The sequence below is a fragment of the Eptesicus fuscus genome, chromosome 13 (genome assembly GCF_027574615.1).
Source record: "Eptesicus fuscus isolate TK198812 chromosome 13, DD_ASM_mEF_20220401, whole genome shotgun sequence".
NCBI lineage: Eukaryota > Metazoa > Chordata > Mammalia > Chiroptera > Vespertilionidae > Eptesicus > Eptesicus fuscus.
In genome coordinates this window covers 33596574-33668662 of record NC_072485.1, presented here as the reverse complement: position 1 = coordinate 33668662, position 72089 = coordinate 33596574, and the positions used below count along the sequence as shown (strand labels likewise).

General features: G+C 38.8%; 2 pseudogenes; one reads left to right on the top strand and one right to left on the bottom strand.

Moving 5' to 3' along the window:
• Positions 1-32729: 32729 nt before the first annotated feature.
• LOC114234585 (small nucleolar RNA SNORA73 family) lies at positions 32730-32951 on the bottom strand (annotated as a pseudogene).
• Positions 32952-40467: 7516 nt separating this feature from the next.
• LOC103293637 (phospholipid scramblase 3-like) lies at positions 40468-41308 on the top strand (annotated as a pseudogene).
• The last annotated feature ends 30781 nt before the right edge of the window (positions 41309-72089 follow it).

Sequence of the window (72089 nt, the reverse complement as noted above, 5' to 3'; positions counted from 1 at the left end):
GACCTCTGAATGCATAATAATCTGGCCACTCTGTGTGTGTGTGTGTGTGTGTGTGTGTGTGTGTGTGTGTGTGTGTGTATTAGAGGACCAGTGCATGAATTCGTGCATGGGTGGGGTCCGGCCATCCTGGCCAGCGGGAAGGGACATGGGCGATTGGCCTGCCTGCCTGCTGGTCGAACTCCTGGTCGAGGGGAAAATTTGCATACTAGCCTTTTATTATATAGGATATACAATGAGTGGCCAGATTGTTATGCATTCAGAGATCATAATAATCTGGCCACTCAGTGTAGGTATAAAAATACATTGACTGATCTAATTGTATATTTAGAAAACTCAAGATTTTTAGCTGAGAACACTGGGTCCATTCCTTACTTAAGATAACCCAACTCACTTAGAAGCAAAACTCAAGTGTCCTAACTACTAGTCCAGTAACTGTATTGCTCAAAGGCACAGTCTTATTAACATTTCAGTTTTCTGAAGTGGCTCTACTTTTCATCACCTTTCCTCCACAATCTCCCCATCTTCTCTCTCTGGGATAAGTTCCACTAAGTTTTCAATCATCTCAGAAATAACTTCAAACAGAAAAATATCTCTAAATACCCACAAGATATTTAGATGTGGACAGGTGCCCTTTTATGCTCCTATGGTACCCTCTATTCCCTAGAAGTTAGTATTTCTATCTTACTACATAGCATCTTCATAATTATCTGTGTATGGGTTCTGCTCTCATTACCATAATTCAGATACCATAATTCATCTCAGAATCCATCAAAACATATGGCTGGCATTTAGTATTAGGGCCTAGGTAAAGGTTAACTAAACTAAATGCACTGAGCTCATAGTTCAAAACTCTGGACTAGAGAAAAGAAAACTAAGTAAAAAGGATGTCAAAATATGTTGGTCCTAATCTTCACTCTGTAACCAACCATTTGTGTAATTTTGGGCAAATTATTTTCTCATTGGGATTTAGTTTTTCATATAGTAAATGAAGAAATTTACTAGAATTAAATTCTCTCAAGGGTCACAGTGTGTAGTTCATCAATGGTGCTCAGGAGGTATTTAAGACAAGAAATTGATGGGGATTTCTCTAAGATCTCAAAGATCATTCTAGCTGTGGAACTATGCTGTGGATGACTCCATCAGAAACAGCTCTATACTGAAGTGAGTCAAAACTGTCCATGGGTATCTAGAGAAGAGTCAAAGGGGATGTTTTGTTCTCACTGGTGTTAGTGACCACATAATCCTGTACTGTGGCTTATTCTAAGCAAAGATAAACTAACCATAAAGGGGCCCATTCTCAAATTAGCCCATTGGCGACCTCTAGAGGACTTTTGATTTTTTACAACAATATAAGAAATGAAAACATTTAAAACATATACATTCATCTTAGGGTATTTCCAATTAAGTTTCCTATTTAGAGAAAGTAAAATTGTTATTCTATACTTACACAAATTCCAAGTTTAGGGTAAAAAATAGTTTTTTGTTCATTTTTTTATGTTAGTTTGTAAATCAGCCCCGCCTAGTTTTAAAATAAGGTTTAACCTTTTGCACTCGGATGTCGAGATTTAAATTACTCTTTGAATGTATCAATAATTTGAAGTATAAAAAAATCCAAATAAATAAGTTTGTATGAAAAGAAACTCCAGTTTTTTATTCTACTGCCGCGCTTTGTAAAATCTGGGGTATTTAAAAAATTAAATCCCGAGTAGAATAAAGGAATCGAGAAAAAAGCAAGCGAGTGCAAAGGGTTAATATAAAACTTTGCTCCACTAATTTTGTATCCTCAAGGATTCTCCTTGTATCATCACAGTTTTGTAAATGTTTGTGTCATCCCCTATAGACTTTTAACTGTTGGACAGAAGGTATTATCTTCATATTTTCAGTGTCTATCACAGTGCTCATTTTACAGAAGATTTTAAAAAGGAGTGGAGATAATCCCTGTTTCGGAAATCTGCCATGAGAATAACGCTGAGGCAATGCACACGTAGCTGCTCTGTAAGGCACTACACAAATGCCACCTATGTCACCCAGCTTGGTACACTGGGAAAGAGAGACTCCTTATTCAAAGCGTTTACAGTGGCTGAGGAAGCAGCTGCTTGCATGATACAGAACTGAGAATAGTTTTGTGTGATAGCATCAGTCTGTTTGGGGATCTAAATGTAACCCTGGCTGTAATCAGAATTTGGGTTGGGCAGGTAGAATGCCAGTGGTAATAGAAGGAAAGAAATGGGAAAGGTCATTCAGGTGAGAAAAGCACATGAAGGTGTGAAGGCATGTCAGACAGTGAGGTAGATATGGCTGGAGTGAAGGATGAATGGGAGGAAGAGTAAGCAATGGTTGTGAATGTGTGATAGTAATGAAAAGCCTCACCTAACTCTTAAATGCTGGTTAGGGGCTAGACCCCCACTAGACCACACTGGAGGTCTAAATTAAAACCGCAAGCTTATTAATGCTGAGAGCCCAAATGCTCATTTACAATTCTACCATATTACTTTTTATTCTGGTGGCTCCTAAAATTGGTTGCTCCCCCAATCTTCCTTCTCCTTTTCTTTTCACAGCAGTCCCAAGAGGACAATCAAGTGGATTCACTGGATTCACATTGCTATGATCGCCTCTAGCCCACACCCCTAACTGCAGTGGCACTTGACTTACTCCCTGGGGGATAGGTAAATGGAAAGATGTCATTTTGCTGAGGTGCTGTCTAAGGAAGATGTGCTCCATAGCTATAAATATTTTATATTTGTATCTTGATTGACATTTTTATACTTTTCTTTTTCAAAAGAAGAATAAAGAAATCAGAAGGCTCTGAAGATTCTTATCCAGCTATTTATTGGTCATCTCAAGGGCACATCATCTGGGTATATATTTTCTTCTCCACTCATCCTACCAACTTTTTCTTTTTCTATCCTTAATGTAGTTTCATCTATTATAAATTAATAAGATTCACTTTGCTATCGGTCACCTGCTATTTGTAGAGTTCTGTAGACCTGTCTCTCCTGTTTTTGTATGGTTGTATCAGCAGTATAGAAGTTAGAAATGAAGCACAATATCACCATCACAAACAAACACACACACACACACACACACACACACACACACAATCTATTGTAAGTTTGAAATATTGATCTTAGAGAAAAGCTGGAAATGGGCTGAAATAAAGCATTAGAGAATCCAGCCCACGCAAAGAGTACATGAAGGAGATATGAAAAATGAATTGTCTTTTTCCCATTTCTTATACACTGGGCCATGTGGAGGATGACAAAGAACTCCTGTCATGATCTTGCCTGCCTCTGTTACTTAAAAATGCTGAGTAAGCTCCTTTTTCAGAGAAGTTTCAACCATTTGGGGGGGAAAAAGTTATTTTTCCAAGAATAAAGGCATGAAATTCTCATGTGTCCAGAAAAATGGACTTTTCATAATCTCTGTTACTCTAGACCCCAATTTATATGAATTTTAGCACCTAATATTTTCATTCTCTATATAGTTTTTGTATGTGTACCTCTCTCTACCCCAGACTGTGAATTCTTTGCTGATACAATTTGATTTTATTACTAATAATTTATCAAATAATTGCATTGCATGTATGATGAGCCGTATACTACACCAAGTGCTTTCTAAGTATTATAACTCATTTAATCCTCATAACAGCCCTATGATTCAGAGGTTATGATTATCTCTACTTTTCAGATTAGGGACCTGAGGGTCACAGAGATTAAGTAACTTGCCCAGGGTCAGGAGCTAACAAATAGAGAAGATGGGAACAAAAACCAGACTCTGAGGCTTTGGGTCTCTGCTTTGAAGAACTTTGCTTTACAGCCTTTAATGATTATCAATTATACCCCGCGGCTAGCACAAGGTCGGCAAATATTAGCGCTCAATAAGTTTTCATGAAATGAATAATATATTTGTCCTGATTTTTAATCTTCTACTAAATTAAATGTTTATACATTTATTGTCTGTCTCTAACTAACCTATGAGTTCTTAGATGTCAGGAATCTTGTCTGACTTACAGCTATATCTCAACTTCTGAAATTGTGCCTAATAAATTCTCAACAACTATTTGTTGAATGAATGAGTCAGTGATCTTTATATCAAAGAGACAAGCTTTCACAGATAGAAACTATGCCATCATAACCTTTTGTATTGGGTTTCTACTGCTGCTATAACAAATTACAAGAAACTTAGTAGCTTAAAAATATATATATACATATCTTAGTTATAAATGTTAGAAATACAACATGGACCTCACTGGTCTAAAATCAAAGAGCTTGCAAGAATGTCATTTTTGGTACATACTTTTATTACCCAGAAAGAGTCTCCATACTCATTAGCAATCACTCCCCATTCCCTGACCAAGCCATCCCCTTCCCCATCCCATCCAATCCTTAGGCAACCATTAATTTAATGTCTGTCTAGGTATGCCTATTCTGAACATTTCTAATAAATGGAATCATTGGCCATCTGTGAATGACTTTTTGCACTTATAATAATGTTTTCAATGTCCATCCATGTTGTCACATGTAGCAATACTTCATTCTTTTTTTATGTCCAAAAATATTTTATTGTATGAATATTTCATTATGTGAAGAAGGGAAAGTAAGACAAGAGATGAAGGAGGAAGGTGAGATAAATTAGAAGAGGGGAGGTAAGGAAAGTGATGAGAGAGAATGAGGGGGAAGGAGGGAAAACAGAAGGAAGGAAGAAGGGAGGAAGGAAGGAAGGAAGAAAGAAGGAAGGAAGGAAGGAAGGAAGGAAGGAAGGAAGGAAGGAAGGAAGGAAGGGAGGGAAGTTATTGGGAAGAGGCAGTATAAGATGTTATTACAAATATGTGTAAATGAGGAAAGTGATTAAAATATATGAGTTTATCCCTGAATAGGTGGAGAGAGAGGGAGGATCATCCAACTATAGGAAAGTAGTTAAATGCTATAAAATATAAGTTGGCAGCTGAGAGAATTTAATGAAACATCAATTGCCAAGATATTAAGTCTCTTAATGAGATACATATAAAAGAATTGAAACGTATTCAATTTAGCAAGTGTGTATTGTTGACTTTTGAAACACAATGAAGAATCCAGAAGTGAAAGCTACGCCCCATGATATTCAACAACACGCAGACTTATTAAGCACTTTTTCTTAAAAATTCATATTTTAAGAATTTTATGTAATTAGAAATTCAGGCTTGAAAAATTATATGTGCTTGAGTTCCCTTCTACAACATGCCTGGTAAGTGGGCTTTCAATTTCTTCTTTTTTTTCTTTAAAATTTTTTATTTTATTTTTAAAATTACAGTTTACATTCAATATTATTTTGTATTAGTTTCAGGTATACCATACAGTGGTTAGACAATCATTTACTTTACAAAGTTTTCCCCCTGATATTTCCAGCACCCTATTGGCACCACAGATAGTTATTACAATAATATTGCCTACATTTCCTATGCTGCATTTTACATCTGCATTTCTATTTTGTAACTACCAATCTGTACTTCTCAATTCCTTCACCTTTTCTTACAATCTCCCAATTCCCCTCCCATCTGGGAATCATCAGGCTCTGTATCTATATATCTGTTTCTGTTTTGTTTGTTCATTTATACTGTTGTTGTTGTTTAGATTTCACATATAAATGAAATCATGTGCTAATTATCTTTCTCTGACTGACTCAATTCACTTAGCATCATACTCTAAGACCATCCATACTGTCGCATATGGTAATGTTACATTCTTTTTGATGGCCAAGTAATATTCCATTGTATGTAGGTACCACTGCTTTTTTATCTAGTCATCTATTGATTGGGCACTTTGGTTGCTTCCATAGCTTGACTATTATAATTAATGGGTCAATGAATACCTATCGATTGATGTTCTCTTCTGAACTAGAAGTAGAGGGTCAGTTCCATTTTAAAATTTTTGAGGAACCTCCATACTGTTTTCCACAGTGGCTGCACCAATCTGCATTCCTACCAACAGTACACTAGAGTTCCCTTTTCTCCATAACCTCACCAAAACTTGATTTATTGATGATAGGCATTCTGGGGTTTTCAATTTCTGCTTTAGTACAAAATGAGTGATGGGGAGGAATGGGGAAGAAAAGAGCCTTTGCTTGGGAAAATGGGCACATAATGCAGTGTGCAGATGATATTTTATTGAGTTGTACACTTGAAACCTATATGGTTTTGAGAATCAAAGCGACCCTAATAAATCCAATTGGTAAAAAATTAAAAAAAATAAGTATCTCTCATTCTAGTATTACGAGGTATTGAGGGAACAGACTTTGAAGCAATGTTATCATCTGGGTACAAATCCTGTTTCTACCACATAAAAGATATGTGACCTGGAAAACCTCTCCATGCTTAGTGTTCTCATCTAGCAAACAGAAATAGTGTACTTAACTCAGAGGACTGTTGTAATGATTCAGTAAGTGAATACATGTAAAAAATTTAGAACATCCTGGCATATACCATGTCTTTGGTAAATTATAACTCTAGCTGTAAGATAACATAACCTGACTTTAAATTATTTCTTACACAGGGCAAAATTATTTATCTATGCGACTTCCATCATAGGTTCCAGCTCTACCTCTTCCTTTCTAGACCCTTTACTAGTAAATTAAATTCCTGCTTAAGTGTATGTGTGAAATCAAAGAATCATGTTCTGTCCTGTAACCTAGAATACCCTGACTTGCTTAAATTAGCTTATACTAATCATTTTTACACACTGTGAGTAACATTATAGCATTCTTAAACAAGATATTTTAATAGTTACAGAGCATTTATCATGGAACTTTATTCTAGTTTACTTATTAGTTTTTATTGTTGGAAACATATTTTGTTTTATTACAAAAATCATTATTTAATAGTTTCACTGCTTTTGGATCATTTTATCAGATCCAATGGCTATAAACAAAATTATTATCTATAAAGTGTACAAAATGATTTTCTGTTCTGCCATCACATTCTTACACAAAATGAGTTTTGGCACTTTTTACTTATTTGAAAAAAAAAATTTAAATGCTATTCTTATAAGTCTTTAAATTATGGATTTTAAAAGTGACAATTTATTATTAGTATTCTTCTCAGAGCTTCAATACGTACATTAGAAATATTGAAAGGAAGAGGTCATATTCAGTGTGTCCCAACATAATTGCCCTTAAAACCCTTTCTTTTCTATATGTGGAACCTATTTTGGGGAATTCAATATTAGAGCATTGGAATAATTCTCTGGTTACAAACATTTAAGAAATGGAACATTTTAGGAATAAAGGATTTTCTTTCTTTGTTCTTATTCTTATTGCTATGTGTGGCACCATTTCCTGGGACAGGGGCGGGGATGGGCAACACATAAACATTTAGGTTGAAACCAAAAGATGATGCTTCCTGTGAGATAATGAAGACAAGACAATTTAACAGTTAAAAAATTTTAAATAAAGAGTTAGAGGGAATTCAATAGAGGATCTTCACTAATAAACACTTAAGAAAGCCAAAATTAACATATGCTGGAACAACTGTCTCTTAATTCATTGTTTTAAGCAGGTCCCATGAGAACTCAGCAGCCTAAGAACTAATAGAAAACATCGGCATATTTTGACTAGAATGTAACACATTTTTAATGAAGACATTATGATTACTGCAATTTAATGGTCACTTAATGCAATCAACTTTCTAGAGTTGAGGAAGAAATTCCACATATGAGGCTAGATTCTGAATAATCAAAAACAAATAGAATGGAATTTATTTTTTTAAAAATTAGAAGAGGCCCTAGCCAGTCTGGCTCAGTGGATAGAGTCAGCCCACGGACTGGAGGGTCTTGGGTTTGATACCAGAGGCAATCAATCGATGCGTCTCTCTCATATCAATGTTTCTCTCTGTCTCTCCCTCTCCCTTTCACTCTTTTAAAAAATCAGTGGAAAAATATCCTCAAATGAGGATCAAATAAATAAATAAGAAGAGGAACAGGCCTGATTGAGCTTTTGGTTTAGCCACTATTATTGCTGCTTTGCTATTGGGCAAGGTCTTGCAGGCCATCTCTTGACTCTCTTTATAAAATGGGGATACTAATATAACTGCTTTAGCTGTAACATGAAAAAAGAGATTGTCTCATACTAACAATTGAAAACTTGAGAAATTGCTCTTATTTTCTGATCATACATGGACAACATTGAAGAAAAATAAATATTTGTTCTGCATACTCAAAAAAGGAAATAATTTGAAAGAGAAGAATTCCTATAGACTTATAGATTTATGTCCTTCTTACTGAACCAAAGCAGCAATTGCTCATATGAACAAATTCAATTATGGAAGTATTTTTTGAACACTTTCTATGTGCTCAAATCTGGATTAATAACAATCAAATAATGTAAAATCTGTGTGAGTGGCATTAAAAGATACATATTTGATTTCTAGCCTTGATTATTTTTATGGCTATGTGCAACTGGACCCTTTACTTCTCTGATCCTCTACTTGCTCATCTATAAAACAGTTTCAGTAATAAATGTTACTTTTTAAAGTTCTTAAAGGGATAAGTCAGATAACTTTCAAGAAAACATTTTATATACTGTAAGATATTTGGAAATGTTAGTGATCATTCCAGGGAAATTAGAGAAAGGATGAGCTTTAATTCTGATACTTTCATGAAGTCCTTTTAAATCTAGACAGTGAAATTGCTGAAAATCTGGTGTGGAAACATTTTTCCTCCTGCTCTTAGAAAATGGTCAAGCAAGCATGCTGTCCTTGGGTAGGTACTCAAAAGAGTCCCTTTTCAGCTCTAACCATAATTTTTCTTTCTTCTTTTCTCATATCCATTAACCAAAGCTCTGTCATCTCCTATCCTGTTTCTTCATTGAATAGTCATGTAAAAGTTCCTAATGCCATACTATATTGTCTGTGATAAATATAATTTTTCACACTGTCCTTTGATTTAAATTAATATCTAAAGTGTTTGTCATGTGACTTTGAAGTGCCACTCATAATATAACCTATTACTGTTGACTTAGCTTAGGCCAATGAAATGAATATAGAGATTTCAATGTGCCAATTTCAGGCAAAGCCTCAAAAGATTACACATGTTACCACTGTATATGTGGGGTATGGGTTTTGTGTTTTTTGTTGTTTTTTTTTGGGGGGGTAGGGCGTGGAATAGTGTTATCTGCCATATTCATGGAGCCTCTATTCTAAACAGACTATAGAGATATATGCAGCATGCTAAGAGTATATTTCAATTTTTTTATTGTTGACATTGTTACGGATGTCCCCAATTTTCCCCCTCTTTGCCCACCTCCACCCCGCACATGTTTAAATTTTAAGAAACGGCCAAACATTTCCAAAATAGTCATATAATTTCGATTCCCACCAGCAATGTATGAACGTTTCAGTTGTTACACATTCTAGACTTAATTTTCTTTCTTTTTTAATTGTAGCCATTCTATTGGAAGTGTAGTAGACACATACTGGTAGCTCATTTGTGGTTTTATTTTGCATTTTTCTGATGACTAAAGATGTTGAACAGTTTCTAATATGCTTATTGGTCTTCTGTATATCTTCTTTTGTAAGTGTCTACCCAAATTTACCCTATGTGTGTTTTTTTTTGTTTTGTTCTGTTTTTGTTGTTAATCTTCACCGAGGATATTTTTTCCATTGATTTTTAGGGAGAGTGGAAGAGAGAGGGAAAGACAGAGAGAAACATCAGTGTGAGAGAAACACATCCATTGGTAGCCTCCTGCACAAGCCCTGACCAGGGCCTGAGCCGGGGAGGAGCCTGCAACTAAGGTAGATGCCCTTGACTGGAATCGAACCTGGGACACTTTGGTCAGCAGGCCGATGCTCTATCCACTGAGCAAAACCAGCCAGGGATACCCTATATTTTTTTAAGTTTGTCTTCTTATATATCGAGCTGTGTTTTTTCATATATTTTAGATATAAGCCCTTTATCAGCTAGATGCATATGTATAGACAGATAAATGTGACATACAAATCCAAATTATTTATTGTTCCAGAACTCTGAAACTCTGTTAGTTCTCCCTCAATTTGCTTTCCTTCTTTTAATCAGATTTCTTAATTTCAAAAGATTTATTTTCATGTTCCCTAACCCCACTCACATCTTCAAAGTTCTGAAGTATCTGACTTAGTCTTTTTATTTTACTTACCATACTTTTCAGGTCTAGGATTTTCTTTTTAATTAAAAAATTTTAATGTGACATAATTGCAGGTGTCCCCCTTTTCACCACCCTTTACCCACCTCCACCCACCTTTCCCCTCCCTTGGCCCTCACCAAACTATTATCCATGTCCATAGGGTATGCATATATGTATGTTCTTTAGCTAATCCCTTCACCTTCTTTATCCTGTCACCCAACCCTCCCCTTTAATAGTTTCCATTTATCTGTTGAGATCTCCTATCTGCTCATTCATTAAAACCATTTTCTTTAATTCCTTTATTTATATTTGTAATAGATGACCTTGTAGTCTGTCTGCTAATAAAATATATGTGAGCCTGTGAAGTCACTGTAGAAAGCAGCAAACTCAAAGGTCTCAATTTATGTAGCTCTGTCTTTTAGAATTAGAGTTCTCTCTGATCTTTCTGTTTTACTCTGGGCCCCACTGTTTCACCCTCATTTGCATATTATAATACATAGCCAGAGATTGAGGCAAAGTTTGTGCACAGATTTAGGGTTTCTTTGCCTGTCTTATCACTCCAAACTGATCAGGCTGTGCTTTTCTGCTACCATTACCAGGAAATTGGATAATATCCTTTGACAGAAAAAGACACAAACTCATAATTCTTACTGTTCCAGTTGAAATTTTTCAAGAGTAAACTCTTTTCCTGGTTTATGATGTCCTAGTGCCTTTAAATCACTTTTTGTCCCAATATTATGCTACCAGGAACAAAGCTTATCATCATTTACTCCACTATCAATATTAGAATTCAGTTTAATATTTCATTTTCATGTAAAACATTTAAAAGATACTTATGTAGGACAATGGCATTTTATTTTTTTCTGGCCTGCTGATTAGATTCCAGTGTATGAATCATACACATAATTGATCTTTGTTAACAGCCAGTTTTATTATTTTGAAATGAATGGATAATTTAAAATACTTGTGAAGCTGAGTGCCAAGTCCTAGATATTTATATTTCTAATCATTTACTATTGTTTTACCTACACAAAGTTGAATAATTATTGTGCTTAACCTTGATAGACTTTTCAATGCAATCAAAACTATTTGCATGGTCATATCTTATCAATTTACTTGAATGTAATTAAAACATATAAATAAAATACCAAATACAACCACATACATGTTGTTTTAAGGGGGAAACCCCTGAAACTTGGTATGTAAACATTATTTTTTAGGAAAAGTCTATGGGCATGATAGAGAGTAGTCTACGAGCACCAAGAGTTCACAGGGTTTGGTCATCAATTAGTATGTTTTACAGAGGATGTGGAGAGAGAGAGATTACTGAATGAGCTAGTTAAGTGAAAGTCCATTAAGCGAGAATATCCACCTTATTACACTCTCCATTTTATATCTGAAGAATATGAGGTTCAGAAAGAGTAATAATTTCCCCAAGTTCATACAACTGGTGTATGCCAACATGGCATTGGAACTTTTGTTCTCTTTATGAACCTGAGCTTTTACTATATATTAAATTTTCCTGAAAGTCTCTTTTAAGGGACAAAAATACCTTTTCTAAGTCATAGGAAAACATGCCTGAGAAAAACTCAAGAGGTATTCTTTTTAATCTCCGGTGTTTGATTAGTCAGCAAGTTGTTGAAGTTCAATCTATTGTAGATTAGATAAAAAATGCACTAGGGACCCTTGTAATGCACTTGAAAATTGCATTTACCTACATGAAGTAATTGACTAAATGACAAAGTTTTTAACGTAATCTAGTTAAACCAAAATTAAACCTTATAGATATTGGCCTTTCTACTTTTTTCCTATATTGAAAGCCAGCCAAGTTACTCATTTTCTTTCACCTACTTACTTAAATGTTTCTAAATTGCTAAACATACTCTCACTGAGTAATTATACCAATTTTACTTTGAAAAATGTAATACCAGTAAAATCATTCTGCGTTACAAACTTTTCTTTTCATTCATCCCTAAGATCTACAATACTAAAAGGTTTTATGTCTACATCTATATCTATTTATACATCTGAATATTAAATCCTTTATCTTACTTTTGTATGATGACTATCGAGACAAGTAATAATATATAAAATTCATAGTTCTCTTTAAACAAAACTGGCATTCTGCAAATTATCATTCATGGTATAGACACAAGATTCATAAATTTTTAAAATTAGAAGATATTTTAAATACCAATTAGTTCATTGAAAAACATACATTTACTTTAGTTAAGGTCCACAGGGTAGAAAAAAAAATATCAAAGTAAATTTATAGCAACCTAGATTGGCAATATATATTTTTAAAAAATACCATGACGGATACAATTTAAATAATCACTAATTAATAAATTCAATCTTATGGGACTATCTTTTCAAAATATAGTATTGAAAAAATAATAAAAATTGTAGTAGCTACTAATCTAATTCCCTCATATCACCATTAATTATTTTTAGGGAAATACATTTATTCATACTGATAATCAAATTATATAAATACCTTTATAGTTTAGAAGTAGTCATAATATCTCACCTTTAATTTCATAGGTACAAAAAATAAGACAAAAAAAGTCAATTGAAAAACTGGAGCTGTCTATATCTGACATATTTGCCTGCAATAGTAATTGATTATCAGAAATTATTCAACATAGGTACTCATTAATTAATAAGTGAACAGTATACATATTTGGGGTCATGTACATGAGAAGACTGGCAAGATTTTTGAGACTCATATGTCACACAAAGTGAAGTGGTCTATTATTCAATTCATACTAATATTTTTTGTCATTTATTCATCCTAGCTAGATTTAAGAACCATATTAAGGTGAGTACTGCATGCTATAAAAACCTCAACACATAATTCCTGGAGGAGATAATTATCTATTTTTCCAAGTGGCCAAGACATGGAAACAACCAAAGTGTCCTGTGATAGAGGACTAGATAAAGAAAATGTGGTACATATATACAATGAAATACTACTCAGCCATAAGGAAGGATGGAATAGTGCCACTTGCAACAACATGAATGGACCTTGAGAACATTATGCTAAGTGAAATAAATCAGACAGACAAAGGTAAAAACCTTATGAGTTCATTCATATGTGAGATATAAAACTGATACTGATTAATACAACCAGCAGTGTAATGGTTGATAGAGAAAAGGGATTGGGAGGAGAAAAGCGTCTTAATATAAGTTGACAGGAGAAGATTTAACTTTGGGTGGTGGTCACATGGTGCAATACACAGATTTTGTAACCCACACATGAAACCTATATGTTCATGTTGACCAATGTCACCTTAACTGATTTAATAAAATTTTTAAAAAATAGAGTTCAAGCAACATGAAGAGACAGTTTATAGAAAAATAAGTACCAATGGCCATTTAATATATGAAAAGATGTTGAGCTTCACTCAAAATGAGAACTATGGATCAGCTATATTATTTTTCACCCTCTAATTAACAAAAATTCAAATGTGCCAACATCATTAGCAAGGCTGTGGAACAAAGCAGACAAGGTCTTGCTTGCTTTGGGGAATATAAAAATGGGACAAATTCTATGTGTGGCAAATTGATAGTAGCTTTCAAAATAACATTTGCATTTCCTCTTTGACTGGCAACTGCACCTCTTCAACTGTATTCTAAAGATACAGCTGCTCATAAACAAAATAAAAGCATAATGTCATATATTTCATCACTGTTTATAATAGCAAAAGATTGGAAGTACGCCAATGTTCAGTAAGAGATTAAATAAACTACTCATCCTCCTCTCACACGCACATGCACACACACACATACGCACACACACACACACACATACACACACAAACACATATTCCACTCCATTATCTTGAATTTCCTGCTTTGGTATTAAAGAACCAGTTGTGATTACTGAGCACTTCATGTTCTCTCTATTCCTTAAGCTCTCCAAGTATATTTTTATATATACAAATATCCCTGATTATTTTTCTTCTTGTTTGGTTTTTTTTTTGTCCCTACCACAGAGGCCATTAAAATTCCTACTTCTACCCATGCCCAAGCATTTGCTCTTCCAGTGTAATTAGAAGAGCAGGGTTCCGTGTTCCCTGATGCCCTCTGCACTGCAGAAAGGGAAACATCTAATAATCTCACTAATTTTTCTATAGATAATAAAAGTGCTTATCTCATTATCTTTACTCCTGAATGTATCCCATGGTACTTCAGTTATCTACTCCATGTCCATGACCACTGATGCAGTAGGTGCAGTAGGTGCTGCTTAACACAAACACACTTATCTTAGAAAATGTGTACTTGCAACTGGCAAAAGGGATCTGAAAGGGCTTTCGGAAAGGCTTGTTTCACCCAAAGGAACAAGTAATGCTGGTTCATACCTCTAATTATTTCCCTATTTTGTCTCACTGTAAACATGTAGGGCATTCTTCCTGTGGTCTTAGCTCCTAGGCATGCTGGGAACCTCAATGGCACAGACTTGTGGGAAAAGAAAAATAATGTCGACATGTGTGGACATGGCTGGGAAATCTGACAAGACTTTAGAATTAGTACTGGAGAAAGACACATGAAAATTATGTATTCAGTTCTCCAAAACACTGAGTCTATTAAGCAATTAGGTTTTAAATCCTAAGACAAATCTTTTAAAAAGCATCAAGAGAAATGGAGAGGTCAAGTGATCTTAGATACATTCAAATGTGTCCTCCTTAACAAGAACCAAAATTATTAAAACTGCTTTTGTTTCATTATTACTCACTAGATATGCCTACCAAAAATTAGTGAATGTTTAATTATTATAAATTCTAAGAAAATGTTTTCTGGTATAGCAAAGGTGGGAATTTATTGAAGAACAAGTACTGACTCCTACATGGGAAGAGGGAAAGAGTCCCTAGAAATCTCTTTTTCATATAAATTCCACCAAAAGAAAGTAAGAAGATAGTTGGATTAATTTATGAGATATTTATTAACTCACAATACCCAACATTCTGCATGTTCTAGGTAATTCAAGAATGTATTGATCTTTACTAATTATTAGATAAGATGAATAAAACCAAAATAGTAGTGACTTAAAGTGAGAAGTACTAGAACAATGTAATCAGAAAGGATATTATCCCTTTAACCTGGATATGACAATTGATGCCTTTTATTCACACAAATATTTCAGGATAAAATATATTGACGAATAATCTGAGGGATACAGTGTTGATTCAATAAAGGCAAAATAGGAAAAGAAAACAGCCTAATTTCCAGCGACGGCCCCTCTTACATTTGTATTGTGAAATGCCTTCATGTCAATTATGTGTTAGTTTACCCCAGCAACACTGGGTAATAGTTATTACAAGTTTCCTGTTTTACAAAGAGTACTATTTAGGCTTATAGAGGTGACAGTAACTAAACACAAGCAGCCATTCAGAGGATAAGCCATTTCTGATAATAAAGTTTTTTCAACACACTCTACTGCTATTTTTTTCACTTGAGTAACATTTGTTTTCTTCCAGGCCAGCTGGTGTGCATCTGCTGGACTTCCACTTCTGCAAGCAAGCAGAGTAGACTGACAGCTTTGAAAGGGCTCATGAGATTAGAACAGGCCCACGTGAATTATCTCCCTGTTTTAAAGTCCATTGATTTGGGGACTTAATTATTTCTGCAAAATCTCCTTACAGTATTACCCACATTTGTGTTTAACTAAATAACTGGGAGAAGGTGTGTGCACAGGAAGAGTTTTAAGATGGTGGCACCCTCTAAAAATTCTACTTTCCATACTTCAGTCTGATCTCATTGAAAATGTGAAAGAACCTCATGTAGGCCCACTGCTTGATTCTCTAAGAGTTAATGCCTATGTTCCCTCGCTTAACTTGGCAAGCTGGCTCTGCAGATCTAATTTTGAATTTTGATACTTTTACTTAGGAAAAACATAAATAACAAAAAGTTATTTAACCCCATAAATGGGATATTTATTCCCTTTTCAATAAGGTGTCATGAGAAATAAATTAGATAATATTACACACACACACACACACACAAAGAACAAAGATAATATTACACCAATTTGGTGCCTGAATTGCTTTAATTCAAGAGCTATTAAACTGATTTCAGCAAATATTAGAATGTGTCCAATCTATGACTAGCAGTGTGCTCTACATGGGAGCAGGACATTCACATCTGTGACCTCATGGAACTGTTTTGTTAGATGTTAAACGAATCAGAAAAAAAGCACACAATAAAATGCAATTGTGATCAATGCTACCCAAAGAAATAATATGCATGCAAAACTGGGATAATCAAAGCAAAAGTCCAGATTCCTGGCTTCTATTCTAGCACTTTTTTTCACTGAGCTATTGCTGGATTATTCAGCCCCTCAAAAATCCATAGTTGCGCCCTAACTGGTTTGGCTCAGTGGAAATAGCATTGGCCTGTGGTCAAGGGCACATGCCCGGGCTACAGGCTGGATCCCCAGTGGCAAGGGGTGAGAGGGCGGGGGGGAGGGGGGGAGGAGGCAGCCAATCAATGATTCTCTCTCATCACTGATGTTTCTAACTCTCTCCCTCTCCCTTTTTCTCTGAAATCAATAATAAAAATATATTTTTTAAAAATCCATAGTTAAAACAGCACTCCAAATTAGATGGCATATGAACAGAATCACATTAATCTGGCTAAACTCTGGCTCACCAGGAAATATCGTTTAGTGACGAGCCTGAGCAAAAGTCTTGAGTAAAGGTGGCAAAGTAGTGACAATAACTATTCTCTCAAAGGTTTTCATTGATAACCTTTTGTTCCTATTGGAAATTGATATTCAGTTATCAGCAGAGTCCTAAATAGAAAAGTGAAATCTGAGGAGGAAGTTAAAAGCGTATAAATTTAATCTGTATATTTGAGGAAAGCATTTTGGATACTGACTTGAAATCACTTTATTCCTATTTTAATTTTCATGAATAAAATGCTTGGTCATTTTAATAAATGCAAGGCCTTTAAAACATTTCTAAATTTGCCCTACATTTTTTTGGTAATGCACCATTAAGAACAGAGAAATAAAAGAGAGAGAGGTCTGAAGGATTAGATTTCTTTGCCGGTAATGAGTAAATGGGCTTCAACCTTGGGAGAAAATATGAGTTAATAGAGATGGGAAAACATAATATAAAAGGACATGTATTTGGTGGAGGTAAAAACCCAGAGGAATTAATTACAAAGTCTTGCTTGGAATGTGAATCAAATTAGACATGTGTATAAAGTATACAGACCCTCCAGACAAGCACACTGTGATTTGTAAGCCTGGTATTCCTACTCCGGGGTGACAGGGATTGATCACAACATAATGGGACACTTCAGTGTCTCCTTCTCCACAGATAGACCAAACAGGGTTTTACAATTTGAATATGACATTGTCAGAGAGATAAAGATGAAATGAAAAGAGTTTAAATGATCAGCAAGTGGAAACTATTGAATAAAGTGCAGCAAAGGAGCGATAATAAATAAGTATGCATTCATTTTTTATTGCTGTGTAACAAACTTCTATAAATATTGCAGCTTAAGCCAATACCCATTTATAATCTTAGTGCTTCCATCAAACTTGGGTCTGCACAGCACAATGGAATTCTTTGCTTAGGATCTTAGCAGACTGAAATCAAGCTAGGGTTGCATTCACAATTGAAGCTTGCAAAGTCCTCTTTCAAGCTCATTCAGGTGTTGGCAGAATTCAGTTCCTTGTAGTTGTAAGACTAAACTCCCCCTTTTCTTACTGGCTGTTGGGCAGGGATCACTCTTAACTCCTAGAGGATGCCCACAGGTCCTAACCCTGTGACCACTCACACCATGACAGCTAAAGTCTTCAAAACCAGCAGAAGAATCTCACTGTAGTCTGATAGGTTAGATTAATATCTAATATAACCTAATCCAGGGAATCACTATTCCATCATATTCATAGATCCCAACACTCCAGGGGAAGGAAATTCACAGAACATATACACCTGGAGCTAGAATCATGGGAGCAGTCTGTAGGTTTGGTTTCATAAAAAAGAAAAAAAAAAACTTTTTCCAAAGTTGTTGTACTATTTTACACTCTCATGAGCAATTTTTTAGTTTCAATTGCTCCACAGCCTTAACAACATTTAATACTAACAGGTGTTTTGTTTTTTTATTTTAGCCATTCAAATGGATAAAGTGGTACCACATTGTGATTTTAATTTGCATTGCCCTAAGGACTAACAATGAAAACTTTGAAAGGATTATTAGCCATTAAAATAACTTCTGATGTGGTGTATTAGGTCTCCATTCGGTTTTATACTCTTTTTTCAATTGGAGTTTTTTCTTATTACTGAGTTATATAAATTCTGTATATTTTCTGAATATGAGACCTTTATCAGACATATTATTTATGAATGTCTTATTCTAGCTTGTGGCTTATGTATTCATTTTCAATGGTGTATTTCATGAACAGAAGTTTTTAATTTTGATGAAATCCACTTTATAATTTTTTTTTCTTTTATGATTTTTGGATCTCCTCTAATTTTCAAGAAGTCTCTACCCACCCTCCCCCATATTTTTCTACACCACTATTTATGGAGGAGACTATACTTTCTCATTGTGTGTTCCTGGAAACTTTGTTGAAGATCAGTTGACTTTACAGGTGCGAATTTATTTCTAAGCTCTCTAGTCTCTTTGGTCTATATGTGTGTTTTAATGCCAGTACCACACTGTTTTCATTTGGGTAGCTTTGCAGAATATTTTGAAATCAGGCAATGTGATGTCTCCAGCTTTGTTCTTCTTGCTGAAAATTACTAAGGCTATTCGGGATCTTTTGTGGCTCCATAAAAAATTTTAGAATTTTTTCTTAATCTCTGTGAAAGATGCCATCACAGAGATCGCAATGAAGGTGTACATCACTTTCAGCAGTAGGGACATTTAGTAATATTAATTCTTCCATTCCATGAATAAGAGTGATCTTTCCATTTCTCTGTGTCATCTTCAATATCTTTTATCAACATTCATAGTTTCCAGTGAACAGATCTTTCAACACCTTGATTAAATTTATTCCTATATATTTCATTAGTGTTGATGCTACTATAAATGGGATTATTTTCTTAATTTTACTTTCAGAAAGTACCTGGCCTTCAATCTAAATACTATCTCTACAAGTAACTAGTCTCAGTCTAAGTACTCAATCTTCAATCTAATTAGATTAGTAATTACTATCTTCTCCAGGCTCATCTCACTCTTGGGAGGATAATCTATTTCTATTGCTCCTCCCACTTCTGCATTGGGAAAACAGGTGCATATTTAGCACATCTGTTGAAATGCAGACTTCAAGGCTCACTCCTAAAATTCAGTAGATCCGGTAGTCTTTAGGTCAGGGATTGTGTCATTTTCACACCTAGAACACCAATGCAAACTGAAAATATCCAGTACTAACTAGATCTTCAGTCACTAATTGTCTGGTTAAATGATACTTAACTAATTAGTCCATTATGTAGAAAACATGCCTGGCTTTGTTCCGATGCATCAAGTGCTACCAGCTCTTTCTCTAAAATGAGTTGGAATCACCCTATTTTGAATTTCTACAACATTTGCTAAAGCCGTCATTATATTTTACCCAGACCAGGACAATAATCACCTAACTGCTCTCTTTATTCATGCTCTTCAACAACCAGAGGAAGGTTTTTGTTTTGTTTTGTTTTGTTTTTATATATTTTTATTGATTCAGAGAGGAAGGGAGAGGGAGAGAGAGAAACATCAATAATGAGAGAGAATCATTGATTGGCTGCCTCCTGCAACATCCAGCCCAACCTGGGCATGTGCCCTTAACTGGAATTGAACCTGGCACCCTTCAGTCCACAAGCTGATGCTCTATCCACTGAGCCAAACCAGCTAGGGCTAGAGGAAGGTTTTTAAATAAATAATTCAGATTATACTACCCACCTCCTTAAAACACTTCTATGCTTTCAAGCAATGATTTACATTTCCTACATTCCTGATCTCACCTATTTTTCCCCTTTCAATGTGCTCCAGTCACATTGGACTTCAAAGAATTCTTCAACACATTTACTCCCACACAAGACTTTTACACTTGTGGTTCCCAGAGTCTAGAATGTTTTTTGCCAGATCTCTGTACCACTAGTCCCACCTACCATTCAAATCCCAATTCAAGTTTTACCTCCCCAGAAAAGCCTATTCACCCAGTCTAAGGAGGTTGTCTCCACTCCCAAACTTTCTCTGTTGTCATCTATAGCTTTTTAAAAACTTATTAAAAGTTAAAATTTTGTATATTTCTTTATTTACTTGTTTTTGTCTCCCTTCAATATATTTCAAGCTAGATGAATACATAAACCTTGTCTGTTTTCTGCATCACTGAAGTCCCAGTACCTGTCACAGGTTAGGCACTGAAAAAAGTTTGTTAAATAAACAAGACTAGAGCAAAATAAGGAGAGGGCGGGAGGGAGGGTGGATTGGTGTGTGTCACATTTTATCAAAGTAAAAATGTATTCTTAAACTACAGCAGAGTAACCAAGGGAAAAAAAACACCACCTATCTGTGTTTTGTAATTCATGCCCACTCAACCACTTTATGAGATTAGGCCAATTTGCAAATATGGCCAGCTAAGCATTGCATCTGTGCTATGGCACCATGTTTTCTAATAATGATGAGGAAAAGAAATATCACACTTTATAAACACTGTCTGCACAAAATAAATAAGGAAGACACGCAGTGGAGAGAAAATATTTTAGATATGGATAGAACTCAATTTGAATAAAACATTCTTGAGGTATAGTAAGTAAAAATGCAAAGGCTCGTGTGTCTACATTAATTTAATTAAATGTAAAAATGTCCATTCCACCAGGTGGTTATTAGAATTATATGGGACAAGGTAATCTGAGAATATTTGAGAAAGCGTGGCACACAGTAGGACTAAGAAATGATAGTTGCTTTCCTCGTTCACTCGATCCTATTACACAATAAGTATTCTGCTAAGTGAAAGAGTTTCTGCCCACAACACATTACTTAACTCACTTAATTATGAACATGACTTCAACAATAAAGAAGATATAATCAAAGTTGCCCATCCTATCTAGGAGGCAGTGTGACTTAGTGAAAATAATCAAATTGAAAGAATACATTTGTACAAATTTCTCTGTTTGGTCTAATTCTTAATATCTACCATTCCTAGAAACAATGTGGCTTAGGTTATCCAAGGGGAAATTTATCATTTCAAACATCTGTAACTGAAACGAATGGAAATGCATTAATGTTTTCACTATTATCTAAAAATACTACCGTAAACAAATATCATGCAGGCAACAAGTAAGACACAGTTCCAACCTGTCCTGATTTCAGCACAGGGGCAGTGCCTTACCTTCTACATCCTTCTTCTTGTCAATTCTATACAAATACAAGTGACATAGCAAAGGAAAATAGTTTTTACTACTGTAGATGCAATAACTTTTCTAGTTTTATCCACTTTATCTTAATTCTCTGTAAATGAAATCAGAGTATGTTCTCTTTTCTGTGTGATATGAGTCCCTCAGCATAATGTCTGTGAGATTTTGTGCATTTTTTCTTTTTAATTGCTCAATATTGTTCCATGATATGAATACATGACAATGTGTGGGTTGTTGTTTTTCTGTTAAGGGACATGTTTCTAGTTTGAGGTTATCTACCTAATAAAAGAGTAACATGCTAATTGACCATACCTTTGTGACACCCACCTGCCAATCAGGAGTGAGTATGCAAATTAACCCAACAAAGATGGCAGGTTAATTTGCATATGCAGGTGTGAGCAGTCAGGGGCGTTCTGCACCACCCCAGCTGCTCCAGGCCTCTGGGTGGCATGGGAAGGCAGAAAGGCTGCTCTGGGCCAGAGCAGAAAGGCGGCTCCAGCCAGAACTAAGGCAGTGCTGGCAGCCAGGGGAAGGAAGGCCCATTCTTGCACAAATCTTCGTGTATCGGGCCTCTAGTTATTAATAAAGTTACAATTAATATTATTGTAAAAATATTTTGTACATTATTTTTCTTTCTCTTGGTTAACACTTAGAATTGCTAGGTAAAAAAATAGGTGTTTTTTACAGTTTTTTAAAGTGCCAAATATTTATACCAAGTTGTTATACAATTTTACACTCCTAGCAACAGGGAGGAGAGTTCCACTTCAACAGTATTTGGTGTTGCAAGTCTTTTTAATTTTAGTTACTTAATTGGTTCCATTCCTGGTCAGAGCACAGGTTGCAAGTTCATTCCACAATTGGAGTATGTAGAGGCGGTAAAGATTCAATGTTTCTCTCTCACATGTATGTTTCTCTCTATCTCTCTCTCCCTTCCTCTTTCTAAAATCAATTTTTAAAAAAACATATCCTCAGGTGAGGCTTTTTAAAAATATGTCTCTTACAGACAATACAGAATTAGTTGTGTATTTTTGTTTGTTTGATTGTTTTGTTTTGTTTTATCCAGTCTTATAATCTCTCCCCATTTGATTTGATTGTTTGGTCCAGAGCTCAGCAAATAGTTTCTGTAGAAAAGGTTACTAACTAGATGGGAAATGTCTTATGTTCTACATGCCACATAATCTATCATAATTATTTCATTCTACCATTTTAACATGAAAGTAATCTTAGACAATATGTAAATCAAGGTGAATAGCTGTGTTCCAGTAAAACTTTAGTTATGAACACTGACATTTTAAAGTTTAAATTTTATATAATTTTCTTTTGTCACAAAATATTCTTCTCCTTTGATTGTTTGACCACTTAAAGTTCAACATCTATTCTCAGCTCATGGAACATACAAAAATTGGCAACCTTTGGGCCAACACCTGATTTAGCCTATCTACATTTAAGATAATTTTTGATATGATTTATTTGTTTTCTTTTTGTCCTATCTCTTCATCTGTTCTTCATTTCTGGCTTACTTGTATGTTAATGTAATATTTTTTCACTTTAATTTTTCTACTGGCTTTTTTAGCTACATGCATCATTAACTTATGAACTACTTAATGTATCATGAACTACTTAATGTATGTCTACCTCACATAAAATGTAAGAACTTTGTTTCCATTTACTCTATCTTATGTGTTGCTGTGAGTACACATACACAAAAACACATAAATACACATATGTAATACATCTACATACCTTATAAACTCTCAATTTTTGCTTTAAACAGTGATATGGCTTTTAAATAATTAAGAAAAGAAAATAATATATTATATTTACTATGTGGTTCTTAATGACTTCAGGTAAAGAGAAGATTCCATATGGTACTATTACTCTTTATCCTGAAACATTCTTTATTATTTCTTGCTGTGAAATCTGCTGGTAACAAAGCCTCTCAGTTTTGTTTTTTATCTAAAAATGTCTTTATGTAGGTCTCATTTGTGAAGGATGGTTTCACTAAATATGCAACTATTGGTTTATAATTTTGGTTTTTTCAGTACTTAAAAAATGCCATCCATTTTCTTCTGCTCACCAATGTTCCTGATGAGAATCAGTAGCATTTCAATCATCTTCCCATATATAACATGATATTGTTCTCTGGCTGTTTTCAAGATCCCCCCACCACCCCATTCTTTTTTTTAAATATATTTTTATTGATTTTTTACAGAGAGGAAGGGAGAGAGATAGAGAGTTAGAAACATCGATGAGAGAAAAGCATCGATCAGCTGCCTCTTGCACAACCCCCACTGGGCATGTGCCCACAACCAAAGTACATGTCCTTGACCAGAATCGAACCTGGGACCCTTCAGTCCCCAGACCCACGCTCTATTCAGTGAGCCAAACGGGCTAGGGCCACCCCATCCTTTATTTTATTTTTTATCCATATCAATACTTAGTAATAAAATGAATGGAAAGTAAAGGTCAAATCGAAAAGTCCTTTACCCAGAATGCTTATTTAAAAATGTTTTATTGTTGTTTTATTAAATTCATTGGAATGGCATTCGTTAATGAGATTTATGTTTCAAGTGTACAGCTATAATGCATCATCAGCATATTGCACTATATGTTTATCACCCAAAGTCTAATCTCCTTCTGTCATTATATATTGACTCCCTGTGCCCTCTCCTATTTCCCCTTTCCCTCTGGTAACCATGATACTATTGTCTGTGTCTATGACTTTGTTTTGTTTTGTTTGCTTGTTGCTTCCTGGATAAGACTATTTTTTGTTGTTGTTGAATTTTAGCAGTTTAAGTCTAATGTTCCTAGGTTTAATTTGTTTTGATTTATCCTGCTTTCATTTTGCTAAACTTCTTGGTTTTGTGCTTTTCACTACATTTGGCAACATTTGTTTTCTATTTCTTCAAAAAATTTTCTTTCCCATTTTCTGTCTCTTCTTCTACAACTTTAATTGTATGCATGATAGACTACTTGGTATTGAGACTGATCTTTTTTTTTCCAATCTTTTTTTTTATTCTTCATAATTAGTATGTTCTGTTGATCTATTATTAAATTCACTGACCCTTTGCCCTAGCTAGATGGTTGGGTGTCATACCATGCACTGAAAGATTATTGTTTGGTTCTCAGCAATGACACATGCCTGGATTGCAGGTTAAATCCCTGGTAGGGGGCACGCAAGAGCCAGTGGATCGATGTTCCACTCTCATACTGATGTTTCTCTATCTCTCCCTCTCCCTTCTTCTCTCTAAAAGCAATTAAACATAAATTTTTAAAAATTAATAAATAAGATAATGTGCTCAGCAAAGGGCCAGCCATGAAGTGAGTGCTCAATAAATGTTAGTTCCTATTTTTAAAAAAGTCACTGATTCTTTTTTATGCCTCACTCAACATGACAGAATGACTGTGGACAGTTGACATCAGCCAGGCCAGTCTATAGACTAATGGAGCCAAGATTACAGTAGGCAGGTAGAGTGTCAGGGACAAAGGCAATACACAGATCTAAGAATATGGCTCTCACTCACCAGGGCTGATCTTGCTACTAATCTTGCTAAATATATAAACTGCCCAAACTGACACTGATGCTGGGTTCCCAAAATGCCACATTTCTCAAGGAGACCAACCAGCCACTTACCTCAAATTGATTACTACATTGGGCTCTTCAAAGCTGGACTAGAAAGAAATTCACTATAGCTGAATTCAATATATTAGAGACAGGAGTTTGCCTTTCTTGCCTACAGTGTCTCAGCCAGCATTTCTATCCAAGGGCTCATATGTAATTGATGTACTAACAATAGGATTCTGCATAACATCACAGCATACTACCGGAGGCATACCTACTGGTTCTATCATATGGTATACTACTGGTTCTATCATATGCTACATACTCTGAAGCTGCCAGTCTGATCAAGAAAGATAATAGCTTTTTAGGGTACATTTGCACTTACCATTTTAAAGTAATAGGATCTATCCTTTAGGTTTCAGGATGCACCCTAAATTAATACTTATTATACAGTGTAATATCCCTAGTAGGTAGAATATACAGGTCTAGGAACAAATGATAGAATAACAAGTGGTGCCACTCACTATTATTCCCAATAACCTATTGGTGAATATATACAGCCTGTCCCATTATTTCTAGTTTCTGTGTATCTACAGGTCCTGGATCCAAGTGGGGAAAGCACCTCATTAAACTTTACCTACAGGTACTAGACAGTCAGTTTGGGCTCCTTGTGCTGAGAAGCTAGGGGTCAAGGATTGGAAATCACCATCCTGGCAAGGTAATTAACACTGTTAAACAATGTTAGAGAACATACTAGATTTGACATCAAAAAGATCAAGCAGAGTTGCTCTTGGCACTTTTCTGTGCAATTTTGAAAGCAAATCAACAAATAAAGAAGCTATAATCTGAATAAGACATGATAACCAGGAGCTCAAAATCCCTCAGGGATAAAGGTGTGGGAGATACCACCAGAAGAGATACTAACTGAGGGATAGGGAAATAATAGTAATGAAGGAAAATTATCATTATCAGTTACAGCCTGGAGTATATATGCAGCTGCAAGGACTATATTTCATCCTACCAACCCTCCTCTAGTAAGACTTTGGACACCCAAGAAAGTATTAACACAGAATCTAGGAGAAACTTTTTCTAGATGGTGTGAGCAAGTGGATCCAAGCCAGGCAGTGGTGAACTATTCAGAACCAAGGCATTCATCCTCTAACTCCCAAGCATGTTGTCTGCTTACAACTCAGAGCTGAGCCCCTCCCTGGAAATTGCACTTGTTCCAAAAAAGCTGCCTTGCCCAAAGTTAAATCCTCAATGGCAGTCGGTATCCTGTTAATTCAGTTGAGCAAAGACCTAGCTCCCTTGCTTCAAAATGCCATCCCTGTGTCACAGCATTCATTCCATGGGAATGAGCTGACACCTTTGTTATGACCAGTGTCAATCAAACTCTTGCTCTGACTAATCCTTCTTTCCTTACTCCTTTACAGGTGGTATACCTGAGACCTCTTTCCTCACTGCACTGTAGCTACTGTTCCCTAGAATACTCCCCAATAAATGAAATCAATGTAAATTTCAATTCCAGAGATGTTTTCTTTTTTTCCTGGGGAAATTGACCTAAGGCAGCTCTGAAATATAGGTTATTGCCATTTTACTCATTAGTGAACTGACTCAGAGAAATTAAGTCATTTGCTCAAGGATTATACAGCAATAAGTAACATGGACAGTAATTCAAACCCAGGTTAGTGTGATTCCAAAGCCATATGCCTTGATATTATCATACTACCTTCCCTCTTTTCTTCAACTGAACATTATTACCATATTAATAAAAGAGTCTGCAGCCTTTTCTGTTTGCTTTAATGTAAACCTTCTCAAGCTGACAGGTCTATCAGAACTTGTCACTTACAATTTAATGCCATCCAGCCTGGTTGGGGCTTGACAGACTTATAGTAAAACCCGAATGGATACTATGCCATTATGAATTTAATGTACTGCCCTCATGAAGCCAACTGCCAAATTAAATACTTAATGCCAGTCAAATTTATTTATAGAAAGGAAACTCTCTCCCCTTTAGCTATTATTGTCTTTTATCCTTTAGGCTTAAAGCCTCCGGAGTTCTTTGAGAACCATTTGGTAGTTCATCCACCTGGGGTAATCCATCGTCAATGTTGACATTTTCTGGTCTAGAGTGAGAACTATTTATGAAGAGAAACAGGACCCAACGAACTTTAGGTTGAGAGAAAAGAGATGAAATACAAATAGATGCTGTTATAATGTAGAGCTTGTGGAAATAGATAAAAGAGCTCTTTTGTTCTGTCTCTTTTGTTCTACATCAAACATCTGTAATGCTTTCAACAATAAAGATATATTAAGTTAAATTTAAAATGCTATTCATATTGGCCAAAGTCTCTTGATGCCTGATTCCAAGTCCGTCAGCTTTGCTTCTTTTTCACCTTTTAAATTAGTATTGACATGGGATGGGGAAGTAGAGAAGCTTAGGGGATAGCACCTGCCTCACCAGCCAATCAGGGTTCTGGTAAATTAATAGTTAACCTGATATTTTTTGTAGAACTCCAGCTGTAACTTCTTCCATTCTCGTTTGGGACTCGGGGGCCTTGGTTTTTCTCCAGACACACCTACCTACATGACTTCTATACTTTGATGTTACTAGAAACATGGGTAAGGAAACAAAAGCAAGGTAGGACATGTCCAAAGGGGAAAAGAACAGGGTGAGAAAGCTGGAGCTCATGTCATGTGAGAAACAGTTGAAGGACATGAAGATGTGTACACTGAGATTTAGGGATAGTAGTAGTGCACTGTTGTGGGAAAAGGTAATTAAAATAGTCCTAATCTTGCTCTCACTTACCCAATTAAAACTCTTTTCACTGTTAATTCCCTGTCCAGAATGGTTCTTCTTTGTTTCTACTGCAAATTCAACAACTCATTCTGAGACCATTGTAATTAGCAAGTTATTAATAAAAGGAAAGGAGCAAAGGTGGAAGCCAGACATGATTTCTGGGCAGCTTCACCAGGAAGTTGCAACTTTGCACTTCCAGGGGACCACTGGCCTATTCTCTGCAAAACACTGGGGAGAAAAATCCAAAAAAGGAAGATAGATGCATGCCCAGTAAAGTTGGGATGACATAGGGGAGGTACTTTCCTGTCAGTCACAACTGGGAACAAAGATATTAGGCCAGAATGGGCATGGCAACTGCAAGCATGTGAAAATTTGGGAATACTTCATCTCCTACACAAAGGCATTCTCTCTCTTGGCATTCTTGGCTCATCACACTTGTTGCTCTTGTTGTTCTTGACTCTTGTCTCTTGGCTTCCTTTAATTTGCCCATGTTCCCTCCTTAGCCACGTGGCCCTGGACCCCACATACAATGGACTGATGGACTGCAGCAGGAAACACAAAGCAAGCTAGCCTGATGCTGGTCTGGACTCTGCTCCAACATGGAAAGGAAACTCTGGACAGACTCTGATTTTAGCTCTGCTGAAACCAAAGCTACATTTTTTTTATGACTGCACAAAGGTAAATTGTACTTTGAAAACTCAGGGTGGGTTTTCATTCCACAGAAATAAAAATCACTCATTGTCCTGTGCAAGTCTCGGAAGACTATTTTTCTTGGGCTATCACAAGAATTCCACTCCCACTAGTAAACAGGGGAGACAAGGACTTCTCTCTCCCTCCATTAACAGTTCTTCAGACCTCAATTTAAATAACTCTTCATCAACTGTGGTACATCTACACAATGGAATACTAAGCTGCGGTAAAAAAGAAGGAATTCTTACCTTCTGCAACAGCATGGATGGGACTGGAGAGCATTATGCTAAGCAAAATAAGCCAGTCAGAGAAATATAAATATCACATGATCTCACTCATTTGTGGAATATAATGAACAATGTAAACTGATGAACAAAAATAGACCCAGAGACAAAGAAGCATCGATCAGACTGTCAAACCTCAGGGAAGGCAGGGGAGGGTAGGGGTAAGGGGGAGAGATCAACCAAAGGACTTGTATGCATGCATATAAGCCTAACCAATGGACACAGACACCAGGGGAGTGAGGGCATGAGTGGGGGGTGGAGGGGCAATGAGGGGATAAGGAGACATATGTAATACCTTAATCAATAAAGAAAATAAATAAATAAATAGCTATCACTTCATCAGGAAATATCTTGTCCACCACCAATACCTCTATGATTACTACTACTATCAGAATTGGTCAGTGTGTACTATTACATGATCTAATAAAACCTCTGCAGTTTTGCTTCATAGCACTTATTACAATTTAAAATGTTATTTTTTAATGAAATAAAATTTATTCTTATTATGTGATTTTTTTTCTAAATTACTTTGCTTTTAGCCCATTAATCTAAGCCTTATCACAGCATAAAATAGTGCTACTGTTTTCATGATTGCATTCTTATAGTTTAGGACAAGGCTTTGTGAAGGCCCTTAACATACACATTTTCAGAGAAAAAGCCACGTAATGTATGAATGGATGGATGAATGAATGACTTAGTATAAATAAATATATCTAAAAGATGGATAGTACAGAGAGCCCTATGACATTTCAACAAAAGAAAATCTTCAGTATAATCAGAGTTATTCATCAGTGAATCTGCCTACATGTGTGAGATTGAGCTCCTCGCAGGGTAAATACTGAAGAACAGAGACCAGGATTCGTTTTTAAAGCTTATGTATACATTAATTAAACTTGGACCCAAATAACTCCTAGAATTTTAAGATTCTATTAATGTTATCCTCCTTCCTTTTGCTTTTCTATAAAGTCAACCATTTGAGTTAGATTTTAATTGGCAAGTTCAAGGACTGCCTAACATATCCCTCTGCTCTCATAGTCATGGCAATACAAACTTACTAAGTCTCAGAAGAAAAAGTGATTTGCTCATTGGAAGTCTATTCTTTTGAGATTCATTTATGAAATAATAATACCCCATGTCCTGCTCATCAATCCTAGCTCTTCTGGGTATAACAGATGTCTTTGTATATTAAATGTTTAAAACATAGCTTTTGGTGATTTTTTTTCTACTCCCCTGAGAATGGCTCACATCATTATTAAAATAATACATAAAAATAGGAAATTCAATAGGCAATCAAGAGTGATTTCTAGAAGGAATTCTATTTCCAATGTACATTTGCATACTGCAAACATAATAAACAAAAAGAAATGGGAAGCTAGGTAGAAAGAAGTTTTTAAAATAAACTAATAAATAGTACCAAAAAAAAAAAAAAAAAGAAGAAGAAGAAGAAGAGAAAATGTTACTATCAGGGAGGCAGATTAGGACTTAATATGAAAAAAAAAAAAAAAACCTTTCCAAATTGTAAGTAATGAGTTTCCTAATAATGGAAGTGCTTACATCGTGGGTGATGGACACCTGGTAGAGTTGATGCAGTTAGGATTCATACTTCGAATTGATTTTGAGTAGCAATGTTGTTTAAAGGTCTTTCTAATTCTGAGGTTCTGGGATTCTGATACTTCAGTATTGATAATGGAAGGCAAATGTTAACACTGACTTCTTTATAGGATAGTGGACATTCATAACATGAACTTGAAATAAAGGGGAAGTGATTTAAGAGCAGGGTCCATGGTTCTGGAAGAGGGAGACCTCCAGAGGAAGGCAGGCATCCTAGAACTGAAAGTGGACACCAAATGGGTCTGGGCCACCTGTCACCACTTGAGACAAATTAAGCAGAGACAAGGTTGAATCATATGTATTCCAATAATGCTGGCAGTATGGAGAGGCAGCAGGTCATCCTGTAAATTCTTCTCTAACCTCCCTACCACCTGCTGATTATCCTATATAATAAAGAGGTAATATGCAAATTGACCATCACCCCCTCACACAAGATGGCCACCCCCATGTGGTCACAAGATAGCCCCCCCCCCAATCTGGTCACAAGAAGGCTGGCAGGGGAGGGTAGTTGGGGGTGACCAGTCAGGCAGGGGAGGGCAGTTGGGGGCAACCGGGCCTGCAGGGGAGGGAGGGCAGTTGGGGGGGACCAGGCCTGCAGGGGAGGGCAGTTAGGGGTGATCGGGTCAGCAGGGGAGGGCAGTTGGGGGCGACCGGGCCTGCAGGGGAGGAAGGGCAGTTGAGGGGACCAGGCCTGCAGGGGAGGACAGTTTGGGGCGATTGGGCTGGCAGGGAAATAGTTAGGCATCAATCAGGGTGGCAGGGGAGTGGTTAGGGGCAATAAGGCAGGCAGGCAGGCAAGCAGTTGGAAGCCAGCAACCCCAGATTGTGAGAGGGATGTCCGACTACCACAGGAATCAGGCCTAAACCAGCAGTCGGACATCCCCTGAGGGGTCCCAGATTGGAGAGGGTGCAGGCTGGGCTGAGGGACACTCCCCCACACACACCAGTGCACCAAATTTTGTGCACCAGGCCTCTAGTATATGGATAAGGAAGAAAGGCTACATGCAAGGGGGAAGGGAGGCAGGATAAGCAGCTGCAGGATCCGTGGTCTGTGTGTTTCCTTCCAGGATCTTGAAGTCCATTACAAGATAGTTAATTTTCTATGGTGTTAATTTTCTATGATGTTCCTGGGACCTAAGAATGGTCAGCATTCCTGAGGCAAACTTAGAGAAGGTCAGGGTTCAGAGAAGCAACCAAATCAAAGTAAAGCAAGTCCTGTCCTTTATCTGTTCTCAAAATGTATTTTCTTTTCTGAGCAATGGACCCATTGGGGCCCAAAGGTATCCTTATCTTTTTACAGCTCTGTTTTTCTTCTTGCAACAAGTCCAGTTTTCTAGATTCTGTAGGAAAACCTCTTAACCGTAGTTAGTAAGGTGAATCATTAAACAACTGTGGTCTTATGCTTATTGTGTGCCCTTCCTCCTATCAGACTCTAGGGCTCAGAGGAAAGGACCCTGTATGCTTATTCTACTTTAGAATCAGGGAGGCTCATTAGCCCTGATTCCTAGACAATCGTTGTCTAGGAGAGAGCACTGTCCTCAGAAGCAATGTATAGTCAGGAGACAATCATCACTTCCAATGGTAACTGAAATTGTGTCATCATTCCAAGTAGGACAGCAAACAATAGCAGTAATGACCCGAAGTCACATGAGAGGAGATACAAAGTAGACCGTGGGGAGAAAGCCACAGCTGATTCTAGAAGTGAAGCACAGGTAGCTTTGGGGACTCAGCTCTGGTTTCCACAGACATAGTCATGCTTGAGTGGGGAAGGTAGGAGAGAGTGCTTAGAGAAACTAAGGCAGAAGGTAATTTGCATGAGAAGGGGCCTAAGAGGAGGTAGGGGGCAGTGTTTTCAGTAGTTTAGGAAAACCAACTTTCCTTATTGCTCTGATCTTATGTCTTGGAACTCATGCTATCAAAAATCTAGGCAATATTATAATTGCATATTTTACCATAAGAAGAGCCTGAGGCTGCTGAACAAATAAAAGGCTACCTTCTACCCTGATGAGGATCAGTTCAAGAGCCAGATAAGCTGGATCTGCAGGGAAAGTTTCAAATGACTCCAGATGGTAACCAAGGAAAAAAGCAACAGCTTGATCCTAATGTGACACGAGGATGGTTTTATATATTTTTAATTATAATGGCTAGTATCAGACTCAACAAATAATACATATGCCTTATGTTTTTATAATACTGGGAAATATCACAATAGTGTTGGTTTCTTTGTTTTAGTTTTGTCTGCTGCTGTTTTTATTTTTTTGGTGTGTTTTGTATTTTTTTTTTACTTTCTTTTTTCTTTTTCTACTAGATGTTTTCTGCCTGGTTTATCTCCTCAGTCATTGTCCACAGGACTCTGAGAAATTGTAGGTATAAGCAGGTGCAGACTCAAGGCCTGGCTTTCTGTCCAACGTTTTGGAAAGGAACTGTACATTACGGGGCAGAGCCCTGTGCTCCCCTACGCCACCTGGACAGAGCCCCAGGGAGAGTGACCTCCGGGGAGAGTGACTTCCCAGGGATATCCATGTGGGGATGTTATTTTGTTTTCAATAGTTAATATAATGGAGTACTATATCAGTTCATTCTAGTTTAGGAAAAATAAAAACATTTTCTGCAAATTTCTGTATATGTATATTATTGTTTTGTTTGTATGTCTGTTTGGAATTATTTTGTAAATCTGTATGTATATTTTCTAAATGATTAACTAAGCTTTTGATTCCCCTGCATCTGAAATGAGCATTGTGATACTACATAATATGCCAAAATCAGAAAGAAAGAAAACAACAACAACACCAACAATGAACAAGCAAACAAACTCTACTCTGAATCTGAAAGGAAGTATTATTAGTCCCTAAAGATTGCCTGCAGGTTTGTGCTCATTTGTATGGGCAAAGGCTGTGTGTCCAGATAAAGATCCCGAACTATTGTCTCAATCAGTACTAGCTTGGCTTCACTACAAGAATCCAAATTATGTTGTTTGCTGCCATTGTGTGTCAATTAAAGATAAAATGAGAATCCCTATTGCAATATGCCTCTAATGGCATAACATCTGGGTTTACCTAAAATTCATGGACCCTTTCCAAAGGTGGTGCCTGCTTACATGCAAGAAGTAGGAATCCTTGGCCTCTCAGGGAGGGTGTGGAACATCCCTAGCAGCAGTAGAATCATGCCTACCAATGTGTATTCCAGATGTATTTTCTAAAAGGGATCTTTGCATCCTCCCTGTTCATCCCACCGAGTCTATGCTAACACCATCACCATCTCCCCAGTTACCAAAATTCATAGCGGCACACCGAGTGTGCTTTTTCTACCACTGCCTCTGGTGACAACACTCTACAGTATGGTATTAAATCCCATAGATTTCACTTTGCTATGTTTCTGTTACCCAAGCCTATTTCACTATTCCCACAGCCCCTGCCTGAATTTATAGTCCCCATTCCCATCAGCCTAGAATATTTCAATAACCTCCTAATTGGTTGGTGTCTCTTCCTCTGTTTTTTCTTCTCTGTAATAGTTTTTCCATTATACATATAGGCATTTGCCTTTGTAAATCACCCTCTGACCAGGACACTCTCCTCCCAAACTTCCCATGGCTTCCCGAGTGGAAGATGTAGTGCCCTGGGCAGGTTTCTCTGACTCCGCGTATCCCCTTGCTGCCCAGTCTGACTGGAATGCTCTGTTCCCTCTCCAACTGTGTTCTTTCTATGTATTTTTGCTACTTGTTTTTCAAAATGCAGCTCAACTATTCCATCCTCTTTGAAGTATTAAACATTCAAACAGAGTCACTTTCTCCTTTGTGTCATTAATTCCATTTGTACTAGCTACTACCATTCATTTCATTTATCTCCTGTTTTTACAGAATTTACGTATTTGGTCATTAATCACTATCAGAGTGTGTTCTTTAAAATAATTGGTGTTATTTGATTTCCTCTATCCTCAGGATTTAGTGCATCAGCAGGTGCCCAATAGATGGTTTTGTAATAAATGAATGGTGAATCAATTATAGGTGTATATTTAAGTAAAAATTGGGGTGGGGTGGTAAAGAAAAACATTATTGCCTCTAAAAAACTTAATTAGGGGTATAATAATTCTCACAACTTGTATTTGATACTAGATATAGCAAATTCCTCACTGCCTTATCTTATTCATATAGCTGCATCTCTCTGATAAAAGAAAATACTGTGCATTCAGAATAATTCTTAAGACTTCATAGCTTTATGAAAGCAAATAAATGGCATTGTCAATATGTCACATACTGGGGGTGCGGGGAGTAAAATACAGAGACTTACAAGGTTTTAGCCTGCTTTATTTAGGCAATTTAATAGTGTTATGACTTACCCTCTGATGTCAGTCAGTGATTTTACTAGAATAGGTAAGGTAACTGCTGTACAAATAAGTTCTGGGCCATTTAAAATGCTACAGTAGAAAGCTGACCGAATAGCATTCATTCATCAGCACTTATTAGATGCCTACTATGGAGACAATGTCTAGTCTCTAAGGAAAAAAAAAAACAAAAAAAAAAAAAAACCTTTGGTTGCAACACTTGATATTGCAGTCTATTGGGGTTGACTGACCTCTAATTCAATGCCAGCAGTGTCAGAGAACGAAAGCTCTGACTGAGAAATGAACAACTTATTTCAGGAGCCCAAGGATGGTAAAAGCAAGTCAACATGAGGGTTCCAGAATGAAGGCTTAGGACAGAGGTTTTAAGGAATAAATAGAAGTTCAACATGCAGGACAGAGGGAATTGACATTTAGGAACAAATTATAGTTTTTGAAGTCAAAAGCACATGACTATGCCTCATTTGAGCTCCCAGCTAAGAGTCAGCTTCTACCACCAGGGATGTGTTTGAACTATCCTGGACACACAGTCCAGTCCAGCTGATGCTTACATAACTGGTAAGTAGCAAAACTGGAACTTAAAATACAGGTCTTATGACTCTATGTCCAGCTCTACCCTCTGCTCCACTGCTGCCCACCAGATGGAACTAGATTATGCAAACATAGAGTTTAAGATCAGTAGAGCAGAGGAGTGAGGCACTCATGTTACCAAGTTACCCAATCTTGGATTAGAATCTCAGCCTTGCCACTTACCAGTTCAGTGAAGTTAGATAAGCTTGTTACGGTTCTAGACCTCAGTTTCTCTATTTATAAAATGAAGTTAATAAAAGTCTCTACCTACCTCATAGGATTATTATGAAGGCTAAATGAGTTAACGAATATAATATCTCTGGTACATAATGAGCACATAAGAAATTATAGCTATTATGAAAATGCTACTATTTTATGATTTTTAACCTTTATAACTCTGTCAACCTTATCTATAGTTTATTGTCCACCATTATGATCTCAAAGAATGTAACGGCCTTCACTTCTAAACAGCCCCAAATGTTTCTTTGTTCCTTGCACACACCATCAGCAAATATCTCACAGCCAAATGCATGAACTTGACTATAGTGAAATCTACCAACATTACAGGTATTGCTAGAGATTGAAAATTCATCTAGATAACACAAAACCAGTGTTCATTATAGCTTTAATTAAATTCCATCGGGGTGTTTTATCTACCCACTTATCTGTCTTTGAAGTCTCCCGTAAGGTCAGAAACTTTATCTGGACATAAAAACTAAATAGATTTTGATGACTCTAAATCAGAAAACACTAATGCCATTTCCTTATCTCTGTGAAATAGTCTTTTCTATATACAACCTCTAATGACTACATAAAGCAACTTTGGTTCTATGTCCTCAATTTGCTTTTGAGTAATTTCTTTTTTTTTTCCCTGTTAGCTTTTCTGCTAAAACCTTAGTTTTGTCCTCCATGTAGATATATAGTTTTTAAAAGCAGTAGAACAAATATTTGCATCTCTTCCTTCCTGTGGGTATTGAATTAAATATTATTTATTGTACTCATAATGCCCACTCTACTTTATAATATTTAAAATTACTATCCGGAAATTTCTTCTGAGAAGTAGGTAAAAGCTAGCACTATATGTTTGAGTACACAACATATTTCATATGTCTGAGGGAGAAAACAGAAAACAATACACTCTCTTCCTCTTTTGGGTAACAATAACAATATTTATGTGCAGTATTTATTTGGCAGCCATTTGCTGCCTTGAAAAATATTTTGTTTTATTTTTGCAAAAAATCAAACTGTCTTATAAACAGGTTCTACAATACTATATGTGTACAAGAAGATTGTGTCTTAGGATTTCAGAATTTGTTTATTTGAAAAGCAATAGGCATTGTGACATGGTAAAAAGAATGTGGACTTTGGCATTGCCTAGAATTTAAGTTAAAAGCTATTATAAAAAATGTGAGAATTTTGGAAACTTAATCTTCTCATACCTCTGCAACTATAAAATTCTGTGAGATTACTGAAAAAAAAAATGAGTTAAAGTGTGTAATCCGTATGACATTTAATAATTGCTCAATACTATCTGTTTCCTTTTCTTCTGTCTTAATATTTTGCTTATCATTTACTCAACAAGGGTATTTTATGTGCAATGACACATGACCACCACACATGTGACTATAAATGATGATATTCAGGGTCTTGATATAGCATACAAGTAGTTCTCTCTCTTATACATAGTGCAGTTATAGCCTTATACATAGCTGAAGACAGTCCTCATAGCCAATTAGCCTGGGGGTCAGTCCATCTCACTGACATGCCAACAGCAATCAAGGATCAACCATATTAGGAGAGTGCACACAGTACACATGGAGGGTGCATCCAGAGCACCGAACTCAGGTGACTGGGAAGGCTGTCCAACTGGGCCCTACAGAGCACTGACTACAAAGACCACTCAACTGGCTCGGGAGACACAATAGGTCTACCTAATACATAGATATAAATACAGAGAAGTGGCCAAAGTGAGGAGACAAAGAAACAGGTCCCAAATGAAAGAATAGAAAAAGTCTCCAGAAAAAAGAACTAAATAAAATGAAGGCAAGCAAACTACCAGATACAGAGTTCAAAACAATGGTTATAAAGCTGTTCAATGAACTTAATGAGAATTTCAACAGGATAAAAAAGGACATAGAAACCATAAAAAATGTACCTAGAAATGAAGAATACCCTAACTGAAATGAAGAATACATTACAGGGAATCAACAGTAGAATACTGTAGATGAAGCAGAGGACCAACTTGGAAGATAAGGAAGCATAAAACATTCATTCAGAACAGCCAAAAGAAAAATAGAACATTTAAAGAACCTCTGGGACAAATTCAAATGACTGTCATTTTCATGATGGGTGAGCCAGAAGGAGAAGAGAGAGAGTAGGAAGCCAAAACCCAATTTGAAAAAATAATGATGAAAAACTTTCTAACCTGGTGAAGAAAATAAACATATAAGTCCAGGAAGCACAGAGAGTCCCAAACAAGATGAACCAAAAGAGGCCCACACCAAAACACCTCAAAATTAAAAAGCCACAGGATAAAGACAAAGAGAGAATCTTAAAAGCAGCAAGAGAAAATCAGTTAGTTACCCACAAGAGAGCTCCCATAAGACTGCCAGGTGATTTCTCAACATGAGCATTTCAGACCAGAAGGAATTAGAAATATTCAATGTGATGAAAAACAAGGACCTACAACCAAGATTACTCTACCCAGCAAAACTATCATTTAGAATCAAAGAACAGATAAATATCTATAATAATAAAAGCATATATGCAAGTGAACCAAACGGTCGAACAGTGGAATGACTGTCCAGACAACCTTCTGGATGACCTTCTGGATGAAGCCAGGGCTGTGAGGGCCAAGGCAGCCAGGGCTGTGAAGGCCTACTCTTGCACAAATTTCATGCATCGGGCCTCTAGTAAATAATAAAAGATAAATAGATACATATCTATCAGCAATTACTTTACATGTAAATAGATTAAGTGTTCCAATCAAAGGACATACAGTGGCCAGATAGATAACAAAATAAGATCCTTACATATGCAGTCTACAAGAAATATGTCTACATATTGAAAGACACACACAGACTGAAAGTAAAGGGATGGAAATAGATATTTCATGAAAATGGAAACAAAAGAAAACAAAAAGCTGGGGTAGTAACACTTATACCAAACCAAATAGACTTTAAAAACAAAGTCTATAACAAGAGACAAAGAAGGACCCAGCAACTTTTGGGTATTTATCCAAAGAAACCTAAAACACTAAATTGAAAAGATAAATATATTCATATGTTCATTATAGCATTATTTCCAGTAGTCAAGATATGGAAGCAATCTAAATGTCCATCAATAGATGAACTCATAAAGAATATGATTTGGCCATTAAAAAAAAAGAATGAAATCTTTCCATCTGCAACATCATGGATGAACCTGGAGGATATTATGTGAAGTGAAATAAATCATATAGAGAAAGACAAATATCAGATGATTTCACTTTTATGTGAATCTAAAAACAAAATAAACAAGCAGAACAGACAACAGATTCATAAATACAGAGGACATTTTGAAAATTGTCAATTGGAAAAGGTGAAGGGATTTTGAAGTTCAAGTTTGTAGTTACATAATAGTAATGGGATGTAAAGGACAGCACAGGAATCTATATCATAAAAGGCCTGTGGTCATGACACCATAATGGCATCACAACCAAACCTGTCACTAGGAGGTGCATGGAGCACCTCTCGCAGGCCTGGACTCACAGCTCACGTGGCAAGGCAGGCTTGCATGGGGCTGGTGGAGGGGTGAGTTGCGCAGGGCTGGGGGGCGGGGACCGCGTGGTGAAGAGGGCATGGGAGATGGGTGCTGAGCAGGTGGGGACGGGAAGTGCGGTGCGGGTCCCCAGGTGGCAAGCAGATGTGCTCCCACCATGGGAGGAGGAGCGGGGGCACACACGGCTGGCGGCGGGGGGAGGTGGTGCACAGGGGAAGGGTGCAAGCTAGGAGCATTGTGGGGAACCAGCAGCATCCACGGAGCATGTAAAGCATCGTGGGATGGCGAACATGGCCCTCATGGCAGGCTAGGCCTAGAGGACCCTACATGCGCACGATTTAATCATGCACTGGGCCTCTACTATAGTTAATAATATTGTAATAACTTATATGGTATCAGATGGGTAATAGATTCTTTGGGGTGATCACTTCATATCCTCATATATAAAGAGCCACGGTCTGTCATGACCTAAATGACCGGATGGATGACCGAACGCTGAACACCAGGCTAGGGAGCTGAGGGAGTGGGAGCTGATCAATTGCTGGCAGCGGTGACTGGCGAGCAGCTGGAAGGCAAACCTCTTGGTCCCTCCTCCTGGCCCTCAGACTCCAATCAATCAGTGGTGGAGGCGGGATGGAACTGGGGACTGGCTCCCTTAGTAGTGCTGCAGGTTCAATCTCAAGAGGACAGGCCAAGCACCAATGAAACAGCACTGCTGGCACGATCCCGACAGCACTGCCGGCCTCCTGGAACTCAGCCTCGGGCACTGCGGCTGCTTCCCCTCCCTAGACAATCCACAAGGAAGAAAGGATACCACCAGCCGTGCCAGGTCACTAGAGCCGGCCCCCACCCACCCCACTCCAGATGAAATGTGATCACTGTACACAGAAGGAATATAGTAAAAAAAACAAAAACCAATGACCAAGGGCCCACCTCCACGAGCTCTCAGGAGCCTCCAAGCACTGGGCACCCCGACTATTTTAGGGGCTTCAGGTGAGCAGAGGACACAGAGAGGACAGGAAATCTCCCTCGAGGTTGGGCCCTTGGTCTGATTGTGGATCCATCCATCCTTCTGTCTGCCAACAGCCACCTCCGTAGAGAATGGGAGAACAAAGGGAGGAGGCAGTTCTGCAAACCCCAGAGGGAATCCAGGGTCCCAGGTACTCTGCCCTGCCCGCTGACACTTTTGGTTTCTCCCCGAGTCAGAGTCGTCACCTGAGAGACCCTGGGCAGGCGCCTGGTGCAGCCACCTCTCCACGTTTGCCTGTTCATCTTTGTGTCTGTCTCTGCGTCTGTCAGGCTGTCCCTGAGCTTGCCTCCACTTCTAGAACTAAGCATCTGGTATAGCGGCAACCTGCGAACCTTCATCCCTTTCCTATGGCAGGATAATTGCCCCCCACAGGCTACACCCTTTTGCCCCCTCCTCCCTACCCTGTGACCACTGGGTACCCGGAGCAGGTGCAGCATCCTGGGTCCGACCGGCGCAAGTGCCCACCCACATGCCTGCCCCTGCACCAAGCCTCGCTCTCTTCCCCTCACCCAGCCCCAGTGCCCTGGGGCCTGCTGCCACGCCTGCTGCCCCCCTCTTGCCACTGCCCAGGGTGCCTTCTGGCCTCAAATTCTTGGTGCTGATTGATCAGATCCTGATTCACCTGAGGGCTGTGTGAGTGGAAACACTCCTAGGCTGGGAGACAAGTAACCAGTATGAACTGCGCTCAGGGACAGGCGGCTGAAAAGAGCAACTTCTGTGCATGTCTGTGCTGTGGGGCCTGCCAGCCCCTTCACGTGCGTCTGGTGGACCCCGAGGACCGAGAGATGGAAGTACAGTCACCACCAGGCACCACCATTGGCCATGTGCTGCAGACCAGGCATCCCTTCCTCCCCAAGTTCTCCATTCAAGATGCCGATTGCCATAGGATCCTGCGAGTGGTGGTGCCCTGCTGGACCTGTGGCTGTGGCACAGACACCAACTTTGAGGTGACGATTCTGGATGAGTCCCACAGTGTGGGCCGCATCAGCAAACAGTGTGTATGTGTGTGTGTGTGTGGGAGGGGGGCTGCTCCAAGAAGCCCTCACGGATGCAGATGACTTTGGTTTGCAGTTCCCACTGGATCTGGACGTGAGAGTGAAGGCTGTACTACTGCGAGCCACATTCCTCATTGACTACATGTTCTTCAAGAAGCGAGGAGGCACTGGGCCCTCTGCCATCACCAGTTAATCGGCATCTCAGGGTGAGGACCATCACCTCAGCCAGAACTCAAGATGGTCGCCTGCCTGGCCCCTCCTCAGTGGCAGCCCCTTTCCTCCATGTACACTGCAGAGGACAGACAGGGATGCCAAAGAGTCTGGGGCCATGGTGCCCCATCCCTACCCTACTCCCCTGGCCTCCTCCACTGTGGCCCCCACAGAAGGGCATGTATGAGAGCCCTTCCCCTTACCACTGTCTCCGGCCATTCCTCAGCACACAGGCATATAGGCTTTCAAACTTGCCCTACTCACTTCCTCTCACCCCCTTCCAGGGCCTCTGCTCTGGATGGGGCCTTTGGAATCCAGGGCTCTGAGGTTTTATAACAGAGCTGGGGTGGGAAAGGGTAAAGAGCACCAAAGATGGCTAATATGGCCACCCATCTCTGCCTCAGCTTGACCAATTAGTTCAGCCTCAGAATGTGGCACTCAGAGGGGATCCCTACTTCTGGCAATGGCTCTAGGGCCTCGGCCCCAGTGCCAACCTCCTCTCCCTCTTGGCCCTCCCCACAGCTGGTGCTTGCTGCAGCTCTGTGTGCCTTACTTAACCACCCCTTCCTTCCCTTTTCCTACAAAGGAAGCTGCATCTTTGTATGTTATATTCATATAAACTTTGTAATATTTTGGAAAAATGAAAAACAATGACCAAGAGAATGCTGCAGTCAACGTCAGGAGTCCGGCTCAGGAGAACGGAAAGAAGGGAGAATTCCATAAGTTGGCTGATGCCAAGATATTTCTGAGTGACTGCCTGGCATGTGACAGTTGTGTGACCACAGAGGAAGGAGTCCAAGTTTCTCAGCAGAACACCAAGGACTTCTTCCGTGTTCTGAACCTTAATAAGAAGGAACCTTAAATGAGAAGGAAGAGAGCAGTTGACCCACAGACAACTACACAGAAAGATAGGGCTCACGGCTGGCAAGTGCAGTGGTGGTGGCGGGAGCCTCTCCTGCCTCCATGGCAGTGCTAAGGAGCTTTGAGCAGGCGGGTGGTAAGGAGCGAACGGTCCCGGACTGCGAGAGGATTTCCAACTGTTGGCTTAGATGTAAGCCGGCAGGCAGTCATCCCTGAGGGGTCCAGGACTGCAAGAGGGTACAGGCTGGGCTGAGGGACCCCCCCCCAAGTGCATGAATTTCATGCACTGGGCCTCTAGTATTATATAAATATCTAGTCATGAGGTTGTACACCCAAAGCTAATATTGTACATCAACTATAATTGAAAAATAAAAAAGTTTTAATGTAGTATATATAAAAAGATTATCTTCTCACACAAAATCTTGAACAGAAATGTTTATAGTAGTGTAATTTATAAAATGTACTATATAAAATTGAGCATCTTTCCATATACCTGTTGGCCATTTGTATGTCTTCTTTGGATAAATGACACTACTGGAAATTCAGATATCCTTCAATGAGTGAATGAAATGGTTACACAAACCATGGTTTATGGGATACTACTATGCAATAAATTGAAATGAACTATGGATAGATATACCCTGGAAGAATTATGCTAAGTGAAAAAAGGCAATCCCAAATGGTTACATACTGTATTACTTTATATAATTCTTGAAGTGACAAAATTATATAAATTATAAATAGTGGTTACCAGTGTTTAAAGGGATGGGGGATGGAGATAAATAAGTATGGCTATTAAAAAGCAATATGAGCAATCCTCATGATGATGAAAATATTCTGTTTCTTGACCATATAAATGCCAATATACTGGTTGTGATAATTTCGTAAGTTGTTACCATTAGGAGAAACTAAGTGAAGGGAACATAAGAACTCTATGTATTTTTTAATAGAACTGCATGTGAACCTATAATTATCTCAAAACAAAAAGTTTATTTTTAAAAAGTCTGAATAATCTGCTAGTTCTATTTTTAATTTTTTAGGAACCTCCTGATTGTTTTCGACTGGGAGGAAACTATTTCACTTTTCCACTGAAAATGTACAAGGATATCAATTTCTCCAAATCCTCATTAATAGTTGTATTCTTGAATATCTATCTACCTATCTGTATTTCAGATATGTATGAGGTAATATATCATTGTGGCTTTGATTTGCATTTTCCTGATGATTAGAAATATTGAGCATCGTTCTATATACCTGTTGGCCATCTGTATGTCTTCTTTGGATAAATGTATATTCAAGTATCCAGTCCATTATATAGTTACCAGAGGCCCAATGCACGAAATTCGTGCAAGAGTAGGCCTTCGCAGCCCTGGCTGCCTCGGCCCTCGCAGCCCAGGCTTCGTCCAAAGGTTGTCCGGAAGGGCATCTGGACGGTCATTCCACCATTTGGCTGTTCTGTCTATTTGCATATTATGTTTTTATTATTATAGACTAGAGGCCCGGTGCATGAAATTCGTGCACTGGGGAGGGTGTCCCTCAGCCCAGCTTGCACCCTCTCTAATATGGGACCCCTCGGGGGATGTCCAACTGCAGGTTTAGGCCCGATCCCTCTATGGAATCGGGCCTAAACCTGCAGTTGGACATCCCTCTCACAATCCGGGACCGCTGGCTCCTAACCACTCACCTACCTGCCTGATTGCCCCCTAACTGCTCCCATGCTGGCCTGATTGCCCCCTAACTGCTCCTCTGCTGGCCTGATTGCCCCCAAATAGCCTCCCCTGCTGGCCTGATCACCCCCAAGGCTTTTATTAGTATAGATATGACCCTGCACAGATAATTTTACTAACCCTGCTTTACAATAAGGGCTTGATGATTGAATCATTAGGACCAGACACCAAGATTTCCTTTCTTTGAATAGTGGAGGGAATACTTATCTTGTCTTTAAGTTGCCCAGAAATTAAAATGAGATAATGACTTAGAAAAGTATAAAAGCACCATATAAAGACAACTGTCTTTTTAATGAAGTGGTAAAATGAAAAACACTTTTTATTCTCCCCTTCCTTCCTTTACAGCTTTTATTTAAACTTTGAAATTTATAAAAATTTCACTCCAATTTTCATTTCTTTACATTCAACATCATTTTGTACTAGAGGCCCAGTGCATGATTTAATCATGCACGTGTAGGCTGTCTGCCCGCTGGTCAGCAGCTCAGAAGTCCCTGGGCCCCTAGGGTGAGGCGGGGCAGGGGCGTGGTCCTCCTGCAGCCGGAGCCCAGGCCAGGGTCTTGCCTTCGCCTCCCACCCAGGAAGGCTGGGGCCGCCGCCGCCTCCTCTGCCTTCATGGAAACCCGCGTCCTCTCGGACACCGGGACACCGGACACTGCCGCGCGCTCCTGCGGCCCAACTGCTGCCAGACTCCTCCCCCGGGAGCCGCACCGCCCGCCCACCCACCCGCGCTGCCTCCAAACCTCCAAAACGCCGGCTCGCTGCCCCAGAGGCCCATCTGTGCTGCAAACGCTGAGCTCGAGTTCCCAGCCCAATCACCACCCCAGCCACCCCGAGTCCCGCCCCCTGTGTCTCCCGCTGGCCCAATCGTGGGCATAGCGGAGTGATGGTAATTTACACATTACCTTTTTATTATGTAGGATTGGTTTCAGGTTTTATATTAGTTACAGAATAGTGGTTAGACAATCATATACTTTACAAAGTGTTCCCCAATATTTCTAGTACACACCTGGCATCATACCATCATTACAACACTATTGACTATATTCCCTATTTAAGTGACAATGGGTTTACAGGTTCCTTTCAGTCTTTCTATTGTGTTGCTCGTCCTTCCTTTTCTTTCTCACTTCTTCCCTCATTTTCTTTATCTAGTATCTCAATTGGCCATCAAAGCTCAGTGAAGGCACTGGGACATGCTTCATCCATTTTACAGACCAGGAAACTGAGGCCAATTCCAGTTGGCTGTGGAACTTGACTCAGCACACAGGAAGCCCTCAGAGCCATGCTCTTTGCGCTTCCTAAGGGGCAGCTGCCCAGCAAACAGAACAAACCTTCCAGTCAGGCTTCCGAGCCTCTTTCTCAAGCACCTCTTCATTGCGGATGCTCCACATTCTTTCCTCTCCCCCAATTCTTTACTGCCCCCCCTCTCCGAAGCAGGTGGAAGGCTTTCCACTCACTGCCTAGGCATGCTCTGCCATGGGGCAGGGTGTCGAGAGCTTGCCTTTGGGTCAAGGCAGGAGCAGGAGTCACTGCCTCTGAAGTGTGAAGGCCGCCTGAGTGTGGCCAGTTAGCACTGGGAGCTTCTCTGAATCACATCAGTCAGTCCAGTACCCTGCAGTGCAGCACCCCTCCACTGAGGTGGCACCACCCCTCAACCCCCGCCTCAGGGGTGAGGGTCCTTGCCCCTCTGCCAGGAGTCCTTCCATGCCCCTTGATCCCTGGCTGGGCCCATCCATGTTTTGGGGGCACTGCAGAACCTCTGTCTCTCTGCAGATGAGGCAGATCCCTGCCCTAGGTCTCGGCAAAGCTATGAATCTGTGGCCAGAGGCCTGGTCTGGGTCTCAGCAACCACATGCCTGCAATGTTCCCAGGGACCCTGGGAGCAGCTGGGCGAGTCCCGCCTCACCTCCCCGGGGTGCCAATCTCCCCAGGGACCTCCGGGAGCGGCTGGGCGGGTCCGGCCACACACCCCTGGTTGCCGATATCTGGGAGCGGCTGAGCGGGCCCGGCCATGCCCCCCCTGGTTGCTGATCTCCCCAGGGACCCCCAGGAGTGGCTGGGCGGGTCCGGCCACGCCCCCCGGGTTGCCGATCTCCCCAGGGACCCCCGGGAGCGGCTAGGCAGCCCGGCCTCGCCTCCCCGGGGCGGCGATTTTCCCAGCGACCCCCGGAACTAAGAGGACTGGGCGCCACCATCTTGATCTTCTCAGTGGCTGGATAGGCCACCCGGAGTCCCACCCCCCAGCCTCCCGCCGGCCCAACCATGGGCGTAGCGGAGGTGCAGTCAATTTGCATGTTTCTCTATTATAAGGTAGAATGTTATTAGTTTTTTGTTTGTTTGTTGCTAATGAGTTGTAATCATTTCTCATATATTTTGGAAATTTAATCCCTTAGCTAATACATAGTTTGTAAATATTTTCTCCCATCCCATAGGCTGCCTTTTTACTCTGTTAATTGTTTTCTATGCTGTGCAGAAGCTTTGTAGTGTGAAGTAGTCACACTTGTCTATTTTTGCTTTTGTCACCTGTGCTTATGGTGTCATATGCAATGAAATCATTGCCAAGACCAATGTGGGGGGGTGGGGGAGGAAATGGGGACTTGCTAATCAACAGGCAAAAATCCCAATTATGCATGCAAGTTGAATAAGTTCTATAGACCTTCTATACAACACTGTACCTATAATTAACTTTACCATATTATATGCTTAAAGATGTTTTGAGAGATTAGATCCAATGCTAAGTGTTCTTAAGTCTGAAATCACATGTCATTTTGCTTTCTCTAAATGTCTCCAACTTATACAATAGAACACATCTTATTATAATTAAAATTTTTTCTTGATAAAACAGAAACCTATCACTTTGTGGTGAGTAGCTTTCTGGAAAATGAAAGTCATAATGAAAGTTGTTACAAATGACTGTTCCATGGATACATCATCTGAAAAAGTAGAGAGATGTTACTGTCTGAAACTTGCTACCGTCTGTATTTTCCAATTACAAAGTCATTTATTAGAATCAAATTATACACTTTTTTTATAATTAGTGACTTGGACATTTTGGGTTCATGCAAATTTGATCACCTATGGAGAGTCTATATCCCAGAATATCTTTCCACTCAACATTTCTTGGTAATAATAGAAATGTCACATCTCCTGTTAAATTATATCAACCACTGTTAAGTCAAAGAACTTTAGGAGAGAACTGAAGATCAAAAACTGAAACCCACAATCTGTTAAAGTCACACACACACACACACACACACACACACACACACACACACACACACAGTTCATCAGGCTGTGGCTTTGTCTTGTTCCTTTCACCCAGTATGACATACCCAATAGAAGAATGTGAGGTGAACAACCCTAATTATTATTTTACCATTCACTGAGTAGTCTGTGATTTCCATGTGCCTAACAACACACTAGAGGCTAAAGACATTGTAAATGACCAAGCCCGAGGCCCTGTGGTGCTGGATTTTGTTCCAGAGGAGTTTGTGGCTGAAGTGGCTGCCGTTTGGATACAAGCATCTGTTTGTCCTCAGCACCAATTCTAAGTTCTCCCTTGTACACAGACTCGGGGAGCCTGGAAAGCTTCTGTTCCCAGATTCCAGAGGAAGCAGGATTGTGTGGCTGGCTAAATGCTAACAACGGAAGGCTAATGCAGAAGACTCAACTTGGTTAATTTTATCTAGAGTTTTGTTTTATATTTCATTGATTTTTGCTCTTTTTTAATTTTCTTCTTCATACCCATTTTGAATATACTTTGCCATAGGTGAGTGTTTGTTTCTAGCTCCTTAAAGTGGAACTTTCAGTCATTTATTTCAGATCTTTCTTTGTCATAAGAGCATTTAAAACTACAGATTTCTCTCTAAATTTCTAACATAAGCATTTAAGGTTTAAAATTCCCTCTAAAGCCTGATTAGCTACATGTCACAGAACTTGATGTATTGTATTTTTAGTACCATTCAGTTCAAACTATTTTCTAATTTCCCTTGTGATTTCTTCTTTAATCCACAAAGTATTGACAAGAGTATTGGTTAAATTGCCAATATCTGGGGTGGGGAGAGGGTTGAACATTTAATTGTTATTGATGGTAATTTATTTAGTGACATTGTGTTTTCAATATTTTGAAAAATGCATTGTAACTTTTTATGGCCTGCCACAAGGTCCCTTTTCAACATATGGGCCACTGATTATTCTGGTATAATTATTCTATCAACTTCTGAGGACAGAGTGTTAAAATATCCAGCAATGATTGTGAAATTGTTTATTTTTTCTTTTAACTCTATTTTTTTGCTGCATGCATTTCAAAGTTCTGTTGTAAGGTGCATAGACTTTTACAATTGTTATGTCTTCCTGACATGAATTTTCTTTTATCATTGTGATACATCTCTCTTGGTCTCTGAATACACTCATTTCAACAGTCTATTGTATGTAATAGTAATATTGCCACATCAACCTTCTTAAGCTTACTGTTTTCAAGGTATATCTTTTTCTTCTATTCACTTTCACCTAACGTATCTTTGTGTTTAAAATTTATTTCTTGTGAATAGCAAACATTGAGATCTTTTTTATCCCCTCTGACAATCTCTACCACTTTATTGCACTGCTCAGTCCTTTACCACTCAATATACTGTTATATGATTTGACTTACTCGGGATTTTCTATTTATTTTCTATGCTTGCTTTGTTGTTTTGCCAATGTGTCTACTTTGTTACCTTATTTTGGATTATTGAAATATATTTTAGAATTTTAACTTATGTATTTGTGTTAGCTATATTTCTTTGCAATATTTCATAATGGTTGTGCTAGAGATTATATTATACATTCTTAATTTCACAATCTGCTTAGCCAATTTTGTATCATTTTATATAAAATGTAGAAAGTTTCTAACATATAGTTCTATTCACAACCTCTTCATCATATATATTATAGCTTTTTTATGGAATATATTTACACATATTATAAGCCAACAATACAATGTTGTCAGTTTTGTTACATAATTATATATAAATTAAAGAAATTAAAAGTAAAAATAGCTTCTCATATTTAGCCATATTTTTACCTTCTCTAATATTCTTGATCTCTTCCTAAAGACTTGTTTCCAGGTAGCATAATTTTCCTTCAACCTGAAGAAATTCCTTTAACATTTCTTTTAGTGCTGGACTAATGGCAACTACTTCTCTTAGATTTCTTTTATCTGAAAATGCATTCATTTGCTTTCATTCTTAAAGAATATTATCAATGAAATATTCTAGGTTGGCTTTTATTATTTTCTTTCAGTCACTTAAAGATAGTTGCCCATTGTCTTATGGCATTCAATGACTCTGTTAAGAAGTCAGTCATCATCCAAGTCATTGTTCCCCTATATGAAGTGTGAATTTCTTTCTCTAGCTGTTTTCAAAATGTTTTCTTTATATTTTATTATTATCAGTTTACATATAATGTAACTAGGTTTTTTGTAGTTATCACAATAGACTGAGCTTTTTTTATGCCTTTCATCAAATATAAGAAATTATCAGCTGTTGTTTCTTTAGATATGGTTTCTGCCCCATTTTCTCTCTCCTCTCTTTCTGGCACTCTCTTTACATGTAAGTTAGAGCTTAAGCATGTCCGACCTGTCCCTAATATTCTTGTTTATTAGAGTGCGGTGTGTTTTTTTTTCAATTTAGTTTGCTCTGTTCATTATGCTGCATACTTTTTTTATAGCTTCAAATTCACTGAATTTTTGGCATCTTTATTCTTTTCTTAATCCTAATATCCAGTGACTTTTTTTAACTTCAGATACCATATTTTTCAGTTCTTCTCTTTGATTTTTTTGATTGTTGGTAGTATTACAAATGTCCCCCATCCCCCCCTCCATCTACCCTCCATCTAGACCCCCAGCTTTTACCACATTATTATCTGAGTCTATGGGCTACGCTTACATGCATATATGTTCTTTGATTAATCTCTTCCCTGCCCCCCCCCTCTCAGATCTGTTGGTCTGTTCCATGCATACATGCCTCTGGACCTGTTATGTTCATCTGTTTATTTTGTTAATTTGATTCCACATACAAGTGAGATCATGTAATATTTGTCTTTCTCTGACTGTATTATTTCACTTAGCATAATAATCTTCAGGTCTATCCATGTTATCTCAAAGGATAAGAGCTCCTTCTTTTTTTACTGCTGTATAGTATTCCATGGTATAAATGTGTCACGGCTGTTTTATCCACTCATCTACTGTTTCCAGATCTTAACTATCATAAATAATGTTGCTATGAACATAGGGGTACATACATTCTTTCTGATTGCTGTTTTGGGTGTCTTAGGATATATTCCTAGAAGTGAGATCACTGGATCAAATGGCAGGTCCATTTTTAATTTTTTGAGGAAACTCCATACTGTTTTCCATAATGGCTGCACCAGCCTGCATTCCCATCAGCAGTGCACTAGGGTTCCCTTTTCTCTACATCCTTTCCAACACTTGTTATTTGTTGACTTTTTTCATGGTAGCCAATCTGGCAGGTGCTAGGTGATACTTCATTTTAGTTTTAATTTGCATCTCTCTGATGATTAGTAAAGTTGATCATTTTTTTATACGTCTATTGGCATCTGAATGTGTCACAGATCATGGAATCAACAGTATTAGTTCCTTCTGCTGGCTGCCAAGAATGTGCCCCATGCCTTTCTCTAGCTTCCAGTTGTTTACTGGCAATCTCGGGCATTCTTTTGGCTTATAGATGCATCACCCCAGTCTCTGACTTCATGTTCCCATGGTGTTCTTCCTGTGTTTCTGTCTATCTAGGTCTAAATTTCCTCATTTTATAAGGATATCAGTCATATTAGATTAGGATCCACTCTAATGACCTCATTTTAACTTGATTACCTCTGTAAAGACCCCATTTCCAAATGAGGTCATATTTGAAGGTTCTGGTGGTTAGAACTTCAATATGTTATTTTTTAAAAGATTTTTTCAGAGTTACTGCTTGTTATCTCTAGAAGGGTTGATCTAATAATATGCACTGACTTACCAGAATCCTGAATAATATTTGAACAGCAGAATCAGAGCAGGAGCTATTATTTCTGCTAAAAAAATGTATTTTAATTTCTTATTGCTTTGTAACAAAATGCTCTAAACTCTGTGACAAATATCAGGAGCGATCTATACCCACTTTTTTGGGTAAATAACCAAATACCTGTCAAGACCTAGAGAAGAACTCCTTATGTAGTATATTTAGGGCAATAGCCTAGACACCCTCAAGAATAAAATCCATCATCATCATTATGGTATTTCTACTGTGATTTCATGTGCAACTTGTTTTTAGAAGACCCAGAGGAGTGACTTTTTGTTTTCCTTTTTTACAGTTGACATTTCTCTAGAGTTATACATACTTATACCCTGAAACCTTTGTGAACTCCTAAATTTATAAATAGATTATTTTTCAGGCTCTCTCCTTTGCCTCAAATGGTATTTATGATGAGAGTAATGAGTTTCCTGGCATAGCTTCAAATTTTAACCACAGTTTTCAACATTTACTAAAGTTTTATCTCTCCCCTGTCAGCAATATTTCATAAATAAAACATTTTTACAACCTTAGGAGAATTTATAAGTATATGAGGAGAAGGCGAAAACAATCCAGCTGCACTGAGATGTGATAGACTATCATCATTCACTATCTTAGTAATTCACAGCTCAGCATTCAGGTTTGTGCTTTTAGCAAGGGAACAAATTGTCATTGTAGCACTTATCAAGTATTGTAATTGCATGGTTTTTTTCTCTGTATCTTCTACTAGATCACAAACTGAACTGACATTGCATTTCTAATACCTAGCACAGTTAGCCTTCATTGATATTTGTTGAATGAATTGATAAAAAGATAAAACTAAGAATACTAAAGTTCTACTGAATTTACATGTTAAAATAAAATCCCTGCTTTCCAACATGAGCAATTGTTATGAGACCATATATAAATGGGGAGGTGGGTGAGTATATGTGCATGCATGTGAGTGTGTGGGTGTGAATATGATAAGTACAAATATGTACAAATATATGAATAACTTTATAAACCATAAATGTTTTGGATGTCTACATTTTTCTGAGACATGGGTTGCTTATACCTTAAAAACCACTTCCTATGTAATAATCTACAATATTTTCTTTTATCTTTTTTTAAATATATATTTTTATTGATTTCAGAGAGGAAGTGAGAGGGGAGTGAGAGATAGAAACATCAATAGTTAGAGAGAATCAATGATTGGCTGCCTCCTACATGCCCTACTCTAGGGATTGAGCCTGCAACCTCAACATGTGTCCTGACCAGGAATCAAACTGTAACCTCCTGGTTCCTGGGTCGATGCTCAACCACTGAACCATGCCGGCTGGGCTTCTACAGTATTTTCTTGATATGCCTACCCTTTTGCCTGTATCTCTTTTTAAAAATATAACTTAGACAAAGGAAGATACTCCTAAGCTGAGGTTTATATATAATTTATTAAACTCTAAAATACTCTTGAGATCTAATCACTGACATCTGATGAAAACTATTCCCTTTGCCAAGGTCAAGCCATTCACCAATCCACCCCCACAAGAATACTTTTCCTCAATGCAGCTCTCATCATGTACTTTCTTGTTTGGAACATTTATTCCCTACTGCTCAACAAATACAATTCAAACTTCTTAAATATTAATTCTCTCTGGGGATCAGTCTTCTGCTTCAACCCATTCATTAGCTGAGTAACCTTGGAAAAGGTACTTTCCTTCTCTGAACTTCAGTCTCCAGTTTCATAAATGGATACTAACATCTATGGGCATCAAATATAGGCAATATAAAACATGGTAGGCAATTAATAACTACTATTAATTTACTTATTATAATGGATTTAATTTTTCACAAAGCAATCTGAATTATGAGCCATTCCTCAAAAAAATTTGCCCTCTACCCCTAGCACTGTTATTAAAATTTAGACCAGTGCTACCTGACAGAATTTTCTGTGATGTCAGAAATGCTCTTATATCTATTGTCTAACACAATGATGGTGAACCTATGACACACATGTCAGCACTGACACGCATAGCCATTTCTGATGACACGCGGCCGCTGAGGCGGCCGTATGCCGAGGATGAAACATTTGCTGCTCCTGAGGATGAAACATTTGCGACTAGAGTCTTGGAGTTAGTTTTTTCCTCAAAGTGACACACTACCCAAGTTATGCTCAGTTTTTTGGCGAAGTTTGACACACCAAGCTCAAAAGGTTGCCCATCACTGGTCTAACATGATAGCCTCTAACAACATGTAGCTATTCGGCTCTTGAAATGTGGCTTGTGCAACAGAGAGAGTGAAATTTAATTTTATTTAATGTTGTCATTTAAATATAAATAGCCACATGTCTTTATTGGTTACCATATTAGATAGCACATATTTGTACTTTCCTTGAAAATCTACATGATTCCCTATAGAGATATGCCATATTTTCACAACCTTAGTGAACTACTATTTGATCACTTCCACTAAAAAGCCTGGGGGTTTTGTTTGCTTGTTTGATTGTTTATTGTATGTGGGTTTTGTGATTTTTTTTTTTTTTTATGTTTTGTTTTGGTGGGGATTTTTTGGTAGGGAGACAATATCCATCTCTCTCCTAAGATAGTTTGAATTATTTTTTTTCATCCTCAGAAAATATTTTATCTCTATCAAAATTTCTTGAACTGTGTTAAAATTATTTATTTACTTCCATGAATTGTCATTAAATTTTTTTGAAGATAGGGTTTCAGTTTAATTTTTTTCTATCTGCATTGCCACAGAAAGGCCCATATATAATAGAAACTTAACAAAGACAGATATAAGGTAGAAATACAGGGAGGAAGAAGGAAGGAAGGAAGGAAGGAAGGAAGGAAGGAAGGAAGGAAGGAAGGAAGGAAGGAAGGAAGGAAGGAAAAGGGTGACCTCTATGTAGGCTGGCATAGAGTATGTGTCACAAAAGAGTGCATTCATTCACAACTAGACTGAACCAACATTGCTAATCAGGTTCCCAATTTTGAACAATTCTTACCTAAGATTTTCCCTGAAGGGTCCTCTAAATAATTATAATCAATAGACAACTGAATATAATGTCACCTTGGTTTTATTTATTTGGTTGAGAACTTATTATAAGAAAACAGGTGATCAATAGAAATAAGAAACTTTTATTATTGTTCTTTAAAAACTTCTGCTCATAAAACAGATAAAATCTGATACTTCTCAGGAGGCCCTCAGTCAGGCTGTCACCAGAAAAATCATTGACAAAGTAGACACAGTCTGCATGCATCTTACAATTGCACCTTTTCTACTTACACTCTCTGGAACTGAATTTCTGTGAATCAATTCTTTCCCCCACAGAAAGACCAATCTACCAAGCAGCTCCTCCCCCACAGGATATGTGGGGATGAATGAACTTTCTCTTAAAATTCAATCAATAGCAGCCATGTAACATGTAAACGTTATGTTCCTATTATTACTCACTGAACCCTAACCCCAGATGTCTTAAAGTTTCTCCAGAAGCTTCATATCAATGAACTCATTTAACAAAGTTTAAGTGTAGATATGAGAAGAACACCAGTATGCAAAATAGGATGGAAGGATTCCACTCCTTTGCCAATAATTCACTAGATACATGCACAGAATAATGACAGAAATGGTATATTTATTTTTAAAATAGTTGTAGTCATCACCTACCCTGTTCTGGCTAAGACTAGGCATAGGAGACACAAAAGATCTATATACATAAAAGGCTAATATGCAAAGTGTCCCCTCGTGAGTTTGACCAGGAGACCAGGAGTTCGATCGCTCGCTATGACGTGCACTGACCACCAGGGGGTGGCGCAGAACGAAGGAAGGCCCCCACCGACAGCCAGAAGGCCTCCCTCAATTCTGATTGCTGGCCAGGCCTAGGGACCCTACCCATGCACGTATTTTGTGTACCAGGCCTCTAGTAACAAGATAAAATTCTCAAGTTTAAAGAGCTCACAGGCTAGTATATATAAAAAAAAAAGTGAATAATTTAAATGCATTATGATAAATATAAGCATTTGGGGTGAGGATGGAGGCAGTCAATAGGTAAAATATGGCACTGAAAGGATATTTAGGGGTTACCTAGTGAAGTTTTTGTGCTTGTATTAGTATAAGAATAGGAAAGGAGGTGGTAATGGTAGAGGGTTTTGAATAGAATGTTCTATTCAGAAGCAACAATATGTGCAAAGTCTTAGAAGGTGATATTCTGCCAGAGATAAAGAAAAAAATGAATAAGAAACAAAGATAATTTCCTTGGGGAATTCCCAGTCTATTTCTTCTCTATGAATGGATGAATTAAACCATGACAAGTTGAGTTCTATAATAGAGAATGAATAAAGTTCTAGGGGGCTAACACTCTTTGGAAAATCACAAAAAGTTTTACAGAAGATGGTAATATTTTATCTATATCTTCAACCTTCAGTCTTTCTGCTCAAGTGGATTCCTTTAGAAAGCTAGGCAAAGACCCTAATATTTCTAGTACACAAGTGCCCTAATATGATTTCAGAGTAGCTTGAAAATGAGCATGTGTTTCTAAAGTATGTAGAGGCCACTGTTGACCCAATGGCGTGAGAAGTGATATATTCCTGTTGATGTCTGCATCAAAAATGTGAATTTGTTGAACCATAGAAATATAAAATATTGTAAGTATCAGAAGTCAGCCCTTTGGCTGAGTCACTCAACTGATACTTAATGCATGCCTATTTCATCACAGGTATTTTGGACATAGGGCTAAAAACACATAAGTTGAAAAGGTAACACCCTTCCCTCAAGGCTAACATAGCTAGAGGAGGAGAGAGTCATGAAGTAGAACAGGATAAATAAGGGCCATGATGGAATATGTACAGGAGACTCGGGGGCACTGAATCAAGCTTTCTGGAGTGGAGAGAAGCAGACTTGGAGACACTAGCATAAAGGAACCTGAAATTCTGCAGGTAGCAGGTCACCAAATATGAGGTTGTAAAAGAAATCTATCATTTCTTACATTCAATATTTTGGTGTGAATATGGAGTCAGTAAGCCAGTGATCAAGGTCCAGGTAGGTGGTAAAATAGTCAAGACTATGCCTGAAGCAAGTACCGGTGGTCCTTCCCTTGAAGAAGATGATCCACAAGTTTACTCTGAAAATCAGTGCCATATATGACAGAGAAAGCAAAGCCTGCAACAATGGAAGCAAATCATGTTTATTTGCATGAACAATCCCCTGCATTCACTATTTCTCCTGAACCTTGGAGAAACAATCATTCAGAGACATTTTAATTTCTGGTGCTCAACAGGAGACTGCTTAATTTGGGAGAGTCCTAGGTGATCATTTAAGTGTAATTAGAAATATAAAATTTTATCTCTATTATTCCCCAAAAGACCATGCACAAAATGAGTAGATAACCTTAAGTTAGTGTTTATCCAAGACAAATATTTCAGTACAGAGACTGCTCTGGGGTAACGTAAGAATATGGAAAGACACTGACTTGTAGAGCCACAGGCTTAACCTTAACTTTTAACCTAGAGAAAACTAATCTATTCAAAAGTCACCTCATTTAAACTAAACATAATTAAATATAAACTTACTCTGTAACAAAGAAACTAGTATTTTTATCTGTGCATTCATTTTCACATACATTTTCAGAACCATTCTATGAATATCTATCCATTTGTAGATGTACAAATGAGACAAATAAACCTCTGATAGACTAAATGACTTGTCCAAGAACATACAGATATGAAATGACAGAACTGAGATTTAAATCAAAAATTTTCTCTATCCAAAATCCAAATTGCCTCCCTAATCCAAAAGTCATCCTCCTAAAGAACAAAATCACCAGCAGCAATGTTTTTTAGAACAGGGATTCAAAGTAGAATCATAATATAAAATATCACCAGCTTATCATCTTAGGAAGTTATTGCTAGTAATATTAAGGAAAATTAAAGTAGCAACATTATGTTTAGATTAAAAAATACAAGTTAATGTTATCAGAGCAAATCCATACCAAAAATATGTTGCTTGGGCCTTAGGAAAAGTCTATTTCAATAAAAAAATAAAGAAAAAAAAACAAACAAAGTCATGGGTCTCTTAAAAGATCATCCAAAATAATATCCCATAAATGGATATAACTATATACAATACAAAGAACTCCTTTAAAACCCAATCTTATTTTTAAAATCTAGCCTCTGAAGCATTTGATCCCATGCACCACTTTCTCCTACTTGAAACCATCTTGGTAACATCACATTCCTTATTCCCTCTTACCTCTTAGACCATTTGCTTTTAATCTCCTTATTTGGCTTCCTTCTGCCTCTTCCTCTCCCTTAAGTGCATGTATTCTTAATTCTCTCTTGGTATGTTGCTTATTAACAATGTATGATTTTCTTAATTTGTTTCTACTACTGCCAAAGTCTTACCCTATAGCAGCATGCTATTGTGATCCAAAGTCCTATCTCCAACCCAAGGCTAGAATGCCAGCTCCTCTCTCTGAATTACCATGCTGCATTCTTTCCAGTACAACGTTCTGGTTCTAGACAAAATAACAGCAGGTTAAGAATTCCGCATGGGGTTCCTAAAACCTCAGTGGATCATTGGTAGGTGATGAAAAAATCAGAAACCAGACAAGACTTGCGGGGGCCTGATACGGCGGGGGCCAGACATGGCGGGGATCTCCCTTTTCTGCGTCCTGCGCAGAAAGAGAGATGAACGAACCGGTTCTAAGGGGAGGTGGCCAGGGATTGAGAAATATTAGAAATAAAGAGAGGAGACACAGAGATAGATTTGAAAGCTGGGGCTGGGTGGATCTTTCTGTGCCTGGCTGAGGCCACAGAACAGATCCAGACTGCAAAGCTGAGGCTTTATTTATAATCAGGGACAAACAAGGCAATTGACAATGTTCTTGTAAGTTTCACTTGTTTTGGCAGCACTTGCTGACCCTCCCACAGCCCACTAGCTACCCAGGAAAGATATAGGGATCAGTTACAGGATCTAGCTTAATTATGCTTAGAGGACTGTGCCCTTACAAGCTTGGGACTTGTTTGTGACTTTGCCAGCAGGTCAGTCTGAGGCTTACCCCTATAACCGCTCCCTACAAGACTGACCAAGTATGAGATAAGGGCCTCATGAATTCATTGAGCCTAGACAGAGTTGGTAGATTTAAGTTTGTGTTTTCTTCAACTGCCTCCCTCTTCTTAGCCATCTATCCATCTTCGGCTATGGTTTCTGTTTCAAGCGATTCTTTATCTCCCTTTACATCAAAATGCAGCTGTTGAACAAATTTCCCTTTGCTTAGCCTATGTCTCTAATTCCCTGTTCTCATTTTTCAGCAAACCAATTTTCTCTTTACCGTCTGACTTCTACAAATACATTTGAGAAATCCTTTCTTGCTGATTGAATTAGGCCAGGCAAATTAACACTCTGGTTTTTCTTCTTTCACTTCCACCTATCTCATAAAACTTTTTTCAGCATATTTGCCTTTGAATCTTCCCAATTCTTTCCATCACTGAGGAGCTGAGATTTTCTTTTAAGGCACCCTATTTTCTAAGACTTCTTTGAGGAGAGGGGCAGAGAAAAGAATCTCTCTTTAACTGTTTTATCAGCAAGCATGATTGTTTTTAGCTGAAGTTCAATGATTTTGCACTTTAATATCAGTGTTCTTCAGACTTACCATAATTAAATACACGTCAGCATACTTGTTCATGACTTCATTCAAAAACCATTTATTGGACCTATAACATGCTAGAGACTATATTAGATCTTAGGGATGTTCAGGTGAACTACACTTGAAAACATCCTCAAGACGCTTAGCCCATTGAGAAAAAAATGTGAATACATTGTGTGATAATAAGTATATTTATTAGTAATACAATTATAGAGCAAAATCACCTGAGAGTATACTAAGAGAAGTAGTTGGGCAGAGATGATATCTAGAAGAAGGAATGCCTGATGTAGAACTTTCTGTGCAGACCAAAGATAAAAGTGCAACGAAGGTCAAGGAAGCAGCCCTTGTTAAGGCCACATGTTTACAGTGGACCCTTTAGGGATGTCTGGCAGGCTCAGAGCAATCCACTTTTCTCTTGGAAACGACTCCCTACTCCAGCATAGTGACACAGGTGTGAACTTCTAGAGCCAAGTTTGTACTTCAGGACCCACACTACACTCAGCTATAACTTCTTGGGCTAAGATACACATTTAAACTGAATTAGGCAAATATAAATTATTTCCTAAATATTTTGAATGTGGAACTTTAAGAAAGTCATTTCATTTTTCTTATGTGTCTGTAGCGTTAACACAAGAAGTCAGTAGCTCGGAAATAACAGCAACGTCCCATGATGCAGCCTGAGCTGGTAGAAGAGGGAAACAAAAACTAGACACAGAGAGTAAAGCAAAAGAGAGACGCAGGGGTCCTGATCTCCTTCTACATATACATTCCAGTCCTCTTGGACCCAGATGTAACTTAGCTTAAAGATTCTGGGATATGTTATATTTCCTTAAAATAAATTTCCCTTTTGTGGCTTAAGCAGGCCTAAGCTGGTTTTATTACTAGTAGCTAAGTTGTCCTTACTAATCCAGGAATGAACAGGTTTGAGCCAACCATTTCGAGCTCCCAAAGGCCAAAGCTTGAACATGTACAGCAACAAAATAAATAAGGTAGTATTCTATTATAATCCAACCCTTAAAATGAATATTCCTAGGACCATACTGCTATATATACGTACATACATATATACATAAATGTGGCAAATGAGATAAATCCCCTTCACAGAGAAATTCAAAATAATATATGTTGATTATGTTCCCTACAGGAAGTGGGACTGAGTCCTCCACTCACCCTGAGTATAGGCTAATGCAGTGACTCACTTCCAAAGAACAGAGTATAGAAAAGGAAAAGGAAAACCAATAACGTTACAGCAGAGAAACCTGGCAAACACGACCTGAACCAACAGTCAAAGTTAACATCACAGTGACAATTCATGTTGATAGCATGTTGCCCTTCATATGACTTAATGACAAGAACATATCACATCTGTGGTATTCTTCACACACACACACACACACACACACACACACAACACACAAAACACCCAGAACTCCAGTCTGTTCATGAGGAAAAACATTAAATGAATCCAATCTGAAGACATTCTATGATGACATTCTACGACATACCTGACCAGTGCGTCTCAAAATTCTCAAGATCATACACACGCACACACCAAAAAAACAACAACAAGGAAACTATGAGAAATTGTTACATACCTGAGATGACTTAGGAGATATGATGATTAAATGCAGTGTGATGTTCTGGATGGGATCCTGGAACAGAAAAAAAAGGCATTAGTGGAGAAACTGGGAAAATCTGCATGAAGTATAGAATTTAATTATTAGTAATGTACCAATATTTGTTTGTTGGTTTTGACAGATATACCATGGTAATGTAATGCTAAGTATAGGAAAAAATGGCTGGGGATTTATGTAAACTCAAAATTATCATTGCGAATTTTCTATAAATCTAAGATTATTCAAAAGTAAAAGTTAAATAAAAAAGAAGATTATTCCAGCCTGACCTGCATGGCTCAGTGGTTGAGCATTGACCTATGAACCAGGAGGCCACGGTTCAATTCCCAGTCCAGGAACATGCCCCAGTTTCGGGTTCAATCCCCAGTGCAAGAGGCAGCTGATCAATGATTCTTTCTCATCATTGATATTTCTCTCTCTCTCTGTCTCTCTCTCTGTCTCTCTCTCTTTCTCGCTCTCTTTCTCTCTCTCTCTCTCCCTTCCTCTGAAATCAATAAAAATAATATTTAAAAGTAAATAAAATGACAAGGAAATTTTTTTAAAAAAGATTATTCCAAAGTAAAAAGGATGTAGATATGCCTCTAGTGCAGAATTCATACAGGGCAGGGCTGCAAACATTGAGATCAAAGAAGTAAGTGAAGACCCAATTTTAGAGAATTGTCTTTTGATAAAGGAGTGAAACTATCAAGCCTGCCTTTCAGAAAAAACATTCTGCTGCCTTTGCAGAATATCTTTCAGGGGAGGCAAGGCTTGGAGAAGAGAGCACAGCTGCAGTGGCATCACAGAGTCCAGGTAAAAGATTTCAGGAACTAAATCAGGATGTCTGTTGATATGGCACTACCCACTGAGATCCCAGTAACAGCTTATTCCCTCAACCAGACATGCGTAAAATCACAAAAAGCTATTCTATTCTTCAAAGGCCAGAGACACCTGATATACAGGGACTAACTTTATTACAGGCTCTGAGACTGTATTACTGGTCCGAGATCATTCAGGAGGTTTAATTTTCTTTATTGATTTGTAAGAAGCATTTCAATTCACCTTTAAATATTCTTCCCCTCTTCCCTTTCACATTATAAAATTTCCATCAAAGGTCCTTAGGGCTTTCCACAGGTTCTTTCGAAATCAACTTCCTTTAATGTTTCTTCCACTTAGCATTTAAAGTCTAATAATATTGTGGTCACTGCCATTCCCCAAAGTCTAACCCATTATCATAGTTGGCTTTTTTCCTAGGATGCGCTTAGAATCGCAACTGACCGCAGCCTGGGAAGAGCAGTCAGGTCCCCCAGTGTAAATGTAAGAAACCCAGCCCTGTTCTCAAACCCTCCCCTCTGTAGCTGGTCCCTGGGTGTTCTGATCAATATCTGAGTAATTAAAATTTCTCATGATCAAAGTTCTGACCTTTGCATTGGCCCTGCTTATCAGTAAAAACATGTCTTGATCTCCTTATCAGTGGCCACCTGGAGGTTTGTACAGCAGTATCTCTAAGCCCCTGCCTGCCTCCCCTGTCCTTGACTTTGGTTCATTCTGTGCCTGCTGTGTCAGCCAAAATCAGGCTGGAAATGCCCTTGGCTGCCTCTGCTAATCCTCCACCAGCACCACCTCCCTTCCCTCTTCTGCAATGCTCCTCACACACTTGCTCAACTACCGTTTTAAATTGTCTGATATTTTGCTGGTTTGGATGAGTGTCTGGTTGGTTTTCCTTTTATGAATCCTTAAAAACATGGAATTCAAATCCAATAATCCAGTTTTGTATGTTTTTGATCTCTATAAAGAAAATGTATTTTTTTTCTTTGTTCACAGAGATAGAGACAGTCTATTCTTTGTGATGAGCATCATCACAACTCTGAATGTCCACCTCCCTATGCATAAATAAAGGCTTCCTTCAATGCTGAAATGTATTGGACCCCTGACTAGGATTATTATATACAGGGGTGAGCAAAACTAGGTTTACAGTTGTTTGTATGGAAAACAATACAATAAATAATAAATAACAATCTATATATAGAAAAGCCTAACCTATGACGCACAATGACCTCCAGGGGGCAGACACTCAATGCAGGAGCTGCCGAGAAACAGCAACTTTGCAGAGTGCCCTCTTGCACTCTGGGACCCCTCGGGGGATGTCAGACTGCTGGTTTCAGCCCAATCCCCGCAGGCCAGGCCAAGGGACCCCCACTTGCCAGAGGGACTTCACTCCACAGACACCCTTCAAGACCTACTCTCTTAAGTAGTTCCACCAGGATGGCACCCACCTGCAAAGGAAGGCTCCAGGAACCAGAAAGTGCTGTGGAGGTTACAGAAACCAGATGAGGTTGGGAAAGTAACCTGATAAGGTGATTTATGAACTCGAGGCCCAAACCCATGCCACAAATGCATGGATATGATACTAATGAGCAAACTCTAAGACACTGACAACTGAACTAATGGATCAGGTACTGCCCAGGTCCCAGACTGTCCACTGGGTGGCACACATTGGAAACAGATGCTAAGCACGCTGCAAAATCTTTGAAATCTGAACTGTGTTCTTTTTGTGTGTGTTTGTTTTGTTTTTGCTTAAGGAAAAATGTCTCTTTTAATTATTTTTTAAATATATCTTTATTGTTGAAAGTATCACAGATGTCCCCTCTCCCTCCCTTCCTGCATTGATCTCCTCCCCCCAGCTCCTTCCCCCTCTCAGGCCTTCCCTGCACTATTGTCTGTGCATGGGCTATGCATATCCTATATAATAAAAGCCTAATATGCTAAGTGTCCAGTCGTCCACTCGGCCATTCAACCAATCAAAGCATAACATGCTAATGATATGCTAAGACCACTCAACTGCTCTTTATGACATGCACTGACCACCGGGGGGCAGACGCTCCAACCAGGAGGTTAGCTTGCTGCTGGGGTCCGGCCAATCCGGCCTAAGCGAGATGGGCCGGACACACCCTGGAGCCCTCCCTCGGTCCCTCCCCATTCCTGATCATGCACCGGTGGGGTCCCTTGGCCTGACCTGTGCCCTCTCACAATCCGGGCTGAGGGCCCCCCCCCCCCCCCCGCCCTGAGTGCATGAATTTTGTGCATCGGGCCTCTAGTATGCATACAAATTCATTGTGAAGCAAAATTTTTGGACTGGGCAGGATGTCTGATTCTTTGTCTGCCTGAGTCAAAGTATAAATCCACGGACAGAAGGTGATATAGCAAAGGTGGAAATTTATTAAAGAACAAGTACAGACTCCCACATGGGGAGAGGGAAAGAGTCCCACAGGACAGACTCCCAAGTGGGGAGGGGGAAAGGGTCCAGCTGACTTGCTGTTTCCATGGTTTATAAAGGCTGCAGTTCCTTGTCCTGATATCCTCACAATTCCCTTTCGAATTGGTTACTATAGTAACTCCTAAGGCCCTCCTCCTTCATTGTCCTCCCATTCCTTCTGGGCTTTCTTCCTCCTCCTTTATTTTGTAAATATAGACCTCTTGGCTACTCCCAGTTTCCTTATCTTATGTAAATGTAACTGTTGCCTCTCCCTTGTCTTATGGAAATGTACCTTCTCCCAGTTTGTAGCCCTGTGTTTTTCCCATGGACCCCAATTATAAAAATTCCCTAAACCTGCCAATATTCCCCTAAAATTCCTGTTTCAATTGGTTAATCTCTTCCTGCCCCTCCTCCCTTTCCCTGTGAAATATGTCAGTCTGTTGGAATCCCAGACCACAGAGGATATTTGGAAAGTGCAGCATAAACCTGGGTAAATTGCCCATTTTTCATAGAATTTAAACAAGACCTAAAATCTCATTGTTGCAGAAGACCAAGAAGACCAAGGATGTGTTAACGAAAAAAACCATTGAAACCTGTAAAGAATTTAGTGAGTTTATTTGAGCCAAAATGTCGACATATGCCGGGAAGCAGAACCTCAATGAATTGAGATAATGCTCCGAAGAAATGGTGTGTTACATCTGTATTTATACATTGCCATCAGAGGAGGGACATAGGTGGGCTACATGAAATTCATTGGTGACGGATTAAGGAGGTGGGATAAAGTCAAACGGTGGGAAACCCCTGGGATTGGATAAAAAGCAAAATGATGGACACATACTTAGATGGGTAATGAAGGAATTTGAAGTATCTGTCCTGGCGCTCACCACATTTGGTTGTGCCCCAGGGGCTCCAGCAAAAGAAGGAAGTTACAAGTTATCCAGACATCTCACAGACATCTCACAGATATGTTATCTTAGAGGCAAAAAGGCAAATGGGCTCAGTAAAGATCTAAGTTGACCTTTGTCAGGGAAGATATCGGCCTAGGACATGACTGCCCACTATAACCTGTTTGTAGTTAAATATTTAATTTTCAAACCATCCTTTGTGGTTATTTCAGGTCTCTGAGTTTGCAAGACGGCCACGCAGGCCTCCCCTGAGCTTGTCAGGTTAGCATGTGGCTCCTTCCGTTCACAGATGCCTCTGAGGAAGTAGGAGGGACACTGTTTAATAACGCCAGCGGACTCAGGGATCAGCCTTCCAAATCTGAGTGAAGGAACACGCATGGGGCCCTTCCTTATATCTCCCTCCCTGTGCTCTTTGTCCCACAAGCATGGGTCATGCTTCCGGTCCTTTTCTCGGGCCTTGCAAGAAGGCCTCCAGGTGTTGGGGGTCTCCAGGCCATATCTGGTAATTAAAATTTACCAGAGTTAATAGCCCTCCCTCTGGCCAGTGTACTGTCCACAGTCCAATGGCCTCTGTAACCGGTTCTGCAAGACCAGTATCTGGGAAGGAGGTAGTGACTTAATTATAGGTTATCAGGAATGTACACCGAGCTTACTGGCTTGGATTCAGATCACTAGCCCCAAATATCAGGGTTACATTGGAATTAGCCCTTTTAGCCTCCTCATCATAACATAATAGTTTAAATGTCCAAAATTCAATTTAATATTATTCAGCATTGGAAGAGCCTTGAAAAGTCAGACTCTCTTGGAAAAAGATAACCAACTGACAACAACCTCAAGATAACACAAATATTGCAATATTGTTAAAATATTTTATAGCACCTCTTATAAAAATAATCAGATGAGCAATTGCAAACATTCTTTAAACATTTTAAAATAGAAAATGTTATCAAAGAAAACCACAGTGGAAATTTAAGAACTGAAAAATACAATAACTGAAATTTAAAAACCTCATTGGATAGACTCAATAATCAAATGAAATGACAGTAAAAAGAGTGAGTGAACTTGAAAATGAATTGATCTAAATTGTCTAATCTAATCAATAGGAGGAAAAACGATTTTTTAAAAACATGAAAAACATAGCCTCAGGAACTTTAAAGATAATAACAAATGCTCTAATATTTGTATCACTGAAGTTCCTGAAGGAGAAGAGAGAGTGTGGTACTAAAAAAGTATTGCCTGGAAACTCCCTAACAAGTTGAAAAAGTAAAACTTCATGAGTTGAGAAAGAGAGCTCATTATGGTGAAAGAGCTCAACTAATTTTTTTTTTTCTTTACTCCTCTTCACTTGGCTAAAAACCCACTCTTATAGAGAGAGATAGAAAATGTGTTCCTTCAGCTTAAATACCTCTTGTTAATAGCTCCTAGATAAAATAAAAATGAAGCTGAATAGGAAGACAGAATTGGGTAGTCTGGGTTTGCATTTTAGCTCAGCTCTGTGGTTTGGGGAAAGTAACTGAACCTCTCAGAGCTTCAGCGTCTACATTATGAAATGGTGAATAGGGTAATTTTTGAGAAACATGAAATGAAGCATGTAAAATCACCAAACACATAACCTGCCATGAAAAGGAAAATCGGGGGTGGGGGGCAAGGGGGGGCAGGCTTGCAACCTAGTTCAGTATCTGGTTAAAACTATAGTCTTACTTCCGCACTCTGACTTGGGCAGAGCTGCAGAGCATGCCCCCAAGGCCCCACCAAGACTGACTTGGGTGGAGCTGCGGGGACCCTCAGGGCCCCCCACAGGAGGAGACATATAGGTCAGAGCCTCCCCACGAGTTCAGTTCAGGCTTTGGATCCAGAATTCCCTGGACTAGTAGATCTGTGAAATAAAGGTTAAACTTTCCTCCTTCGGGGTGCTGGCTGACCGTCCTCGCGTGCATTTTGCCACAACAGCCAAAGTTAATATGTAATACATTTTAATTGAATTAGTTGGATAGGGATATTCTGATATAGTTCCTCTGTAGAAATAAACAGAAACTGTCATTTGTAGGACTTGGAAAATTTTTCATCAGTCATGGAGATAATTTATTAACCAATTAAAGAGAAGAAGAAGAGGGAAGAATAAAGATTTCTGGTGCTTCAGGAACGGAGTCATTTCTAGATAACAATTTCCAGTTAAAGCCTGCATGAACTCCTGCTCCTTCCTAAGACCCTTCTACAATAAGGGTAAAGAATGTGTTTGAAGTCATCCATCCCCGAGGATCAAGACGATGTGAGGGAACACAAGAGCAATGAAACATTGGTATCTGAAAAGCCAATGAATAGCAAACCTGGAAAGGTAGATCCTGAGTTAAAAGGAGGCTAAACTTAGAAGAAACCTTATTTTCCTTTTGATGCCATTGTAATAACCTGGCTATTATTTAACAGGAAAGGTAAGACTAGATAATATAGGCTTGCCATTTATACAGCTTTAACACTTTAGAAGCTGCATTTAACACCCTCTAAGTCTGTTCTCCGCTGATTAATGGGGGGAGGAACTGGACAAAGGTAGTTTAGATGCATGCCCAGTGAGGTCTGAGTGATGCGAAGGGTGCTCATCTGTCTGTCACACCTGGGAACAACTTAGTGGCCAGAATGGCATGGCCACTGCAAGCGGTGAGAAACCTGAATATTTAAACTTCTGAGCAAAGAATTGCGCTTTTGGTTTTTACTCTCTGGTGCACAGGGTGCCTGGCTCTCCTGTGGCAGGGGGATGCATTCCCCATGGTTCACGGCCATGTGGGATGCCCACAATGGCCTAATGGACTTTAATTAGCTTGGATGCTGAACTGGACCCGGCTATAACATGGAATGGAAGCTCTGGACACTGACCTTGCTTTGGGTTCAACTGGAACCCCAGTTGCACATTTTCTAGGGCTGGCTTAAGGGGCAGGGGACTTTGGAACCTGAGAAATGTAACTTCTACCACACTCCATCCTCCCATAGGGACTTCTGTTTCAGTGGTACCCCAACAACCTCACTCTAACAAGTGATGGGGAAATGTGATTCTCCAGTAACATCTTCAGGACTCACAGAAGACTCAAAACTTGGTGGCCCTATAATCTCTAGAAATGGAGACAAAACAGGTTTAAATCAGCAGACTTGTCTGAAAACATGTTTAATAAATGCAACTCCAGATCCTCTCCTTTGTTCTCTACAGTTAGACAACTATCTATTCCCATCCCAACAGAACTCAGGTGTTTGTTTGTTTTTCTGAAAATGGAATACAAAAGGTCTCCAAACTGGGAAAACCAAGCACAATGATTTCAGTAAACAGGGCTACGAAGTAAAAATCTCCACACTAGATTTCCATACCTATCTATGCTTTCTTCCCTCATTCAGCTCCCAGATTTCTGGTAGCCAAGATTATAGGTAAAAATAAGTCTGACTAGTCCATGGAACATCACCTGGAGCTACTAACATCTGAGTTTCCCCAACAAAAAAGAGTACACAGGTCACTTTACTATGAAGTCCAGAGTAGCCAAGCATCACCCTCTTACACAAAAATTTTAATCCCTAATGTTGGTGTTGCAATTGTTCTAATAAACAACAGATACCTATATTTAGCCAGTGGGATGGAAAGATGAAGGTAGCAAGAATATAAGTAGGGGAGCACTTCCTGTGTGTATCAGGAAAACTAAATTCCTCAAAATGAAAGTTAGAGAGTGAGAGGGTGATACATTAAGAAAATGGAATATATAAAACAAGGTAGAAGTCTCTGGGCAGTAAGAGCAGAGCATACTAGAGTTAGGCTTTTAGAATATTTAGGCTTGAAAGACAGGTTATGGTAGAAAATTGGATTTTAAAATTTTTGTTCAAGAAGTGTTATTGGAGATGGTAGTGCATGATACAGCCATGGCCATGGGTAAATTTGAATTATTAGGGAAGGAGGAAACTATGGTTGCAGTTAATGAGGTCATATTGCAAGTGACAGATATCTATCTTAAGCAAAACCAAACTATATTAAGCAAAATATAGGCACCATTACCTCATAACTGCTCATGAGTGAAACTAATATCCAGGAATTGTCCCCAAAATATTATTAAACTCAGATACACTGTCTTTGCTTTGCTTTCCTCTGTGATGGCTTATTCACAGGCAGCTGACTCCCAATAAATATGTAGTAAGTGGTTAAGTGGATAACATAAATTTTATCAGCCCTCTTCCCTTTCACTTCAAAATATATTTTCCTTTTTCTCCATTGCTTTCTCTATTTAAAAAAAAAAAAAAGCATGCATATCTTTTACTTTCTAACCTTAAGTTCTATGTGTGTAATATAAATTCTCATTTATTTCCAGGACCTTTTAACACTACTTTCTACAAATTGCCTTCTGATCATTTAAGCATCACCCTCACTATTTGATTATTCCTTGACTGGCCCACAGCCAGATTCTTTATTTTCCTATGCTGAAAACAAAAACAATAAAAGAGATTCTCTCAAGACTGCTACACCTTCATACTTCTCTCTCTCTCTCTCTCTCTCTCTCTCTCTCTCTCTCTCTCTCTCTCTCCTCTCTCTCTCTCTCTCTCCTTTACTTGTCAAATTTAAATGCAACCTGTATTTTCTACTTTTTCCTGCTTTTTAATCAACTTTATCACATAACTCCTTGCAATTCAACTCCAGCTACCACTACAGTCATAAAATTGCTTTTTGGAAAGTGAATTATTATTATTGCCATATATATTCCATGGGCTTGGTCTAACCGAAGTTTCCATCTCATGACCCCAACCAGCCTTATCCGGCTGATTTCAAACTCTTATTCTTAATATCCTGTCAAATCTACTTCCCCTTTGACTCACCCATTTCTGTCATTGGTACTTCTAATTTCCCAAGAACAAAGACGGAAAACTCAGAGTCAAATGTCAAGAGTCATCTCTCTTCTTCCCTTGTCACTACTAACCATTTTCTAAGTAATCTCCTTTCTGCCTCTGGCAACTGCCCCTTGTGTCCTTTCTTATCTTAATATATAAAGAGTCAGGTGCCGTCATGACCGAATGGACGACTGGTCACCATGAAGTGTATGGAACACCTCTCGGTCCCCACCCTTCGTTCCCCCAGCCCCAGAGATGCTCGCCATGAGGGGGAGTGGCAGCAGGAGGGACTGGGTACTGTTGAGCGGTGGCAGTGGGCTGCTTCCCGGGGCAGCAGTGAGCTAAGTACAGCAGTCACCAGGAGGCAGTGAGTTTTGCAGAGCAGTCGCAAGGTGGGGGTGTTTTGCGGAGCAGTCGCAGGGTGGGGGGAGTTTCATGGAGCAGTGGCAGGGCAGGGGGAGCCTCTCAGAGCAGTTGTGGGGCAGGGAGAGTTTCACGGAGCAATGGTGGGGCGGGAGAGCCTTGTGGAGCAGTTGCGGGGTGGGAGGAGCCTCGCGGAGCAGGGGTGGGGCAGGGAGAGTTTCACAGAGCAATGGTGGTGCTGGGGAGCCTTGTGGAGCAGTGGCAGGGTGGGAGGAGCCTCGCAGAGCAGTCAAGGGGCCAAGAGCATTGCGGAGCATCTTGGGGCAGGGAGCTTCACATAGCATCGCAGGGCAGCAAAGTCCAGCAACAGAGGCTAGGCTAGGCCTAGGGACCCTAACCGTGCACGATTTCATATGTGCTGGGCCTCTAGTTTGAAATAATGTGTTTTAAAGTCCTTGTGTAGCCTAAACAATTATATCTAGTAAACTGTCCTACATCTAGTTCCAATTCACAATGCCACCAATGTACATCATTAAGGACACCCAACATCATACCTCTCCTCTCTTTAAAAATGTTCTTTAGCTTATGCTCTACAGACAAACATTTCCAAAACTCCAAGTATTAATATATTTTTTTGCTATGGATTTTCCTCAGCTACTATAGTGAAATTAAATGACTATAGAAAGTGAAGTCAGAAGAGCCGGTCTCAAATCTAGTGTTAACATTTCTTTTAAATAATACTTGTTAAATTAACATTGGGTAGATAGAATAGAATAAGATACGTTATTCTTATTTATTACATTTCAGCGTCTGTTTACACCAGGGAAAGGACAAGGACTTTCCTAATAATGCAGCTTCAAAGCACCAGAGCCAAAGGTCAGGGTCCCTCTCCAGCAATCTGACGTCTGGCCCTGCCAGATGGCTCTGCACTGCCTACAGTGTAATGGGAGACATGGGACTGGCACATTTTCTGCCGCTCTGTCTGCATGAGTGTTTTCCAATAAAAACTGCTCCAGCAAGTCTGGTATATACTGCTTGGGTATCTTCCCTTATTGCTTGATAGCCATGCCATAAACACTTATATACTCCCTATGCTGTTCTAATGCTTTCCAAATGGGATACTTTTCAAAGTCACACAACCCCTTTGGGCTTCAATATCCTTACCAAAGTAAAATAAAAATACAATGTTTTGTGATTAAAAAATATAACGTGTATGAAAGTGCCAACTTCAGTACTTATTACAATATTGAATTCAAAATGGTTATTGAGTCTGAATTGTACAAAATTCAATTCTATGCAATTTTTCAGGTCATCAATAAAGAAAATAGAGTTTAATCAAGAAAATTAATGGACTTCTTACTGTAAGAGGGCAGAGCATACCAAACTAATCAAAGGCAAATAACATGATCTGTCAAGGTACTTACTTTCACCACCATTAATAGAATATAAGTGCTGTCCAGTATGAATCAGTGACTAGAGTTTCAGCCCATGCACTGAAGGGTGTCAGGTTTGATTCCAGTCAAACACACGTATCTGGATTGTAGTTCACTCCCCGCCCCCAGTCAGGGGCACATGTAGGAGGCAACCAGTCGATGTGTCTCTCTCATATCTATGTTTCTCTCTCTCTTTGCCCCTCTCCCTCCCTCCTTCTTTCCATTCTCTCTGAAAAGCAATGGAAAAAAAAAATATCCTTGGGTGAGGATTGACAACAACAAAAAACAAAAAACAAAAAAAAAATCTTTTTAAAATCTTATATAATAAAAGGCTAATATGCAAACTGTCCCCTCAGGAGTTCGACCTACTGGGAGTTTGACCAACCAGGAGTTTGACCACTCGCTATGATGTGCACTGACCACTAGGGGGTGGCGCAGAATGAAGGAAGGCCCTGGTCAGCCCTGATCACCAGCCAGGCCTAGGGACCCTACCTGTGCACAAATTTTGTGCACCAGGCCTCTAGTAGAATATAAAAGAAATACAAGAAATTACTTGCATTTATGTACAAGCTGTTTTGCAGTGGAAGTGGAATACCCACCATGTATCCATTTCCTGGCTTAGCATGGGGATCAGGTCCTTATATCATAAGAAAAAGAATGTTCTGAGACTCACATGGAGGATGAGTGACTTTTTATTTGTGTGGGATTATTTCTCTGGGTTTCTAAAGTCCTGTTTTCCTTAACCCAGTCCTGGAAGAAGGGCAGCTGGGGATTCAGTAGAGTTAGAAGCAAAACCAATGTCCAGAGTTTCTGTTCCACAGTGGAGTTGATTCCAGGCTAGTTGTAGTCCATTATTCCCTTGTGTGTGGGGTCCACATGGCTGTGGGCCAGGTGGGCAGATGTAGGACTGTGAGAGCCCCACAAGCCAGGAGGGCAACACGCCTAGAGGCAAGAGAGCAAGACAGAGAACTCCTTTGTTTAGGAGCTTATGTATCTCCAATCTTCCCATGCTTGCAGTGGCCATGCCTACTCTGGCCAATGACCCTGTCACCAGGTGTGACTGACAGTCAGATACCTTCCCTATTTCACCTAGT